This window comes from Ipomoea nil, unplaced genomic scaffold (genome assembly GCF_001879475.1).
Source record: "Ipomoea nil cultivar Tokyo-kokei standard unplaced genomic scaffold, Asagao_1.1 scaffold0805, whole genome shotgun sequence".
Classification (NCBI taxonomy): domain Eukaryota; kingdom Viridiplantae; phylum Streptophyta; class Magnoliopsida; order Solanales; family Convolvulaceae; genus Ipomoea; species Ipomoea nil.
Window position 1 is genome coordinate 1,498,679 of NW_017617233.1, and position 60,948 is coordinate 1,559,626.

Here is a 60,948-nt window from a genome sequence, read left to right on the forward strand (position 1 = left end):
TGAAGCCTGCAATAATCAATAAATTCAAGATTAGGAGGTTACCACTAACTCCTATCTGTGTACAGCATTCAATCTTCACAGCAAAAGAAGATATACCACCTTTGAATTTGTGTCTCCTGCACTTGCAACATACCAAAGATAGTTTTGCTGTACTGCTATATCCACCTGGGAAAAGATCATAAGTTACTACATGGTGATGAAACATCTTTTCAAACATCTCAGAAGGAAAACTCCTTCAATGAAATGAGAACATTCTCTTTTAGCCAAATGAGTTACAAATGAAATGAGTGCATTCTCCTTTAGATAAATAATCTACAGCATCATTAAAGGTTAGAATCCAGCAAATGTGATCACAAAGCCTACTTTCAAATTTTACCCTATAGTAAACCACCCCTAATACAAGGCTTTCAAGTGTGAGTAAGAAATTCTAGGCATCAACAGGTGAAATCATAACAAGAGCACAATATTCAGACTAATGCTATGTTTCAGATCTGATGTAGAAGACTGTTTACCCCTGTTCTTGAATTAAAAATGCGTTTGAGTTGTCCAGATTTCGATGAAAAGGACACTTTCATATTTCCTGATCCAATTTCAACAGTTCCATTCTGTGGAAGGCTCATCACCGAAATATAGCCACTACTGTGATTCCCTGCACCGTGTAACACAAAAAAGAAGCTGATGCATAAAGATAAAAAGGAAGTCATAGTTCAAATCACCAAATATTTCTATCCAAATTTCTTACGAGTGCATAATCTATTCAATATTTCCTTTCAAAATAAACCCACTTCAACAAAAGATTAAGGAAAACAAACACAAGATGAGTTGCAGAGAAGAAAGTTTTGCACATTTACCTTTCTGAGATGCTTTACAAACAAAGTAGGAGTTCCACCCTAGAGGTGGCACGGATACTTGGAACAAAAGCCAATACTTCGGAGCATGTTTTGGTGATTTTCCAAGATATGCCTTGACGTAAAATTCTCTCAAGTTGCTAGTAACGTTATCCGACTCTATGTATTGTGCTTCTACAACATTTCCCATGGAATCTTGTACAATAAGATTTGCGTCATTGACCTGTCAATTGAATATTTCTCTAATGAGTAAAATGTAGGCAAAAAACATGTAAACCATGTGACAAGAAATGTGAACAAAATAACTGCAAAAGAATACATGTGTATTTATCTTGGCTGGGCTTAATTTAAAATTTAGAATTAACTTACAGTTTCTATGTTAGGTAGTAAGTTGCTGCCCTTTGTTTATTGAGGTAAAAAAATGTACAGTTCCAGTTATGTTCACTTCAAACTTGGAAGGGGCTCTTTAAAAGTAAATTCAGGAAGAAATTTATTAGTGTGGAAATATTAGAATTGATATGTGAAAATATTAGATTGATATGCATATATTCTTAGGATCTGTAATTAGTGATATGTTTTTATTCTTTCCTAGTTTAGTGATCCTTTTATTTACTTTCCCTGATTATAGGATTCTCTTCCCTATAATCAATCTTCTTCTTTGTATAAATTAGGGCTTGTATCTTTCAATTGAGAAGTAGAACTATTCAGAATTTCTTACATGGTATCAGAGCCTGACTCTAAACCCCTAGCTCTTCTCTATCCTCCCTCACCAAATCTCTCCAGCAACTATGTCTAAACCTATTGAAACCCTTCCAGTTGATTCCTCACCTTTAGATGGGTCATCACATCCTTCTCACTCAACTGTCACAAATCATCCTAACCTTCCTCAAGTCCTTGATAGTTCTCCTCTCCCAATCACCTCTCATAAGCTCAACGGCCACAACTACCTTCAATGGTCCCAGTCAGTTCTCATGTATGTCTCTGGCAGAGGGAAAGACGAATACCTCACTGGTGAAATCGTGAAGCCTAAGGAAACTGATGCTAGCTATCGCCAATGGAAATCTGAAAACCATATGGTAATGTCCTGGTTAATCAACTCCATGCTTTCTGAGATTGGAGAAAATTTTCTCCTCTATCGTACAGCCAAAGAAATTTGGGATGGAGCACGTGACACATATTCCAGTTCTGAAAACACTTCAGAACTGTTTGAAACTGAAACCAAGCTATTTGAGTTAAAGCAAGGGGACTCCAACGTCACACAATATTACAACACCATAACAAGGTACTGGCAACACCTTGATATGTTTGAAGTATACTCTTGGAAGTGTCCTGATGATTCTGCACTTTACAAAAATATTGTTGAGCAAAAGAGAACCTTCAGATTTTTATTAGGTTTAAACAAGAACCTAGATCAGGTCAGGGGGAGAATCATGAGTGTCCGACCTTTTCCTCCCATTCGTGAAGTTTTTGCTGAAGTTAGAAGGGAGGAAAGCCGACAAAAATTGATGATGGCTGACACAACTTCACACTCAGAAATCTCTGCAACGCTCACTCATACTTCCTCTCAAGATAGTAGGCCTCGAAAAGGGGGCAGACCATGGTGTGAGCACTGCAAAAAGGCTGGACATTATCGTGAGACTTGCTGGAAAATTCACGGTAAGCCTGCTGATTGGAAACCTAAACCCCGTACTGATCAAGCACGTGCTAATGTGGCTGCAACCTCTGAAACATCACCCAATGAAGTCAGTCCTTTCTTAAAAATTCAGCTTGAGGCGCTGCAAAAGCTTTTTGGGTAGATATCTGTTGCACAACAGTCAATCCCACCTTCCGCTGAAGCACATGTTAGTATGATGAGTCATCAAGGTACCACTTCTCACGCATTTGCTGCAAATTCCAATAACACAAGTCCTTGGATTGTGGATTCCGGGGCATCCGACCATATGTCAGGTGATTTAAAGGTTTTTCATACATTCAAACCTTGTACCAATCCCACCATGATCAGAATTGCTGATGGATCCCTCTCTAACGTGATAGGAACAGGATCTGTCAAATTAACGGATGAACTTTTTCTTTCATCTGTTCTCTTTGTTCCTAAATTAAGTTGCAACCTTCTTTCCATCAGTAAACTCACTAGAGGCATGAATTGTGTAACTAAATTCTACCCTAAGCTTTGTGAATTTCAGGTTGTGGGCTCGGAGAAGGTGATTGGCAGTGCTGAAATTTGCGGTGGTCTCTATATTCTCAAAAACACTCCTGAAAATAAACATTTCCCCAAGTCAAATTATGGTTTCAATTCTGTTTCTGTTTCCAATGAGAGTCTAGTTATGTTGTGGCATTTTCGCCTTGGACATCCAAATTTTGTTTATCTTGAAAAACTGTTTCCTGGTTTATTTATCAATAAAAATCCCAAGCTTTTTCATTGCGAAGTGTGTCAACTTGCAAAACATACTCGAAGCATTTATTCAAGCAATCCTTACAAACCTTCTCAACCTTTTTCGTTGATACATAGTGACATTTGGGGGCCTTCAAGGGTGAAAAATGTTAATGGTTCTAGATGGTTTGTATCCTTCATTGATGACCACACTAGGACCACATGGACTTTCCTCATGAAAGAAAAATCAGAAACTGCATCAATTTTTAAAGCTTTTCATTCTATGATTCAAAATCAGTTCAAACAAAAAGTTAAAGTTTTGAAAACTGATAATGGGACAGAATACTACAACTCAATTCTTGGTCCATACTTGTTAGATCAGGGAATTGTCCATATTAGTTCCTGTGTCAACACCCCTCAGCAAAATGGAGTGGCTGAGAGAAAAAATAGGCACCTCCTTGAAGTTTCTCGGTCCACCATGTTTTCAAATCATGTGCCTAAACACTTTTGGGGGGAAGCTGTACTTACTGCCACTTACCTCATAAATCGTATGCCTAGTAGTGTCTTAAAGTTCAAGACACCACGATCCTTGTTATTACAAGCATTCCCTCACCTCTCAGTTTTTTCCTCGGAATTGCCACTCAAAATTTTTGGTTGTACTGCTTTTATCCATATCTATGATCACAAAAGAACAAAACTTGACCCCAAATCACACAGATGCATCTTCATTGGGTATTCTAATACTCAAAAGGGGTACAAATGTTACTCTCCAGTCACAAAAAGAGTTTATCATACTTTGGATGTCACTTTTTTTGAACACCAATCATTCTTTCCCAAATCTGGTATTCAGGGGGAGCATTTGAGCGAATATCAACTTTGGGAAACACTTCAAGATAATCAGGCTACCTTTCCCTCACCTAATGTCCTACCAGACCAGCATCAACCTACTCCAACTCAACTTGATTTATCACCTACATCATCCAGTTCTCTATTACCTCTTTCATCAGATGTGACTCCAGAAAACATGGTCAATCACCCGTCATCCTCTCTTCCTACAATCAACCCATCTTCGCCTCTAATAAACAACCATCCATCCTCAGAAAACACTCTACCAAATTCACCTCCTCAAGCACCAGAACTCCGTGTTTATAGAAGGAGAAAACTTCAAAATATAGAGGCTAACATGCAAAGCCAGGACTGTTCAAACACACATTCGAGCTTACTTGACCTTGAAAATCATGAAGGTAAGGACTCTATGACCCATGAGTTGGTATCTACTGCTATTGATGATCTTGATTTGCCTATTGCTCAACGAAAGGGTGTTAGAACATGCACTAGTCACCCAATAGAAAGGTATGTTGCTTATGGGAAATTAACTCCTATGTATCGAGCCTTTGTTGCCTCTCTTGATCTTGTCCAGATTCCCACAAACATCTATGAGGCACTAAGAGATCCCAAATGGAAGGTTGCTGTCATTGAGGAAATAAAAGCTCTTGAGAAGAATGGTACATGGCGTCTTGTTGAGTTACCTCAAGGAAAACATGCAGTTGGATGTAAGTGGATTTTCACTGTCAAGTATAATTCAGATGGGAGTATCAACAGATTCAAGGCTCGGTTGGTTGCCAAGGGGTTCACTCAATCATATGGTGTTGACTATCAAGAGACCTTTGCTCCTGTTGCCAAACTCAATACAGTAAGTTCTGTTATCACTTGCTGTGAATTGTGATTGGCCTTTATATCAGCTGGATGTAAAAAATGCATTCTTAAATGGAGAATTGGAAGAAGAAGTTTATATGGAAATTCCACCAGGTTTGAAAAAGAACTCCAATGGACGACTGGTATGCAAACTACAAAAATCTCTCTATGGCTTGAAACAATCACCTCGGGCATGGTTTGATAGGTTTGCAAAGTCAATTGTAAAATTTGGATACACTCTGTGTCAAGCTGATCATACCCTGTTTGTTAAAATCTCTTCAACAGGAAAGCTAGCAGTGGATGACATAATCCTAACTGGAGATGATTCAGGTGAGATTTCAAACCTCAAGAAGTTTCTTGCATCAGAATTTGAGATCAAAGATCTAGGATTTCTCAAATACTTTCTTGGGATGGAGGTAGCTCGATCTAAGGAAGGGATTGTTATATCTCAACGAAAGTACATCCTAGATCTTCTAAACGAAACTGGAATGCTTGGAAGTAAGCCAGCAGATACTCCAATGGACCCTAACTTAAAAACAAATCGGAGTGGGGAACCAATTCCAGTAGAGAGGGGGAGTTATCAAAGATTAGTGGGAAAACTAATTTATCTCTCCCACACCAGACCTGATATTGCTTTCTCTGTTAGTGTTGCAAGTCAACATATGCATAACCCTAATGAGGAGCATTTGGAAGCTGTTTATCGTATTCTAAGGTATCTCAAAATGACACCAGGTCTTGGTTTGCACTTCAGAAAACATGACAACCGAGACCTAGAAGTCTACACGGATTCTAGTTGGGCTGGAGAGTTGACTGATAGACGATCGATTAGTGGTTACTGTACCTATGTATGGGGAAATCTAGTCACCTGGCGCAGCAAAAAACAGTCAGTTGTCTCTCGGAGTAGTGCAGAATTAAAATACCGTGCACTGGCATTAGGTATATGTGAGGGGATGTGGATTAAAAGGTTGTTGAATGAGTTGAAAATTGAAGCTCCTATATCTTTCAAAATGTACAGTGATAGTCAAGCTGCCATCAGCATTGCTAAGAACCCAGTTCATCACGATAGAACAAAGCACGTTGAAATAGACAGGCACTTCATTTATGAGAAGGTGAATTCGAGGATCATTGAACTCAGCTACATTCCTACAAAGAACAGATTGCCGACATCCTTACGAAGGCTCTACCTAGAAGGAGCTTTGAAGAATTCAATTCCAAGCTGGGCTTGTATAATATATACAGCTCAGCTTGAGGGGGAGTGTGGAAATATTAGAATTGATATGTGAAAATATTAGATTGATATGCATATATTCTTAGGATCTGTAATTAGTGATATGTTTTTATTCTTTCCTAGTTTAGTGATCCTTTTATTTACTTTCCCTGATTATAGGATTCTCTTCCCTATAATCAATCTTCTTCTTTGTATAAATTAGGGCTTGTATCTTTCAATTGAGAAGTAGAACTATTCAGAATTTCTTATAATTAGACATGTAATTCAATACATTATACATAACACATCAGACAATATTGCCATATATGCCATTCAAAAGTGAAATGTTACTTTTCATTATGGAGGCATCCTTGTTTAGATCTCATTGTAAAATGAGTTATTAGTGAATCCTAGGTCACTGTTCCAAACTGTAAGCCAAATTTAGAATGACGTAATAGTGTCAAATATCCAAACCTTTTGTAAAATTTTGAATTCTGTTCAAAAGGTTTGGATATTTGGCACTATTAGACCTTAAAGTATTCACAAGAAGTCTAGCAGAAGTAAAATTATAAAGAATGAAGCAGAGTATGCATTTACCGGAATCCTGATGACATCACTGCGGTTCCATCCAAGTGAATTATATGCCACAACAACCTGTAATCAGAAACCATGTGATGTGACATTTTCTCAGGAAACTGGTAGATCAATAGATCATAGAGCAAATTCATAAGCAGAAGGTAGATTACCAAACTTTTCCCTTCTGTTATGTCTTCCTCTGTTGGTGGGCAATAACTTATATTGAGTAATTGACACTGTTCAGAAATTTAAAAAAAAAAAAATTAAAGAAGAAAATGTGTGCTAAAACACTATTGGATGGTTTGCTGAAAAGTTCCACTAAAAACAGAATGAAACTGTTTCTTCTAAAAGTGGCTCGGAAATAACAAATGTAGTTGCATAGAGTAGAAGTGGTGCATATAATTTACTACCACCACTCCATTTTGCAATCCAGAGGCTAATGAGCAAGATGTTAAAGCTCAAAAATTGATCTTTCAGTGCCTCATTGGTGATTCATCATGCAGCTTAATGGATATTGGCCTCAAGTTACAGGGTATAAGTTAAATTGGCCATAAGCTATGCTAAATAGTCCAAGCCACACTTTATGTATTCTTTAAGATGATAAACCCCGCCAAAGGCACACACAGGTGTCCCACGAATCATTTGATAGCAAAACTGAAAGAAGACTGCAAGTATGGAGCATCACCTGGTTAAATGATGATGGTGACCCATTGCATTGACCAATTGATTTTGAATTTACCAGGCATGATAAAGCTGAATTCACTACTGTTTCTGACTGCAAAAGATATAAAATTTGTAAACCTCAAACAGAATAAAATTAGAGAACAGTGAGAGCACAAGGTGTGGTAAAGATCATGTTTTCAGAGAAAGAAGTCAACCTCCAAAGCTCCAATTGCCAGTCGTTTTGCATAGTCATTGGTTGTGTGCTGTTTTGCAGTACCAGTGACAGCATCATGGTGTTGCACAATTCCTAGAGCATCTGCAAGACTGTAAGTGTTAGGACCAGTGGATTTCCTTCCAGTCCAGCATTCCAACTGGCGGGCTGCCTGTTTTTACACAAATTATATTTATTTTAGTATTCATTTTATACTATTACAGTGAAGGATTGAAGACCTCCATAAACAGTGAGATATAAATGCATTTATCAACACTGTGCACAACGTAAGGTACAGTGAGATGGGCATGGGCTAGTTGAAAATCCACATAAAGTAATAATGTAATATGGCATATAATTCATATACTTCTCTCCAAACACAAACTCTCATTAACTATAATGTGACAAGACCAATATGAATCAAATTGTAATGTTGAAGGTAAAAATGTAAAATACTAAAAATATGCTGAATCCAAGCAACAGGTATATGGTATACTGAGGTTAGTACACAAAATTGACGCTAGAGGAAAGAAGAGATCTATAACGATCTAACCAAATAGTATCCACTCAGCATACGAACATATCGCTTGAAAGCTGGGCGACTAGTAAAGAAACCAGTCCAATAAGCCTTTGCACTGTCTGCATATCTAGAACATATAACAAAACAAAATCAGCATAATGGACTGTGACACAATCATATAATTATTGAAAATTCATATTCTGAGAGAAATCAAGGGATGTTCACGGAAAATAATCATCTGTTTTCAGGGGCCATGACTCATTTGTTGCATGCTTTGCGTCAACATAAATTGATGGAGTAGAGTATAGAGCATTCACTCGACCATCCTGTAACAAAAGGAATGCAGTTGAAGTCTTTCTAGCTTCCCTGTGCCATTGCAGATAGTACAACTTTACAAACACCAACCTCACTTGAAACAAAGAAGTCATTGTACAAGAAAGGTACTAGGTAAACTTCCATTATCAAGGCATGTAAATGCCTATCTTCTCCTTATCAAATTCACCTCTGGTAATGTCAAACTCATCCAGCCTTCATCTCAAAGAATTCATCAGTATGCTAATGACCATTGGCCCAAGTGGCCAAGGGGGTGGTCTCCTAACCTCAGTGTTAGTAGTGCAATCCCAGACATTGCGCAGGAAAGGTACTAGGTAAACTTCCATTATTAAGACATGTAAACGCCTATCTTCTCCCTATCAAATTCACCCCTTGTAATGTCAAACTCATCCAGCCTTCATCTCAAAGACTTGCTAATGACCATTGGCTAAAGTGGCCAAGGGGGAGGCCTCCTAACCTCAGTGTTACAAGTGCAATCCCAGCCCCCCTCAAGTGTACCCCAAAAATAAATGAAGTGAACAGAATAATTCTTAATAGCAACATGACTAGCTTATGAAAGGGAAAAAGAAGCCAGCAAGTTGATACTTTGCTAATAAAGTCTTATTGATTTGAAAGCAAATGGAATTACCTTGTTGACATAGTGAATTAATTTATCCATCTGCTTGAACCATGATTCAGCATACTGGTATTGGAAGTCATCCCCCATTGTCCACATGATATGGTTTGTACGTGTTACATTTGCCTGTGAATCAAGATGGTGTAAGCATCATACCATGGAAATGTGATATTCTAACTTTTGGTAAGTCCATGAAATGAGCTTTGATTGGATTAAAAGTTTGTTGAATGACTCTACTTGCATCAGAGAAGCATTGATAAAATCATTAACACGCTCCTCAACATTGAAGTAAAAAAGAAGAGGATTGTCCTGCAAATTTTAGCATGCACAAATTGTTAGGATCTATAGGTGCATGATAAGTTGAAACTGGCTTTTAAGTTATATATATTCTCTGGTTGGTAGAACCTGGACAGGAACAAAGTCAACATCCACTTCAAAATTGAAACCATCTGGTGGACTATAGTGAACAGGAAATGCATTAGCAAATATCTGCACAGGACCAACACTTTATCATGTTAAAATTAGGCAATTTAAGGAAAAAGATACAGAGAACTTGTATTGGCAAACCTGAGATGAAGAGCCAAAAGTTTTGGACCCATGCCATATAACCTCAAGGGATTTTTTGCTCTTACGTTTTTCTCTGTCTTGATAATCAATGCGTGCAAAATGCACTGAATCAAAGCCAACCTATCAAAGGACAGAAGAATTGGTCTGATTGTGTGAAAATTAGTGATCAAATGAGTCAAAATTTTCATGATTTTGAAATTTAACTTGAACGTAAGTAGCAGTCAAACGGTGCTCCTAGTAAATGGAAACACTTAAAATACCTCAGCCGCAAGAAGATAAGCTTGCACTGCAGAATGCCCAAATGGATCAATCTGCCACCCAGCACGCGGTGTTGTATTGAACTGACTCTTTATTAGCTGATGTCCTAAAGTTGTTTGGTCAATCATATCTATGTAATGGCACGTTGCCTCATCATGCATACACCAGCCACCATTTCTGCAATAAATTATCAGTTTTTATCATTTTAAAAACAACTGCTCAGTATAAGATATCTTTAAGTACCTCGCAAACAATGAACATACACGAATTCCAACTGGCCAGAAGCTACTAGCTCTTTTACTTCTTCGTGAACCTCCGGGCTTTGCTCTACCCACCATCGGTGGAAAAACGCCTTCAAGACACTAAATTTAGTTCCAATCTCTAGATACTTAAAAGGGGGAAAATGAATGTAATGTTCACAGGACTAAGGAAGCATACAATTCCATTGTTCTTACATTGAAAAAAAAAATCACAGTTTTGTAGCAGTGAAGTATGCATCCAAGAAGATGCACTTCAAAAAACAAATCAGTTCATTGTTTATCATCAGTCATAGATGTCCCATTATGATACTTCTGCATAGGTAGCATGAAGAAACAATGCTACATAAATTTTGAAGTCCTAGTGCAGCAATATTACCAACATAAGTTCACCTAATTAGCAATCCAATCCAAATGGATAAAACCCTTTACCATCTCAGCAAATATAAACTTCCTATTGCGATTGCGGCGCAGTGATGTAACAACCGAGTCCAGCACATTCTCAACACATGCACCCTGCACCAACCATTATCAGGCACTAGGTTCCATTCAAATTTCCATAATCCTCGTTAGCTTCATATTTTAACAAAGGTAACAATAGTGCAGAGTGAAAAACCATATGCTGACATTAATACACACACACACTGTATATGCAGAGCTACAAGTATTGACCTGAATGCTGTTATTTGATCCAATGTAGTACTGATCGACTGTCTTCAACCAACCCACATCATCATGGGAGTGAGGAACCAAATGCACATTCAATTTGCCTTCAACAATGCCACCATCAGTGTTGTACTTTCTGTATCCACTGGCACTAATGCTTCCATATGAACATACAACAAAGAAAACCAATATTGCAGTTGAAACTAAACTAGCAAAACTCCCCATGTCTAGCCCAAACCCATGATTTTCTCAAATGACTATAGGATATATATGACAGTAGGATCCAAGACTTACAGTAGAATAAATATAGAACCGCCTGATTGACGGTGACAAATAGTCATTGATTTCTGACTTGGAAAATATTAGCCGGCTACTGAATTTTCGGATTTTCTTTCGCCGCTCTGTCAAAACTTTTCCGATAAAAACAGAGAGAAGGACGAAGGATGAGCACATTTTGCAGCTTTTGATGGTGACTTCCGGCTAGTTTAGTTTTGGACTTCACTACCAGCAGGCAGATTCGGCATTACTGATCGAATAAAAAATTAATTCCGTTATTTCGTTAATCAAATAGTGTTATTCACAAAATCGACTCTATTCCAAATTTTTTTTTTCAGTGTATTTCAATAAGTTAGGGATTAAACATGTGTTAAATCATAAACTGCAGCCACTAGATTGCAAAATCTTTGGCATTGACTCGCCAAGGTGTTGTTACCTTGGCATAAATGAACTGTGAGCAAGTCTCTTGTGGCAATGGCGATTGGCGAGATCATCAACGCAGCAGTTCTTATCAATCAAGTGCAGGATCGTGCCGGGAACGGAGAGGAGTGTTTCTAGAAAAAAAAAAAAAAAAAAAAAAAAAAAGCCTCCGGCACCGGAGGAGCAGATGGGAATAAGGGCGAGCTGCCTGAGCAGTTTCGTCATCGCTCGGAAACAGTTTCACCACATCTTTTGTCAATGGTAGTTATTCATATTCCCGCCGAGCACTACAACATATCTGAGTGACGTTAGAAATGTGAATTAATTTTGTTTGACTCAATATTTGAAGGTGTGCCCAAAATTTTAACGTAAATTGCACTAAAATAATTGAAAAAGAGTTAATACCCAAAATCATCCTCGACTATAGTGGTTTTTCTCAATTTCGTCCTAAACGACTTTGTTGACCTAATATCGTCCCAGACTTTTGTGTTTTGCGCAATTTTGTCCCAGACTTTTGTGCTTTTGCTCAATTTAGTCCATCATTTGTTATTCTGTCCATTTGGTGTTAAATAAATAGACAATTAAGTAATTTTAATATTGGCATCTCTTTACTCATAAACATGTGAACTGCGAAATCCCCCTTTTTTTTACGAATTACTCCTAAAACTGCGAATATAAAATTTGATTTGCAGGTCCGGGAGTAATTCTTGGTGTAATTCGTACAAGACAGAGGAATTTCGCACTTCACAAGTTGAAAGTAAAGAAAGATCAATATTGACATTACTGAATTGTCCCTTTATTTAACACCAATTTGACGGAATAACAAATGGAGGACGAAATTGAGCGAAACACAAAAGTCTGGGACGCTATTAGGTCACCAAAGTCGTTTAGGACGAAATTGAGAAAAACCACTATAGTCGAGGACGATTTTGGGTATTAACTCAATTGGAAAAATGGTCAAATAGACTTTCACTTTAATTGAAAAGTCAATTATTCCCTAAACTTTAAGGTATAACTATATTCATAAACAATTTATTTTAATGCAATGAAACCCAAAAACTGATTAATAACCTACTATCACAGGTTATTAGGTTCCAGCAACTCGTCGGCGGTGGTCGCTTTCTTCGGTTGAGAAGGCGATCATCTGGGCTGCCTTCTCCACAGAGAAGGCAACCTTGGTCTCCTTCTCTGTGACCGGCGACTGTTCATCGGTCACTTTGTTGCCTGAAATTTCACCGGAATCTCGTTGTCTGGGTGCTGGAATCCTAATGGCCTATGATAGCAGGTCATTAACTAATTTTTGGGCTTTGTTGCATCAAAATAAATTAATAATGCGTGTAATTATAACTTTAAAAAGTTTAAGGGACTAATTGACTTTTCAACTAAAGTTCGATGACCTATTTGACCATTTTCCCAAAATAATTCTATACTTCATGATCTACTCACTTAATTATCCATTTCCGGACATGTGAATTAATCTTTCATTTATGGATGAAGGCCGGTTTGCTAGCAAAGTAAACATTCAACTAATGGACTTCTAAAAAATAAATATTCAATCTATTAAAAATAAATATTTAGTATATTGTGTTACTAATCTTCTTACAAGGTGAATCACGGGTTCTTGGTATAATTATTGACTTGAACCTAAATAGGCTCATTTTCAAACTTAAAAAAGTTAAAGTAGCTAAAGATTGAACTCGAATTCAATTAGACTTAAAATTTTAGACTCATGTTTAATTGTTAATTTTTATAAGGCTTGAGCTCAATTCAATTGGATCGAACTTAAACTGTATTTATATGACTCGTGAACAGCTCGACAACAACTCGACAAGTAAAGCCAACAGGCCTTGAGTTTGAACTCAACTCACATTCAAATTTAACTGAATTGGAATCAAGATTTGATTAAGCTTCATGGCCTTCATTTATTAAAAGTTTGTATGGTACTTAACATTGACATGGCCATTAATAACCATTACATTATCTGCAATAATTTTTTATTTCTTCTTCAAAAACTCAACACAAAAGTCCTTATCTCCATGGGACCAAGCTCAACTACTAAACTTGACATTTCAACAGGACCACCTCGAATGGGAGTAGGCTCTTTGCCATTGTCACCTTCAACCTTCCAACTCATTCTCTTCATCTCAGATTTTTGCTGATTTGCAGACAAGCTCATCTCCTTCACGGCCTTTATCTGATCACACACATAATGAACCAGCAGACCATCATATACACATGACAAACACACACACACATATATATCTCGTGGGCTATACATACATTTTTCGCGGGGAACATCTTCTTGAGTTCAACTTTAGCTACCGACGAGTAGTCAGCATCCTCGCCAGCCTGTTCGTGAAGATATATAGTGTGCATATGTTATAATCTAAGATTACTGGGCTATAATGCACATGAGTCAAACCACCACACTAAAAGACTGAATCCAATCAATTAGCTAGTCTAATCATGACCTTATAAACTCATATCTTTCTCTCTTATTTTTTCAAAATTGTGGGACTCTAAGAGCATTGTGTTAATTTGAGTGACGAGAGAATCTCGCAGCACTACCCGAGGGTGTGCACCGGGTGCCTTGTGACCCTAGCCGGCAAAGAACCACAAAGAGGTAAACCAGTCTAGGTTGTCCATAGCTGACCGTCTTGTTTGCTGTTTGACATGTTTCCTTCTTGTCTCGCTTTCTAAGCACAAGATTCCTCGATGTAAAATGTATATATACTTGTGAAAGGCTAAGAATTTACCTCGTATAGATGTGCGAAACGTAGCAGTACACCTCCATCAGCCAACTCCTGCAATAATATTATCAGCTATATATAGTCCATTTATCGAGAACAGATAATTGAAAGAGGGCGCATGTAGCCGAAACAATCACCTGCAGAGTAATTAAGGCGACGTTAGGAGGTAAGCTGTAGTTTGGATCCATCATGGTGGCCTTAGTCGAGTGAGATGCCTTCCATTCTTCTGGATTCTGCAGCACAATTAGCCCAAAGAAACCGAAGACAGTTATAACATCTATCAGCTAACAACTAACAGCTATCAGTTAACAGCCATTTACCCTCTAATCAACCCAATCAGCTAACAACTAACAACTATCAGTTAACAGCCATTTACCCTCTAATCAACCCAATCAGCAAACAACTAACAGCTATCAGCTAATCGCCATTTACCAAACAGGGCCGATATTTTCAAAGAGAGTAAAGGCTATGTACTGACCGCGTGTCCAAAGGCCAAGAGGAGTGGTGAATAGATTTCTTGACCGGTTGTTCGGCGCCAGTGAGATCCCGCGCCTAGTTGGTTGACGCTCACGTAGTAGTTCCCTCGAATCTGACCAAGACATATATGGAACAGCGGGAATCAGCCTATACATACACTCGCTTTCATTGGCAACAAGTCAAGTTTACTCGTATATTTTGAAACATAAAGGCTCGTGGCATACTCACACTTAGTCCATTGCATATGCCCCCAACGCATACTGTCTCATCGAGAGCTTCTCCCACTCCTCTAGAATCATCAAAGATCGTTCGCCTGCTCAACGAGGATAAAATATAATCAACTTTTGTATCGAGATCAAATACGAAAAATGCATTATGACACAATAAAGGGGGTGCTTTTTTTTTAAACCTATGGAGCATTAGTTCTATTTCTCCATCCTTTATACTGCCTCCTCCAGTGGCACGGTCAACCAGAACAGAAAACTCCGATTTATCGTCCACTGTGTAAATTCCAAGATTGATCTGAAAATTATAATAAGGCAAATATAAAGAAAACCTCACAATTCCATAAGGATCGATGCATCAATGTGAGTTGGTAGAGTTACCGGATAGTAGTTTCCTGCTACCGGTTGATTAACTTGGAGGGGCCAGTCGGATCTAAAATCCCGAACCTGGAAGGCACCAAATGTAGCAAGAGTTATTCATGTAATATTTGAAAACACTCGATAATGCATCGAGTTAGAAGATAGATATCGGACTTACCCTTTTGAGAAAATCTCTTCCATTAGAATCAGTGTAGAACACTTTGTCGGTGACCATATTAGTTGTCATTTTTGTGATGATCTCTTTACCTTCACCGTCTTCTGTAGGAATTGGTCCGACCTTAAATTGAAACGACAAGTAAAGTGTATTCCTTTATTTCTCAGATAACAAACATATAAGTAGTAGCTGTAGCTCGATCAAAAGTATTAAAAGACGAAAATTACTTACAGTAAATTCAAATTCAGCATGCTCTTTATCCTTGTAAACTCTAATGACCTGACAGAAAGCTCATCATATCGAGCATCAGTTTTAAAGGTCACATGGTCTCAAACATTCAAACACGGAAATGCAAATGTTTCTGAAGAAACAATGTTCGTTTGAAACGTATTTAGGAAAGAAATTTGGCAAAATTTATTATTGAAAGAATTGGAACCTGAGATATCCATGAGCTGAATTGTTGATGAACTTCATCGACCAGGGGTCCTCGTATGACCTTTAGTTGAACCTATAAGCAATAGCCAAGTATGACAAATAACTAAGTGCGATTTCATTGTCGATGAACAGGTGTGTATTCCAATCATTTCGGTACTTAGAAGAAGAAGAACAATATTTAGTGGAGGGAAAGATTAACTACCGATCTTGAAACAATATTTGGAGTTGATGAATCTGGTCGAAATATATATGCACCGGAAGGCTGCAACAGGTAGTATATACAAGATTAGGAGGTTATCATCTCTTGTCGACATTTAATATTCACAGGAAAATAGATATACACCTGTTGATCCTCGCCTCCCGAACTTGAACCATACCAAAGATAGCTTTGTTGCACCGGTATATCCACCTGGTAAAAGTTCACACGTTACTTGTTAAGAGTCCCACATTGAAAAATAAGAGAGAAACATATGGGTTTATAAGGCCACGAATTAGACTAGCTCATTCATTCAGTTTAATTTTATGTGAAGTAGAAGACAGTTTACCCCTGTTCTTGAATTAAAAATACGTGTAAGTTGTCCGGATGCCAATGAAAACAACAGTTTCAGATTCCCCGGTCCAATTTCAACGGTTTCATTCTTTCCAAGACCGATCGCTGAAATATAGCCATTATTGCGACTCCCTGCATCACGTAACACACAAAAGAAGCTGATGCATAAAGATCAAAACAAAGCCTATGTCATTTCAAAATAAAATCAACAAACAAACATTTGATGAATTTCAGATCAGAGACGAGAAACACTACTGGAAATTATGGAATTTCCGACCACCTGAAAGTAATCTTAAATCAAGTCGAAAGCAAAAAGTGGTCAGAAATAGCAACAAAGGTTTTTTCGGATACCAAAAGTGGTCAAAACAAGACTTTCGACTTGATTTAAGATCATTTCAGGTGGTTGGAAATTCCAAAATTTCCAGTAGTGAAAGTCTTGCAGGTGTACCTTTACGAGATGATTTAGAAACGAAGTAAGAATTCAATCCTAGAGGCGGCACAGATACTGGGAACAAAAGCCAATACTTTGGCGCTTTTTTTGGCGACTTTCCTATATAAGCCTCGACATAAAATTCTCTCAAGTTGCTCGTGACATTATCCAACTCTATGTATTGTGCTTCTATGACATTTCCCATGGAATCGCGTACAATAAGATCCGCGTCATTAACCGGTATCTTGATGACATCAGTGCGATTCCACCCGAGTGAATTATAGGCCACGATAACCTGTAATTAACAACCATACAAAGTGAGATTTTCACCAGAAAATCGATAGCTCATAGACCAGGCTTATAAGTAGAAGGAAGCTAAGATTACCAAACTCTTCCCTTCTGTTATATCTTCCTCAGTTGGCGGGCAATAACTTATATTGAGTAATTGGCACTGTTAGTTAAAGCAATAAAACAATAATTAAAGAAAAGAAGAGAAGAAAACATAGATCAAATTAAATTAAACCAATATTGAATGGTCGGGAACATCACCTGGTCAAATGATGATGTTGATCCCTTGCATTGCCCGTTCGATTTTGAATTTACGAGGCACGATAGAGCTGAGTTCACTACAATTTCCGACTGTAAAAGACACGGAGTATTATATTTTTTAAAGCGAGAGACAAAACGAGTTGTAAAGATCGAGAAAGATAGACGTTAACCTCTGAAGCTCCAATTGCCAATCGTTTCGCATAGTCATCTGTCGTGTGCTGTTTCGCAGTACCGGTGACAGCATCGTGGTGCTGCACAATTCCTAGAGCATCTCCTAGACCGTAAGTGTTAGGACCGGTGGATTTCCTTCCCGTCCAAAATTCTAGTTGGCGGGCCGCCTATTTTTACACATTCGATTTATTTTAACATTCGTTTTGTATGAACTAACTCTATACTGAATTGAACACATAACATTGACCGAGATGTGTAATGAGCTAACCACATAGTATCCACTCAGCATACGAACATATCGCTTGAAAGCGGGACGACTGGTAAAGAAGCCAGTCCAATAAGCATTTGCACGATCTGCATATCTAGAACAAAAAGGGGATGAATTTAGTATTTTCTTTTTGAATGCTACTGGCTCTATTACAATGTAGTATCTGTTCATATACTTTCTCAACCTACTGAAACACAAAGAACCAATAACGGGATGAATTTAGTATAGTTGCATATTTATTTATGTTTTGAGAGGAATCAAGGGGTTCTCACGGATAATAATCATCTGTTTTCAGGGGCCAGGCCTCGTTTGCTGCATGCTTTGCATCGGTATAAATCGATGGAGTAGAGTATAGAGCATTTACTCGACCATCCTGTATAAAAGGAAATTGACTATATTCGAATCGAAATGGGGAAAAATTTGGCACATTTCTAATTGATCCTTGATGTTTCGAAACCAAATGGAAGTACCTTGTTGACATAATGAATTAGTTTATCCATTTGCTTGAACCAAGACTCGGCATACTGGTACTGGAAGTCATCCCCCATCGTCCACATGATATGATTTGTACGTGTTACATTTGCCTGTCGATATTCTAACCTTTAGTAAGTCCATAACTTCCAAACAAAAAGGTTAGATTGGATTAAAAGTTAGTCGAACAACTCTACTTGAATCAGAGCAGCATTGATAAAATCATTAACACGCTGCTCAACGTTGTAGTCGAAAAGAAGAGGATTATCCTGCAAATTTTATGCACAAAATGTTAAGATTGATATGTTAACCGGCTTTTTCAGTTTATATATATACACTCTGTTTGGTTTGGTAGAACCTGGACTGGAACAGAGTCATCGTCCACTTCAAAATGGAAACCGTTTGGTGGACTATAGTGAACCGGGAATGCATTTGTAAATATCTGCACAGGAACGATACTTAATCACGAGAAAATTTGCCAATTTAAGGAAACCGTGCAGAGAACCTAAATTGACAAACCTGAGATGAAGAGCCAAAAGTTTTGGACCCACGCCATACAACCTCGAGAGACTTGTCGTCCTTACGTTTTGCTCTGTCTTGATAATCAATACGAGCAAAATGCACAGAATCGAAACCTAACTGTCAAAGGACAGAATAATCGGTTATCGGTTATCGAACAGTTAACCGATATTTTGCTCACCCCTACTTGGTGCTTCAAATGAATGGAAATGGTTCATTACCTCAGCCCCGAAAAGATAAGCTTGCACTGCAGAATGCCCGAATGGATCGATCTGCCATCCAGCACGGGGGGTTATATTGAACTGACTCTTTATCAGCTGATGTCCTAAGGTCGTTTGGTCGATCATATCTATGTAATGGCACACTGCCTCGTCGTGCATACACCACCCGCCATTTCTGCATCAAATTACGCCTTTTCGTTATACAATTACAGTCACTACGCCAATATAACGTATCTTTTAAGTACCTCCAAATCAATGTACATACATGAATTCAAACTGGCCCGAAGCTACAAGCTTTTTCACTTCTTCTTGAATCTCCGGGCTTTGCTCTACCCACCATCGATCGAAAAATGCCTTCAAAACACCGATCTTTAGTTCCAAATTCCAATCTCTACTAACTCTAGCGGGAGAGGGGAGAGGACATAAGTAACTCGAGGCATACAATTCCAAATGAAAAATAAATCAATAGTCATCGAAATGGATAAACTCTTTACCATCTCAGCAAATATAAACTTCCTATTGGGATCGCGGCGCAGTGACATAACAACCGAGTCCAACACATTCTCGACACATGCACCCTGCACCAACCATTATCAAGCACCAGGCGTTCGTTCAAATTTCCATAAACTCCAATAGCTTCTTATTTTAAGGAAACAAAGTTAATCAAGCAAACTAGTCACTATATAGTGCAGAGTCAAAAACCATATAGAGACATCATTTACACACACAATACACATACATATATGCATATCCACAAGTGTTGACCTGAATGCAAACAAGTCTTCTCATAACTATAGTGCAGAGTCAAAAACCATATACAGACATTTATACATACAATACACACACACACATATAGGAGGCAACCTCAACTAAGATAATCAGGTTGCTGACTTGGTAACCACAAGATTACAAGTTTGACTCCCAGTAGGAGTGGCCGATTGACCTTTTTGGTTTGAACCAGTCGAGGGCAAGTCCAACCTATTGGTCATCTTGGTTTGAACGGGCAACCTAAGTGTCTTTCACAGGCTAGGGTCACAACCCAAATTAGTTTACTTCTTTGTGGTCGGAGTTCACCCAATGCTTTGGCTGTTGACTTGGTAACCACAAGGTTACAAGTTCGACTCACAGGGGAAGCCGCCTATTGGCCTTCTTGGTTTGAACCGGTTATCACAAGACAGAATTTACCCAATGCACACCCTTGGCCTTCTTGGTTTGAACCGATCAGCTAAGATCACAAGACAGAGTTTAACCAATGCCCAACCTCGATTAGTGGTTGCAAGTTTCTCTCATTACTAAAAAAAGAAATATACACACACATATAGATGCATATCCACAAGAATTGAACTGAATGCAAACAAGTCTTCTCATAACCACAGTGCAGAGCCAAAAAACCATACACAGCCATTTATACAAACAATACACAGACACATATATGTATATCCACAAGTATTGACCTGAATGCTGTTGTTTGATCCAACGTAGTACTGATCGATGGTCTTCAACCAGCCGACATCATCATGGGAGTGAGGCACCAAATGCACATTCAATTTGCCATCAACAATGCCACCCCCAGTGCTGTATCTTCTGTACCCACTAGCCCCAATGCTTCCATATGAACACACAACAAACAAAACCCAAACTGCAGCTGAAACTAAACCAGCAAATTCCCCCATTTTTAGCCCAATCCCCCAAACCCCTGATCTTCAGAACCCACTATATAGTGTTGGCTCTCTATACAGATTAATGTGATTTATAACAAATGCCATATTTATTGTAACCTGTAAGCAATGTAGCAAATTGAAGCAAAGGATTCTGTGTAATAAGCATGACACTAGGCACTAGAAAACAAGAGTCAAGAATAATCAACGCTGGCTGCTGATGGAGACAACAAAGACTCATTGATTTCTCCATTCAAGGCTAATTATTTTAATTTAAAAAAATATAATTAAATTATTAAAACTTGGTTTAATTGCCTGCAAATTAATGAATTCTACCATAAATTACAATAATAGATTGAATTACATTAAATAATACAAAATGTAATTCCAACCATCCATTAAAGTTTCTTTCGTCTTAATTAAGAGTCTCGAGTTTGAATTCACAAAATGCCACTATTTTAAAATTCAATCTCAAAATGAAATATTTTACCGCATTTAACATTCTAATAGATATGAAACAAATACTCCGTACTAGTTTTACTATATGATATTAATTGATTAGTCTGAGAAAACTTGATTACAAGAAAAAACAACATCGATATCTCCCTTGACAATGAATTTTAGGATGTTTTGTTTATAAACTGCCGGCTATAAATTTTAGGATGCTTTCTGATCGCTCTGTAAAGACTTCTCCGACAAAAACAAAGAGAAGGATGACCAAAAGAACAGGTCTTGTACGCAAAAGGGCCAGCTTTTGATGGTGACTTTCTGCCCATCTAAATAGTCACTGGATTAAACTTCACTTACTGTGATAATATCCCGATTATCACTGTAAATGAATGGTCATAAGTTTAAGTTTGGGTGATGGGATTTAAATTTTTTAGACTAAAAGTATTTTAAAAAGTATATAACAGATACTACATTGTAAAAGATCATCATGAATATTTCAAAAAAAAAAAACTTCAAAAATATTTTTTCCAAAAATAATTTAGTTCCGCCAGTTAAAATCCTTTTTAAGAGATGAGAGAAATTCATAATCAGTCCAGCATAAATTTCACTCATATTTAATAACATACAAATTACACATAAGAGATAAACTACACTAATAAAATATTTTCAATCTTGAGGAGGTGAGGGTGGGGCTTTTGAAAGTTTTGCGTCTTTTTGGAGCCAAGAAAATAATTGGTGGATAATAAAAACAAATTATGGAAGAAAACACTATTTTATATTTTTAAATTGATGATGGGAGAATGTGAAAATGACAAATAACAATTTAAATTACTTTTAGAAACAAACATATAATGCACTGGCAATATATAAATCCATATATTTTTCATTGATTATACTCTATTTTCTATTGATTTTAGTATTTTTTTTATTGTCAAATATTGAAAATTCAAAAAATGATTTTCAAAAATTATTTTCTGAGTTTTCAAACACAATGAAAATCGCCACCTCATTAATGTTGACCATTTCTTTTTGAAGATTAATGTTGACATTTCCTCTTTTACTGTATCTTTCAAATGTGATTCTAAAAGTTGTTTTTTTTATTTTGTTGTCTAGTAAAAAGGTTTTAGTTGTTTTCAAAAAAAAAAAAAAAAAGGTTTTAGTTATTTCAATTTATGCTCTCAAAAAAAAGTTATTTCAATTTATTTAGTATGAAAATCCAAACTTCCCTTTAGTTGTAGAAAAGTGTTCTCACTCAATAAACGGAAATTTAGTTAAGATTTGGTTAATAGTGCAAATCAAAAGGATTTTTTTAGTATTATTATTATTTAAAAAAGAATCTAAACAGAGACTTGGTTTAGTTGCACTTTAAGAATAGGTTTCTGCCAAGTATAAATAAACCTTAAATTAAGAAATTCAAGACTCTCATCTAACGTAATTTTAGATATAAAAGGATACACAAATCTTATGAAGATGATGATGTTTTAACACTCAATCTCTAACCGCGTTAACAGGGCGTTTGGTTGGAAGGATTTTAAATTCCCTTCCCACTTAATTCTCACCTAATTCCAAATGTCATTAAATTCCGTGGTTTAATTGGAGGGAATTGCAATTCCATGGAATTGCAATTCCCCCATTTTCATGAAATTAAAATCTCATGTCTCCCCTGGGATTTTAATTCCTGGGAAAAAAAGATAGTGATGCGTCAAAATTACCCATTCTTTTTTTAACCTAAAATTAATGTCTAACAATAATAATGGATATTTTTGACTTTATACTACTTATTTCCTTTCAATTCCCATGTATACCAAACATTGAAATTGAAATTTCCAGTAATTCTATTCCTGTCAACCAAACACTGAAATTTAAATTCTCACTTTATTCCCAATAATTCAACTCCCATAAAATTACAATTCCTTTCCCACATAATTCCCCCCTCCAACCAAACGCCCTGTAATAGTTTAGAGTCTATACGTTATATAAAGATTTAAAGAGTGTTGTTCAAGCAAAGGTGGAATGAAATTAAATATTGTTGAAATAGTATTTAGTACACTTTTATGGTTTCATATTAGCTCGGGAAGCTTTGATGGGGTTAGAAGTATACTAAGAGCATCCTTATCAGTTTAATTCTAGTGGGATTTTTAAGGGATTTTTATAAGTGTGAGTAAGAAAAATAATATGAGAGGGGAGAGAAAATAAAGAAAAAAAAAAATTGATTTCAAAATAAAAAAATAATACTCTATAATATGATAGTAATGGTCTGGCGCACCTGACGCGCCTGTTGGGTGCACTCGTGACAGCCACATAAGGCTGTCACGTTTGGTTTCTTTTTTAGCTGGGTCCCACATTTCTGCCAATAACCGGGTCCTTGCATAGGCATCCCAACTTTATCTTTCTTTTTTATCTCTCTTCCATGTAAGCTTGATATTTATTAAAAGTTGTGCATGCTCTCCAAATTTTCCTTTGATGTGGATGCTTTAAGAGAAGTTAGTCCAAAAATTCCATTAGAGCAACTTCATTTGTGTATTTTTTGGAGTTTTTACAAAGGAAAAAATTAAAGAGGTTTTTTTTTTTAACAAATGAGAAGATGAATTTTTGAAATTTTTTTTCCTGCAAATTAAATTTTTAATGGGACCCACGTCTTAAAAAATTGATGCGTGCGTTTAGGGACATTATGCATTTATGCGCTCAACATGGGGCGTGCATTACACGCGCCATTCTGGACGCATTTACTGGCATTTATTTTTTAAAAATATTTGTCAGATTTATTTTTTCTTTTTCCCTGTTTTTTTCTCTTCCTACTCTCTTTTATAATTGAGGCCTCCAAAATTTTAAAAAACCACAATTAATGAGGTTGCTATAAGAATTGAAATACATGAATAAAAAATAAAAAAATAAAAAGAAAACAAGGACACATAAAGATTGCAATGATTACAAATTTACAATTGCAAGGCCTGAGGATGACCTGAAATATAATATGACTTGAAAGTGATTAGACTTTCACAAGTCATAACCATTGAAAGGTGTGGATGCTGCCCACTTGTACACGTTATTAATTATGGACTGATAATTATGGAAAATACTTGGTGTACTCCCATTTTAAACTCCTAACTTGTATTTTCTCTTACATATTTTTGATGTAGACATTTTTCTACGAATCCACATGATGAAAATAATCAATCCTGATTTGTCACCTCAGGGAATATAATGAGGGAGTAGAATTTTGAGAGTCTATATAGTAGAACTCGATAATTATTACTATTAATATAATAAGTGTATTTTAATGGAGTAAATTTTTTACAATTTATCTTGATTTTATTGGTAAAACAAATAAATGAATTAAAATTGCGTCTCACTTTTTTTTTTTTCAAGAAATTAAAGTGTACCACGTTAATATAGAGTAAAAAGTAAGAGTGTGTACGAGTAGTTATGCTGTGCATCCGTATGCACCATGCATGGTGCATACGGATGCAAAAACGATGTCGTTTTATTAAAAACGCGCGTCTCCTCTTAAAAAAAATCAAGTTCGATTCCCAGCAACAACATTATGTTGTTCATTCATTCTGGAATTTTAGTTCATAGATTATGGAATTTTAGTTCATTGATTCTGGAATTATAGTTTATCGATTCTAGAATTGTAGTTCATCGATTCTGAAATTTTAGTTCATAGATTCTGGAATTTTAGTTCATTCATTCTGAAATTTTTAGTTCATAGATTAGATTCTGGAATTATAGTTCATCGATTCTGAAATTATAGTTCATCGATTCTGAAATTATAGTTCATCGATTTTGGAATTTTAGTTCATATGTTGTTGTTGGGAATCAAGTTTTTAATAAAACGACGTCATTTTTGCATCCGTATTCACCATGCATGGTGCATACAGATACACAGCATAATTTGCCAGTATGTGCAGTATTACTTCATTATTAATTATGGAGTGATAATTACCACGTTGAATGTCAATTAATCGCCACTTCAAAATAATAATTAACACACGCGAAAGCCTAGTTAATACCAAAACATCATTAACATATTAAATATAGGTAAAATTAGAGCTCAATTGCACTTTTTACTAGTTTAAGGGATTTCAATAAATTTTGTTTAAAATTATGAGACTCAAATACACAATTTGGTCTATTTAAAATAACTTATTTGCAGGCAACTCTAATCAAGTTGGTCATATAGTTAACTTGATAATTACAAAATTAGAAGTTTGATTCACAATGAGAGCGACATATTGGCATTCATATATAATTTGAGTCGGTCAGTTATAGACAATGTAATGTTAACAATTTTTCTTATAAAAACTTTTGCACATTCAGAACATCCCCAATAGAGACTTTAAGATGGCTTTTGAGGAAATATAATCATATGTGGAATAGAGAGAGTAATTTAGGTGTTTGCACGACGACCTTAGTTTTTGTCAGATGTGTGGACCCCACCAAATCAGTGAAACTGTTCCTTGGTGCGTGTTATGCGCACCATAAGCGTCCAGCCAGGCGCGTTATTTCATTTGCAATTTTTTTTCTTCTTTCTCTTCTCTCTCATGTTATCTCTCTTAATTAGTGTTGCAAAAATCGGGCCTAGGTGCTGATTGATTAATCGGCGCCTAGACGCTAGGCGATCGGTCACCTAGGCGCTCTAGGCGCCGATTAATCACTCTAGGCGCCCGCCTAGGTGTTCTAAGCAGTCCCAGGCGCCTAACAATTTTTTCAACCATGAATTTTTAATCACTTATGTAAAAACTTTTCAAAATTCATGCCTATTGAGAATACTTTGAGAGCATGGAGTTATAGTCACCAACCAATCAACCTCATTAAGCAGTGGTCCCGCCCTCCAAAATAATGCACATGCACCCAAAGAGCCCACATAAACGTCAACTTACAAGTTACAAGGGCGGTGACTCTCACACATAGCCCATCCCCCGTCTAAAATAGGACACTGACCACCGGCAAATTTTATCACATTCATCAATATTTTTAAATGTAAATTTTATAAATAAAGCAATAATTTTTTTTATAAAGGATGTCAGATAACTCAAATCAAATTGATCAGACAATTAGCCGATAGCTAATAGCTAATTATGTTAACTAATTTGATCAACTGATAGCATTAGCTGTTGTAAAAACGTGTATGATAAATTAATTGTTTACTTTTAGCTGATTGTATGTAAAATGACTTATAAATGTATAAACATATTGTATTAATTTATTAACTCATAAATTACTATTAAAGTAAACTATTGACCATTCAAACCCGTCAAAATTAACTTATCAACCATGTTACCAAACAGGATATTAGATTTTTTAAAAACTGATGGACGACACAGACTGATTTACTTCTCTATAGTCTACCAAATTACAACCTCTAGTCCTAATATATTCACAAAAAATGATGCTACCCCTTTTAATTTGAAGGCGAATATATCCTATCATTTTTTCAATATTTATATTCTTAAATTCGATTATTTTCATCAAATTGATAGAACAATTTGCAATGGGCATGAGAACATTAATGGCACATTGGGATACAGATGAATGTGTATCAATCCATCAACTACTGTTTATAGATGGGACCACTTTCATTATTTTCCAATCTACCAGAAGCCAGGAGTGTATGGTAGTTTAATACATGCATTCATTCTTAGGGATTACAATGGGTCGGGACAATTTCGATTGACTATATTTACTATTTAATCCATCTTTATGGCATGTTTGGTTTATATGAAATATTTTCTTAAGAGAATTTTTCTTTAAATTTGATGCTAGTTATATGGCAAGTTGGCCTAACAACAACATTAATAATAACAACAACAAAAAACAACAATCATAATAACTAGTAATGTTAGTATTAATTTATAACGCATCTTATTATAATACTAGATAGATATAAAATGTATTTTTTTAAAAAAATGTTAATGGATTAACACGTTTATTCATAACATTTCGTGTTAAAAGGCAAATGCCTTATTCACCCTCATATAGAAATAAGGGTAACAGCCACAAACAGAAAAGAGGAAAACACACAGCTCAACTAATAAGCTTATGCTGAGCTGTGGGGTTGTGTACCAACTCTGCTCACATTCTCCATGGGACCGAGCTCGACTAAACTTAACACGAAAGTGCGTATCTCCATGGGACCGAGCTCGACTACTAAACTTGACAGATCAACAGGACCACCGCGAATGGGAGTAGCTTCACTGCCATTGTCACCTTCAACCTTCCAACTCTTTCTCTTCATCTCAGATTTTTCTTGATTAGCAGATAAGCTCATCTCCTTGATCGCCTTTATCTGTTTACACCGAAATATCATATACACAATGCACCCACCCAGCAAACCATCATAGAAAAGATTAAAAGGGAACTGGTTTGCTAACAGAAAATAACAAAAACAGAACTTGTCTGCTATACTTACTGTTTTCCCAGGGAACATCTTCTTGAGTTCCACTTTAGCTAATGACGAATAATCAGCATCTTCACCGGCCTGTCCATGAAGATTATAGTATGTATACAACGTAACTTTCTTAATTAAGGAATTATTATAATGTTCATCATGCATCTGAAGTTCAGAAATCATATTTCACAAGGCTAAAACGTAACTGACATATATAGGAGGCTGGTATTCTTTTAAGTCGGATTCTTAGTCTTTTAACCTAGTTATAACTTGCCATGTCTTGTTTCCTTCTTGAACACAAGTTTCCTCCATGTAAAATGTATGCTTGTGAAAGACTAAGGTTTTACCTCGTATAGATGTGCGAAACGGAGTAGTACACCTCCATCAGCCAACTCCTGCAATAATATTATCAGCTATAGTCCATTTATCAAGAACAGGTAATTGAAAGAGATGCATGTAACTTAAACAATCACCTGCAGAGTAATTAATGCAACATTAGGAGGTAAACTGTAGTTTGGATCCATCATGGTGGCCTTTGTCAAATGAGATGCCTTCCATTCTTCGGGATTCTGGAACACAATCAACGCAAAGAGAAAGAAGACAGTTATAACATTTGCTATTTTCAAAGAGATAGTAAAGGCTGCCTATGATGCTCTCTTCAACTAAAATTGTACTGACCCCATGTCCAAAAGCCAAGAGGAGGGGTGAATAGATTTCTTGGCCGGTTGTTCTGCGCCAATGAGATCCAGCGCCTACTTGGTTGACACTCACGTAGTAGTTCCCTCGAATCTGACCAACACATGAAACAACGGCAATCAGCCTATACATTCACTTTCATTAGCAACAAGGGGATGTATTAACCAACAACTACATAAAGACTCATAGCATACGCACGCTTAGTCCATCGCATTTGAACCCAACGCATACTGTCTCATCAAGAGGTTCTTCTACTCCTCTAGAATCATCATAGATTGTTCGCCTGGTCAATGAGGATAAAATATAATTGACTTTTGTATCAAGATCAAATATCAAATGCAAAATGCCACAATAAAAAGGTGGATTTCAAGGTGTTTTTTTGAACCTATGGAGCATTAGTTCTATTTCCCCATCCTGTATACTGCCTCCTCCAGTGGCACGGTCAACCAAAACAGAAAACTCTGATTTATTATCCACTGTGTAAATTCCAAGATTGATCTGAATATAACAATAAGACAAATGTAAAGAAGCAAAGTAAATATTGATAGAATGAGCAAAAAACCATTTAACTGAATTATACAGACAACATTCTATTAGGTCATATTGGTGTTCATCCAAACCACTTGTTATGATCAATTAGATGGACAAAGTGAATTGAGAAAAATACCACAGCATGCTGGTTACACCATTTATTTTTTTTCGCAATAATGCTAACTATTAAAATTTGCTTTTCTTTAATCCAGATTCCAGACATATTCAGTTAGTCATAAACTGTTCTGTTACATGAAACTTTTGATCAGAAAATCCCACAATTCCACAAGGATGGACTTATCAATATGAGTTGGCAGAGTTACCGGATAGTAGTTTCCTGCTACAGGTTCATTAACTTGGAGGGGCCAATCAGATCTGTAATCTCTAACCTGGCAAGCATCAGAATGTAGCTAGAGTTATTCATGTAACAATGAGAAATACCACATAGAAATTATTAATGGAAACAAGGTGCAATATCTTTATAGCATACATGCAAGAGAAAAAGCATATTAATACTCTCATAATGGATATTAAATGTGCTTCCAAGGATTGAGAGAATGGAAGAGTCCATTGAAACGTATAGAAGAAGTCATGGCCAAATTGACAGGTAGGAAGAAGTAATAACAAAGGCATGAAGTTAGAAGATAGATCAGACTTACCCTTTTAAGAAAATCTCTTCCATTAGAATCAGTGTAGAACACTTTGTCTGTGGCCATATTAGTTGTCAATTTTGTGATGATCTCTTCACCACGGTTAGGAATCGGGCCAATCTTCAATTGAAAAGACATGTAAAGTGTATGCCTTTATTTCTCAGATAACAAACATATACGTAGTAACTCAATCAAAAGTTTTTAAAAGACAAAAATTACTTACAGTAAATTCAAATTCAGCATGCTCTTTATCTTTGTAAACTCTAACAACCTACATATAAAGGTCATTGAGCATCAGTTTTAAGGGTCACATGTCTCAAATATTTATCTCTATCATATTGTCTATGTACTTTGATGCACTGCATCTGCATAGGAGTACCAACCTGAGATATCCATGAGCTGAATTGCTGATGAACTTCATCGACCAAGGGTCCACGTATGACCTTTAGTTGAACCTATAAGCAATAGTCAAGTGTTATTTTCCAATTTCATGCAGTATATAACCTCACATGGTTGCTCCACAAACTGCAGAATGATAAATAATGGCATGAAAAAAAAAAAAAAAACTTAGTCTGAATTCATTGTTGATGACAGGCATGTATTCCAATCAATGCAGTATGTACTTAGCAAGAAGATCAGTATTTAGTGGAGGGAAAGATTAACTACCGATGTTGAAACAGTATTTGGAGTTGACTTGTCTGGTCGAAATATATATGCACCTGAAGCCTGCACAGTAGTAATATACAGGATTATGAGGTTATCATATAGTGTTATCTGTGATCTACATTTAATCTACAGGAAAAATAGATATACACCTGTGGATACTGGTATCCCGAACCATACCAAAGATAGCTTTGTTGTACCGGTATATCCACCTAGTAAAAGGTCATAAGTTATGTTAAACAATAAACTCAACTGTATATTTCTATATGTTCTGTGTGTCTCATCTCATCTTACTAAGCTGAGACTATACAGTATATATAGGTACAAGGATGATTTCATAGCCACAACTAACCCAAAGAACTCTAACAGAAACCTTAGGACTCTAACAAGACTAACAAACTCCAAACCATTCTAACACTCCCCCTCAAGTTGGAGCATCCAACTTGTTACATATGTATCACATGAACCATAGGACCTAGACTCATAACTTCCAAGGCTAACGCCCACGTCTTGAACCACTCGAACAACCTTCGAACCACGCTGTGCCAAACCAGTCCACAACGCACCTTGTCGCACCAACAACACTTCTACGGAGCCAACAAAAACTAGGCCAATCACCACAGCGCCGCACCTGCCTCTCACTCCCCACACCCTTATCACCGCTGCCTAACACCACAGCGTACCTGCCTCTCACTCCACAAACCCTTAGCGCTGCTAGACCATAGTGCACCTGTACCTCTCACCATGCACCCTTATCAACGCTGCCTAACACTACAGCGTTTCCCTGGTGCATGCACGTAAACTGATTCACTCTGAATCACTCTTCAGCCGTCTGCCTCCCCCGCGGCATATGCCAGGTCCGCCCCACTCCTGGCACCTGTGCTGCCCACTCCTGCAGCACCCCTGTTTACGCACATTGAACAAGCTGCATTTGACTCAACTCAGACCCTAGAATTGCTCCCATATCAAATTAATTTAGAGCGACAAACCATGATAAACAAAATACAAAGGTCAAGACTTATTAATACGAATACGATAAACAAAAGAAAACTACTGCCTAATTATTTCTCAGCTTCGTGGACCTCAGACCGCCCAGCTTCATGCACCTCAGACCACCCAGCTTCGTGGACCTCCCCTACCATCTCTCTCGGTTGTCTCTCTTTCTCGGCTGACACCAGACTGGTGAACAAACAAATCCTCGCTACCGTCATCGGGGGTTATGAACCCAAACCCCTCACTGAACCACTCGACGCAGCCCTCCATCCTCAGCTCACTCTCCTCAGCCATAATAAACAAAACAGACCAACCCGAAAACGCAGCAATCCAAAAACGCAGCAGGTCCAAACGTAGCAGTCCAAAACGCAGTAGCCCTTCGCAACACCGGAGTACACCACCACTGCAGACGCGTTGGGTGTTCAGAGACGAGCCCAATGGTACCGACCGCGACTGGAGAAGACGCCGGAGAACTGCCCACGCGCCGGCGCGTGAGGACTCCGGTGGCCGCTCCGCCTCTCCCGCCGGCGTCGCCTCCTCTTTCCGACCAACACCCACTAACCAGTCACCTCAATCTCGCTCTGATACCATGTTAAACAATAAACTCAACTGTATATTTCTATATGTTCTGTGTGTCTCATCTCATCTTACTAAGCTGAGACTATACAGTATATATAGGTACAAGGATGATTTCATAGCCACAACTAACCCAAAGAACTCTAACAGAAACCTTAGGACTCTAACAAGACTAACAAACTCCAAATCATTCTAACAAGTTACTACAAGGTAATGAAACAACCATTCAACTATCTTTGAAATTAAAATCATCCTTCAGTGAAACGAGACCATTCTCTTTTAGTTAAATGAGCTACAGATGAAATGAGAACTTCTCCTTTATGTAAATGAGCTACAGGTTCATTAAAGGTTAGAATCCATCAAATGTGAATATGTGATCTCTAAGACTATTTTTACACTTTTCCCTACACTAAACCCCTCCCGATAAATATAAGGCTCTTAGGGGTGACTGGTGAGTTAGCAATTATAGGTTCCTTTTACAGGCAATATTGTGGTAGGTTGCATCGTCAACTGTGGGAATAATTGCAACAGCATAATATTCAGTGTAATTTTATGTTTCAGTTCAGAGGTAGAAGACAGTTTACCCCTGTTCTTGAATTAAAAATACGTGTAAGTTGTCCAGATGCCAACGAAAAGGACAGTTTCAGATTCCCCGGTCCAATTTCAACAGTTTCATCATTTTGAAGACCCATCGCTGTAATATAGCCATTATTGTGACCCCCTGCATCATGCAACACAAAAAAGAAGCTGATGCATAAATATCAAAGTCAGGATCAAGTCATCCAATATTTCCATCTAAAGTTTGTAGGAGTACAAGATCTATTTAATATTCCATTCCAAAATACAGTCAACAAAGATCGAGTAAAGCAAACATAAGATGAGTTGCAGAGCAGAAAGTCTTGTTGGCGTACTTTTCTGAGATGCTTTAGAAACAAAGTAAGAATTCAATCCTAGAGGTGGCACAGATACTGGGAACAAAAGCCAATACTTTGGCGCTTTTTTTGGTGATTTTCCAATATAAGCCTCAACATAAAATTCTCTCAAGTTGCTTGTAACACTATCCAACTCTATGTATTGTGCATCTACAACATTTCCCATGGAATCGTGTACAATAAGATCAGCATCATTAACCTGTTAATTAAATATTTTTCTAGTGAGTAAAATGTAAGCAAAAGCATATAAACCACCTGACAATAAATGTGAACAAAATAACTGCAAAAGAATATGCAAGTATTCATCTTGAGAGGGCCCCCCTGTTCATTGAGTTCTACAAAAATCTATGTGTTTAATTTCTTTTCATTTCGAACTCAGAAGTACTCCGTAGTTCATTAATAGTAGAATACATGAACAAATTGTCAAATTTATTTGGCATGTAACTTAATTACAGTATACAGTTATCATGCATCATTGCCCATGTATGATATTCTCTAAGCAATGCTTTTAAGTTTTCCAATTAAATCCAAACATTTCAAATTAGAATCAATCTTTCTTTTTGATAACTTTAAAATGAAGAAGAAGGGCATGCATTTACTGGTATCTTGATGACATCAGTACGATTCCATCCAAGTGAATTATAGGCCACAATAACCTGTAATTAACAACCATATGAAGTGAGATTTTCATGAGAAAAATAGGTAGTTCATGGGGCAGGCTTATATGCAGATGGAAGATTACCAAACTCTTCCCTTCTGTTATATCTTCCTCAGTTGGTGGGCAATAACTTATATTGAGTAATTGGCACTGTTCAGAAACAAGACAATAATGAAAAAAAAAAAAAAAAAAAAAAAAAAAAAAAAACATGGGTCAAAACAATATTGGATGGTATGCCAATAAGTTCCACCAAAGCAGAAGAGAACCCTTTCTTCTAGGAGTGGCTTAAAAATTACAAAGCTATATAAACACGCCATATTCGGTCATTATGATAGTGATGCATAACAAAAAATGACAGATTAGTACTTCTGTTTACCAACAAGTGTACAGTAAAGCATGCAAAAAGGAATATATGTATTTGGCATCATCAGCAATCAGAAACTATAATTGGCAGGAAGATAAGGAAACAATGTTAGAACCTAAGGCAAACAAAGTCCACTTTGAGAAAGAAGGGTAACATATCTATTATGTCATCCATCAATTTTTTGGTCTACTTATTGTGAGTGTTGACATATAGAAGTGGTGCATATATTATTATGACATCAATTAGCAATCAGACGTTACTAAGCAAGATTTTACAGCTCAGGAAATTAACCTCTCAATGCCCCTTTGGTAAATCAGCATTCAGTTAATAGCTATTGGCCTAAAGTTAAAGCTTATAAGCTGTTTTAATATGAATTATGATACACTCTGTCAAAGGCAAACGCAAGAAGACCACAAGTCTGGAACATTACCTGGCTAAATGATGATGTTGATCCATCACATTGACCATTTGATTTTGAATTTACCAGGCATGATAAAGCTGAGTTCACTACAATTTCTGACTGTAAAAGACACAGAGTATTATATTTTTAAAGCACAAACGTAATAAGTTCAGAGAACAGTGAGAACAAAAGGAGTTGTAAAGATCAAGTTTCTGAGAAAGATGTTCACCTCTGAAGCTCCAATTGCCAATCGTTTCGCATAGTCATTTGTTGTGTGCTGTTTTGCAGTACCACTGACAGCATCATGGTGCTGCACAATTCCTAGAGCATCTGCTAGACTGTAAGTGTTAGGACCAGTGGATTTCCTTCCAGTCCAAAATTCTAGTTGGCGAGCTGCCTGTTTTTACACATTTAATTTATTTTAATATTCATTTTGTATGAACTTTATTACAATAAAGGATATAAAATTTCCATCAAAGCTTAGATTTAAATGCATTCACCAACACTGCACACAACACAGAGCTTCATGGTAAGATATGCTGGTAGAATATCCACCTCAAGTAATATGGCATAATTTCTATACTTCCGCTAATGATAACGTGACAGGAATCTGTGGACAACATATGAATTTGTAATGATGCATGTAAATTGTAAAGTAGTAAAATACTAAAACATACTGAATCCATGCAACAAGTATATGGCCTACTGAGTTGAGCACATAAAGGAAAGAAGAGATGTGTAACGAGCTAACCAGATAGTATCCACTCAGCATACGAACATATCGCTTGAAAGCTGGGCGACTGGTGAAGAAACCAGTCCAATAAGCATTTTCACGGTCTGCATATCTAGAACAAAAATAAAATAAAATAAAATAAAAAATAAAAAATGAATTAAGTATTATGGATTGTGACAATCAGATATTCACTGAAACTTGACATTCCAATAGAAATCAAGAGATGCTCACGGAAAATAATCATCTGTTTTGAGGGGCCAGATTTCATTAGCTGCATGCTTTGCATCAACATAAATTGATGGAGTAGAGTATAGAGCATTTACTTGACCATCCTGTAATAAAAGGAAAGCGTTTAAATCCCTTCTAGCTTCCTTGTGTCATTGCAGATATTACAACTTTGCAAACACTTGTCAATCGCAACATGCCTACGTTTCAAATGGGGAAAGGCTGGCACTTTGCTAGTTGATCCTTACTGTTTGGAAACGGAAGTACCTTGTTGACATAATGAATTAATTTATCCATTTGCTTGAACCAAGTCTCAGCATACTGGTATTCAAAGTCACCCCCCATGGTCCACATGATATGATTTGCCCGCGTTACCTTTGCCTGTGGATCAAGACGGTGTAATGCATCATAAAATGGAAGCATGATATTCTAACCTTTATTAAGTCTAAAAGTTTGCTGAACAACTCCACCTGAAACAGAGCAGCATTGATAAAATCATTAACACGCTCCTCCACGTTGAAGTCGGAAAGAAGAGGATTATCCTGCAAATTTTAGCATGCACATACAAAATGTTAAGATAGATAGGTGCATTATATAAGTTCAAAACTGGCTCTCAATTTCTAGAACCTGGATTGGAACAAAGTTCTCCTTCACTTCAAAACGAAAACCAGATGGTGGACCATAGTGATCATAAAATGCATTTGCAAATATCTGCACACCACAGGAACGACACTTTATCATGAGTAAATCTGGAAAAATTTAAGTAAATCATACAGAGAGAGAACTTGCATTGACAAACCTGAGATGAAGATCCAAAAGTTTTGGAGCCGCGCCATACAACCTCAAGAGATTTGTCATTCTTACGTTTTGCTTTGTCTTGATAATCAATACGCGCAAAATGCACAGAATCGAACCCCAACTATCAAAGGACACAATAATGGAGCTCAAATTAGCAACCAAATGAGTTCAAAAAGTTTCATGATTTTTGCAATTTAACTAAACTTAAAAAGTAGTGTACCTCAGCCCCGAAGAGATAAGCTTGCGCTGCGGAATGCCCGAATGGATCGATCTGCCACCCAGCACGCGGAGTTACATTGAACAGAGTCTTTATGAGCTGGTGCCCTAAAGTTGTTTGGTCAATCACGTCTATGTAATGGGACGCTGCCTCGTCGTGCATACACCACCCTCCATTTCTGCATCAAATTAAATTATGGATTATGGAATAGCAATCGCTCCAATATATATAATTATTAAGTACCTCCAAATCGATCAATATAATAATATAATGTACATACACGAATTCCAACTGCCCAGAAGCTACTAGCTGTTTTACTTGTGCTTGAATCTCTGGGCTTTGCTCTTCCCACCATCGATTGAAAAATGCCTTCAAAACCACTCATCTTTTAGTTAAATTCAACTTTTCTTGACAAGTCCGCATTCATTACTGGATAAATTCTGTCGGATAATTAGTTGATCCTTTAGAGTCAAATTTGTAATATTGTGATTATAAGTTAACAGACCAATTTGGTCAAGGCTGTCCCATGTTATTAGCTCTTTGTCCGACTGTTTGTTTGGTAACTATATATAAATTATTAGCTCTTTGTTGGGGTAACATAACCTTACTCAAACTAATCAGATTGTTGATTTGGTAATTACACGTTTAATTTTTAGTGAAAATGGTCAATTATTAGCTTTTTCTTGATTTGTTGGTCGATCAGCTTTGAACAACCTAAATTGATTTATCTCTTTGTGATTCTTTACCGATTATGATCAAAATGTAGAGTTAATTTAATGCACATCTTTGATTCAAGTAGTAATTGTAGTATCCAAAAAACAATGCCATATATATATATATATATATATATATATATATATATATATATATACATTGGTTGATGAATATATAAATGATATTGTATGTTTACCATCTCAGCAAATACAAACTTCCTATTGGGATCGCGGCGCAGTGACATAACAACAGAGTCCAGCACATTCTCTACACATTCATGCGAGTAGTACTGCACCACCAATGTACCAAACTTAATCAATCATCAAGCTAAGCAAGGCAATCTCTCTCTCTCTCTCTATATATATATATATATATATATGTAGGTACTAATACTGACCTGATTGTGGTTGGTTGATCCAATGTAGTACTGATCCACGGTCTTCAACCAGCCGACATCATCATGGGAGTGAGCAACCAAATGCACATTCAACTTGTCATCAACAGTGCCACCCCCAGTTTCATATTTCCTGTACCCACTTGCACCACTGCTTCCATATGAACATGCAACCACTAACAAAACCCACACTAAACTTCCCATTTTTACCCAACTTCCCAAACACTAAAACCAACGATACTATTATAGTTAGGAAAACCACTATGGGACATATATAGTACTATTGGATGGACAATATTATTTTTTTCTGAATCACGAGGTGTACTGAGTTAGGCCTAACTATAAGAGTCACATTTGTATAAGGGGCAAAGGGCTAGTCATGCGTATTAATTTTTCTTCTCCCAAAAGGTTGAATCCCCAACCCTAAGGGCCCCACACTCCGACCCGACAATGCATGTAAATTACGGTGACTCAATGGTTCAGCAGACATGACCAATTAATGCGGATGCTTATTAATTTTTCTAATAAGTGAGTAGGAGATTTTGAATTTTTAACCTCTTTTAAGAAATGAGAATGCACTGCAGGCCACCAAAGCTAATTAATGTTGGGTGGACAATATTGCTTTCACAGTTTCACCAAATATCTTCTTGCATGGTGTCCGTGGCATGCACGCATGGTGTGTTCTCTGCCAACAAGCTAAGCTTATCCACACATTTTCAAATCGTACCTTGATGGAACACGTTGAAGAGCAATTAAGATGTTATGCACATTTTCTTGATATGAGGTGTCACTTTCGTATTTATCATATTGTAGTATGTACTTCGTATATATTTATATTATTATCATTTCGCGCATTCTCAATATTGAGATTTTTCTTTTCAAATTTTTTTCAATATGCGTATCATTTAAATTCCTACATATGGTTTGAATTGTTTGAAGTTTTTAAACGCTCTGAATTTTCTCATGTATGATGAAATTTTGAACAAATTTCTTTTTACTAGAAACCACAAAGATGTATGCGACATTGCCTTGCTGGCTAATTTTATTTTAAAAATTACAAATTATATATATATAAAAAATTGTAACTATTAACAATCTGTATTGAGCATGAAGGAGTCAAGATTGATAGTATATTAATGACATACTGGGATAAAGATATACCTACAGTTTGAAGAAAAAGCGCGCCTAAGCATGAGATCGACTAAAAAAAAAAAAACAAAAACAAAAAACAAACTCAACCGAGTTTGTTGAGTTGGCCAATTTGGCCAGCTAGTTGATCGACCGCTTAAATAGCACCTAGGAGGAAATCCCTTCAACCAGAGGTGGAGCTATAGTGGGGGCAGCTGTCCCCCTCCTCCCACCCCACCCTATATATAGTTCTAGTGTTTATATATATATATATATATATATATATATATATATAGTACATGTTTAGGTATAAGTATAGATAAAAATAAAAGAAAAATGAGTTAGTTAAGTTGGTAAAATTTACATGTAGCTTATGAAAGGTTTTGGGTTCAAATCTCCCCTTAACATGTTTTAGTGTCTTCGATTGTTTTATTTTTAAAAAAAAAACTTTCTCTTTTATTTTAATAATAAGATGTGTAATTTATAATCTGTTTTATATTTAAATTATTTTATCAAAATAATTATGTTTAATATTTTGTTATGATTATTTTTATAAAATTTTGATGTATTTTATTTTTCATCCATATCGAATAATATTTATGGTTGTCCCAGCCTTCAACATAAGTTCGCCTAACGCCAAGGTCAATTTTTTTTACAACATTGATTACAGCATTGAGTACAGTTATAGATGAGACCACGACTCCCATTATTTCCCAATCTACCCAGAAGCCAGGAGTGGATGGCAGTTTAATACCCGCTTCCATTGCCATAGACCATTGACTAAAACCTCAAAAATGAATAACCACAAATCGTGAAAATCAAAGGCCATTCGGAGGAGATGTTTTTGCTGTGGATAGAAACAATTTTTCATCAACTATATACGAAAATAGAGTAGACAAACACTGAATTCTCCCCGCTATGGGTATCAACTATAGCTAGGTCCATAGTCCATCCCAATGAAACACACCTAAAGCCCAGTTTCGTCAACTTGCAGAGCACTTCATGGTCTCGTTATGAACTTGTCAACCTGAAAGTTCAACACTATAGTGTCTTAGACCAATGTTAAAGTACAGTAATAATTTGAATGGAGGAGGGTTTTGGGGTATACACTTAAAAATTTTACCTCACTAGACAACAAATTCGAGGCATAATCACTTTTTCTCCTCATCCTTGGGTTCCTTGTCATCCCCGTCTTTCTCTTGGGACTAAAAAGTAGTTTGAACCACTTAATATAGGTTCAATAGCAAGGGCATATTTCAAGAAGCAAATTATATAGAAACATATAAAGTGCTGGTACGGTGATAAATTTTTTAAGAGGTCAAAGAGACTGCAGCAGTTTGCGTTTTACTAAATCAGATTAACAAACTTACCTCAGACTGACTTTGCATGGAAGCTAGCAAATCTTTAACTGAAGGATCATTGGGATCAACACCTGGAAGCTGTTCGAAACAATATGCATTTTTAAGTTCTTAGGCAACATTATGTATCCATCAAGATAGCACATATACTTTAACAATACTAGCTTTTGTATCATAAAGACTTACTGAAGCAAGAATAGATGATACAAAAGATTGGTCAGCTAACAGCTTGCTCATATCGGTTGAATCTGATTGGTCTTTCATACTGTCTTGCACAGACAATTGAAGGGCTGCAGCACCATGAGGAAAAAAAAATGAACAGAAAGTTACAACTACAACCGCTATGTTTCACCCTTTACATCAATGGTTCACTTAGAGGATTCTAATAATTTTCAGGCGTTTTGTGATGATGTCTTGAGTCCAGGGAGTCAAGCTGAATCTATGAGCCATCCTACGATTATTCAATACTAGGTCAGGATAACACCATTATTAGTGCAGTAAGTTTCCCTGAAAAGATTGTTAAAGTGGAGCAAAGAAGTATAAATTGCACTCAATTTCTTTTTGGTAAACCTAAGTTAAAGAACATTTTAGTCTCTTTAGAGAATAATTACTTGGATCATTTTTTCATGTGAAAGACAGCAACTTGAATACTCATCCAATAAAATTATTCCCAAGGCAATTCTTATCAAGTGTGTGCCAGTTTTGTAATGCAATTTTGCATTTATGCTTCCATCATCCTCTCAGGTGGATAAATCCAGTGATCTTTTTAAAAAAGAAATCTAAAACAAAAACACAGCTTAATCGATGCACCAACTTACCAAGTGCCAATTCATGATCCTCAGAAGCTGCTTCTGACATGTCAGTATCTCGCGGGGTAATGTTGGAAGAAGAATCATCCATAGACATTTCCAGTGCTTGTTGTAACAAGGCATTTTCATCCTCCTGAAAGACATCCAAGAAAATATGGGGGTTACTCTGTGCTTTTGAATTTCTCTTAGCATCTTTTAGACTTTAACATATAAAGGATCCCCACCATCAGATCAGCTCCCTTGCTTTCAGATTCAGAGGTTCCGGCAGCAACATTCTCAGACATAGTGGCACCTTGGGAATCAGGCTGCTTGTCTCCTTTTTCTTGATTTGCAGCTTCTCCAGCAGCTCTTTTTGCTGCTGCTTCTTGCCTTGCTCTTTCCTCCTCCATTGAAACTCGAAGTGCCAGTGCAAGTTCAGGATCCAAATTAGGATCCACTCCAAATTCAAAGCCAGATACTCCACCAGCAGAAGCTGCAGCTGCAGCTGCGGCAAATCCACTTCCACCTTCCCCATCACCAGTAAAGATAGGAGTACTGAAAAGAATACAACATAGTTGTGACATGACATTAACAATTTGACATTTCAACGAATGAATTTAATGATATGGCTAGTAACCTTATCAGCACATCTGAAAGATTGTTCGGACCAGCAGGAACATGGACAATGTGACTACTATCATTGTTGTTTACTGCAGAAACCAATGCCTCAAGCTTCTCAGCCTTCGCTTCATCTTCTTCCCCAAAATTGACAACGTCCAGAGATACACTGTTCTTTTTCAACTTTCTCCCAATCATCTCTAATACCTTTTTGTCATACTCAACAGGGCTGAAAAAAGCATAATAAAAAATGATGATGAAAGATCAAAAGTTATAGTAACAGAACCTGTACATAAAATTTCGTTGATATTCACCTCCCAGCAAAAACAATAATCCTTTGTTGCTGCTTTTTGTTTTGGCGATGCTTGAGAGCCAACTGGGCTACCTGAATTCCAGCTGCCAAATTCATTTCACCACCTATCTCAAGCCCTGAATAGGGAAACAGAAGTCATTGCACAATATCAAACATGATAACAAAAGGCTGAAATGACTGGATAGAACAATAAGAAGAATAACAGATTCAATTACAGATTCTTGAGAGTCGGCCTAAGAATATAACTTGTGAACCTTAAGTAGCATATATTCCAAATTTCCCATATTTCTCAACCAGTCAATTCACAAATTAATGAGAACAGCAGTTTTGAAGGAATGTGTATGGAACCACAGAATATTAGTATACCCTTCCATATTGGTCTTCTTAAATATGAGGCAAATGTCAGTACACCCTTCGTTATGATATTTATAGGCATATAGCTTATACCAAGTTGGCAAGTCTTAAAGACATTTCAGTTTTTCATTTCTCCAATTTTCTATTTTTCTAGAAAAATGACTTATTTCTTTAAATAGTCTCTAGTCATGAACCCTTTGGCATCAATAGAAAATCAAAACAGCTTTTAAGCTGTTAAAGCTCACCGTGCATGCAAGCTAGGATCTTTCCAAGATCACTGGTGGGAGTGACCAAAACACGAACCCCTTTACCAGCCATTGTCAATACTCCGACTGTATTCTCCGGATTAGACTACAGAACAATTTAAAAAACAAAATCCTCAAAACCATAAATCAGACAAACTCTAGCAAAATTAGCCAAATTGTATAGTTTTTTTAAATAATAAAAACAATAAAAAAAACTAAAACTTCAACTCGTTGAAGCAGTAATATATTATGAACTTGAAGAAAACCTGGGTTTTAGCACCGCATATGAGATTTACGGCGTCAGCTTGAGCTTGAAGCCTACTGGGCGAGTAATCACCGTTTCGCATCCACTCCGAATTATCAATGCAGATCATCGTGGCCTGATATAATGAACATAAATACGGAAGTTAGAAATTGATGATAATAATGAAACCTAAATTGCGAGAACGCAAGAATAGTCAACTAGGGCTGACCTCGAGCACCATGGCTACAAGAGCTTAAAGGATCGAAAGACTGAGAATTGTACAGCGGCTAAAGATGTCTGTATTTCTCTGCTCGCCAAAAAGGGAATTCCGATCAATCAATCAAAAGAATACGAGCTCGCTCGCAGCTACGCATAACCACTTGGGAATTGGGATATGACTTTTTTTTTGGTAAAATTTAAGATCTAACACGGGTCGGGTTAAACTGGAAATAACTCCTCCCCTCCTTCACCAGTCACTACCCCGTCCAACCCCTCTGAAATCAATAGTTATAATGTTATATTATGAATCAACATTGATGAATCATGTTCAAGTTATGTGGCTAAAGTTAGCATATTATACAAATTTAGTTAACAGATTGTATATTTATTACATTTAACGTATTATATACTTACAGTTAACATATTATTATGTACGAAATAATACGGTATACATATTGATGATTTGAAAATCAATCAATTGTGTCATGGATCGAGCCCCAACTATGAGGTTAAGAACCTAGTCATAGAAACGGGTGAAAGGCAACAAAGCAATCACTCCGGCTATCACTTTTATAGAAGTGACCCTAACACTAACACATGGCATGATTGACTTGAGTCAATAGTGTAGTTCTACCATATCAAATTCTTCAATCTTAAATACCAAGAACCTTGTGGTCCACTGGTATCCGGTTGCTCCCCATGTGGAAGGTCTAGTGGAAACTTACATGTGGAGCGCAAGAATCGTGATAGCACGCGCCTACTGGGCATGTTTGTAGCTTTTTTTTTTCAGTTTTTTTTTTTTATTTGTATTTTTATATATGTTCAGTTTTTTTTTCTCCTTTTTTCTTGCCCTACTATCTCTTTTTTAGTGGCACTTAAAAGACCGTGAAAAAACATTGGCTGATGAGGATGTTCTAACTTAGATAGCAACCTATGTAGTTTTATTCCGCGGTTACAAATACTAATCCATACAACTTTGATTGAATTAGTTTTATGTCGTGGATGTAGATATTAGTGCAATATATGCAAAAACTATAACTTTGGTTACTTGCATGTACTGTTTTGTCAACAAAGTTCTTTTGAACATACATTTGAACCTCAGACCAGACAATATATGGAGTTTAAGGTTGTCCATGAACTGCAAGACAGACTCATAGGCTGCCTTTTTCCTCATCATCAGTGGCAGGACTCCCATATTTTGGACAAACAGGAACCTGGTTCTTGTCATCACATTCTGAGATTTCATCTGTTTCACCATGTTTCAAAGACCCTTCTTGAACTGAGACCTTCACATCTTCTTGCCTTGCAGAGGCCTCTTCTATGGTGCCTGGCACAGTGTTGTGAGCCTGATCTACGAAGTCCGGCACGGAATTCAAGGATGTGGTTGATGTCAAAGCTCTATGATGAAAAGAAGAGGTTGAAGAGCTTTCTTGCCTGCCTGCCTTAACCCGGCATCGCCATCGGTGCAACGATTTCTTAACACTCTCCGAGATTATTGCTTTCTTGTACTCTGAACCCATCTGCAGCACACAGATAACTATCAGCTTAGACTTTTAGTTGAGATGGAACACATGGTTCAATTTAGTATCAGAGCCAATTCCATACAATAGGTCGACTATGGTCCACGTGTCTCACATGAGGGGTGTTGAGCATATAATATATAAACAACTATCAGCTTAGATTTGTAGTTCGAGATGTGCTCGAGTTACCTGAGCAACTATAACGTAGAGCGGGAAAGTGATGAAGCTACACCAAATCTGAGAAGCAACCCTGCAGAAATTTCGATTTAGTTGTCAAGAAATCAAAGATCTGCAAGACTGCAAGTCTGCAACACAATAATGCTGCAATTCAAGCAATGATAGAAAAGCTAATAGTTCTTGGCAGGCTTACCCGATTGCCAATCGAATCACAAGAAAGCTATGGTTTCGCGTGAAGCATGATGCTCCTTTGATTTCCCACTGGCGACAGATAAGAAAAGAAGACGAAGAAATCCATCAAACGTGTTTCTGGCAAGAACGATACGCGAGTCCTCAAGCTATTCTAGCACAGAATGGGGTTCGAAATGACAGAAAATGTCGAAATAGTTCTTACCAGTGACCATAGATATACCGCCACTTCAAATGCATTCTGTAAAATCATTTATCAGAACAAGAAATCAACAAGGTTCTGTATGCTTAGCTTTGAATGTACTAATAGTTCAAAGTGAAAGCTCGAAAAATCACCTGGAATGATATAAACTGGATTAACAGCAGCAGAAATCTAGGCCTCCCGAACCAGAAAAGCTCGTCCCGAAGATTGAAATGATGAAAACCTTCCAACGAAGTTTCGTCTCTGATTTCAACCGCTAGCTTAACCACAATGCGATGCAGCTTGGTACCAACCAGGAGGAGCAACTACCAATAACAATTCGGGAGAAAGGGTAACATGTGGATTGATTGATTCCCAAGTCTCGAAATGGAGAAAAATTAGAAGACTTACAATTGTTGGTAAGAAGGAAATCCAGAAATAGACATTTGTTCCTGAACAAGAAACATACAAGTTACAACTTTCCCATTCTACGTTTACTCAAGACACAAAATTAATGACAAAAAATGTAACATTCAGGCTCAAATGTGTTATCAAAAAGTTCATCGGTATTAGCCTTTACCATGAAAACTTAGAAGAACACATGAGATGGCAAAAATCCAGAGGTGGACACTGCAAAACAATCAAGTGGAATTTTACCAGAAAACATTCATGTTTGTATTTTTGCTATAGAACAGCAGTTATGTTCCTTAAGTTAAAACTATGATGAAAGCGAGAATCATGCCAAATATTGATGGTGAAAGATGAGAAAATTTTCAATGTGGGAATTATGGTTTGGTACCCGATGCCAACTATATCACGGAATTCTGCCTCCATGCTTCGAAGCATATACTTGTGAAAATCATACATCAGGGGCAGTTGATGAGTCTGTAATGGCGAGAAAAACGAATCACAAGAAAGCAGAAATGTAAATTCAAGATTTGGCATCGATCGGGCCAACTTACAGTAATGAAACCCAAGCGTAACGCCATATAGTCAGCTTGGTTTATAGAGCTCCAGAACTGGCGGCTGAAACAAAGCTGAGAAAGATCAATTTCAATGTGACTTCTTGTATAAAACAAAGAATTAAATCTCTGCTTAAGTCCTAACAATTACATATATATCAGATGATTGGACTAAAACAACTGCAATAATCAAACCACTAAGAAACTATGTTTCCAACCAATCAGACACAGAAGATTAGATGTGAAAAACTACCAGCCAAACAAGAACTTTGTGCTGGCTCCATGGATGTGAGGTGTGGTGAAAGATGAAAGTAGACAGTCGCCTCATTTTTGTGTTGTACGAGGCAGCCTCCGAGGAACGGGAACCTATATATGCATATAAGTATGAGAGCAAAACAAATATACCCATCACAAAACAATACAAAGAGAACCAGAATTTTGTGCACCTTCTAGTCCTTGAAGAACCATAGACTTAGCATGGTTTTCCCACCTTCTCCAACTAGAGATCTGCATAGATGAAATGAAAATGTATGGTGTCTCTTGAGAAAAGTAAACACATTTCAGTGCCATAAGAAGAGGGTATTTGAGAATTGAGAACACATCTCAACCTTGATCATAGCTAGGGCGACAGCAACGAAGCTGAATGACACGTGGGTAATACCTAAAACAAACAAGAATCTATGAAGCTGCTCAAGACTCTCTTTTGAAGCAAAAGATTCATGGCCCTGGAAAAACAAGCATTCAAAAGTTAAATTGAGTTAATACCCAATTTAATCATTTAGTCCTAAATGTCTTTTCTGTGTTAATTGGGTCCTAAACTTCGATAATTTTACCTAATTGAGTATTCTGTTATGCACTCTGCAGCAGGATTGGTTAATTGTGAAGAAAAAAGCAAAAATACTTCAAGTAAGATGACATAAACATTATATAGCATTCATACCGGTGGACAGAACTGATGATTTTGGGCATTCTCCATCAACTCCCTTGAAACCGAGACATTCAAATGAGTAAACCTCATGAAAACAGTGTGATTTACAATGGCAGCCTCCTCCTTTATATCCCATCTAGAGCATGGATAAAAGCGGCTGGTTAAAGCTGATGACTTGACGCAAATCTTGGCAACAAAAGTTATCCAGTGCCCCATTAGCAATGAAAGAAGACCAAAAACCATCAACTCTGATTCCACCCAGAATTGAAACAAAACCATATAAGTATATATATCCAGCTAAACTAAACAGTAAAAGAGACATTATTAACTCCATTATTATACCTTCTTTGATTTTCTCCAATGCGGCAAGAAGCGGTTTCCTTTTTGTTCTGTCCAGCCACTGTGACCCAAAAGTAGACATTTATACACCAATTTCCGAGCTCCAATAGATTAAAGTTATGAACTTGATAAAGATTACGCCTTTTTACCTTTCCACACTTCTTCAACCCGCCGTGAATCAAGAACCCGACGCAGACCAGAGCGGAGATGACGGTGGCGAAAGCCCACGTCGGCGTTTCCGACAAAGATCTCCCTTCCCTTTCCTCCATTTCAGCTCTCATTAAATATACACAAAAAAAAGGGTGTTGTTTTCAGTGGAACTGGGATTCTTTAAAATGGCGGAGCTTGAAGCTGAGAACTTATTACGGCCATTAATGGAATAAAAAATTATACAACGAACGTGTCCTGCTTTTGTCTGCGTTTGTTAATGAATTAAATGTTGGGTGAACAACCGAAACATTAAGTCGGACGTGCATGGGGTGTTGTAGACTAGGAAAGCATAATGGTCCCTTAGACTATTTTCATACAAAATCGTTGCTTTCTCAATAGACCAGCCGACCTACAACATTAATTTTTTTATTGGAAAATGATATATGTACTCGGTACTCCCATGGAGTATAAACTCTCGTCACGTATACCAATAAATTCAAGTGAATGAAGAAAAATAGTGGTTCACGGAAAGTACAAAATGGAGTAGAAAGTGAGAGTACATGTAGTATTACTATTTTTCATTATTATACATATAATTATAATGATTGATACTATATACTATAACAAAATAAAACAAAAAAAAGTGTCAAAGATCTTATGGTCAAACGGCATAATTGTTGAGGTTCAGTTTCTAGTAGGGACAGTGACTTATAGACAAATAGATACTATGAGTAAAGTGACAGGTGCGTGCAACGATTATTGATTTTTTTCTCTTTGTAGGACCATAAAAAAAAAAAAAAAAATCAAATTGCAGTATCACCTCACACACTATTTCTCCTCTCTCATCTAAATTCCAACAAGACAAAATAAGCAAAATTTTGACAATAAAACTCAAGAAAAAACATTATTGATATTGCTCTTAGTCATCGATGCGTGCATTATATGTTGATTAGTTTTTTTTCCCCTTGAAATGTTCGAATATTTCATTGTATTCATACATTTGAACTTTTTTACTTCTCGGTGTGCATTGCACGTTTGAGACTTACACATGTCAATATGGCATCTCCAATATATCACATTAGTTGTGGTTCAAGTGATAGATCTCTCAAATCCTTCTCCGATCTCAATGGCAAAATTTGTTGAGTCGCGCGTTCCGATCTATTGAAGTTATTTTCATTTGGTGAAATGTTGATGGTGCAAGAGTTGGATCTCGCCATTGTATTGGCAACGATCTTTTGAAATGAAAAAGTGATTAGAGTTAAAGGAGCATGTTTGAACTTGAACGTATGTCAAATTATCAATAAAAGTACCAATGATGGGAGATAATTAGCGTGACATCCAAATTAATTAGCCCCACAAATAATGATAAAATGGTTAAATGAATAAAATGAAAGGGAAATACTCAAAATATGACAAAGAACTCGTAATATTTGCAAATAATTGCTTTTGTGAAACAAGATGAAGTATAAGAATGAGAAAAAAAAAAAAAAGTGTGTCAACAAGACAAGAATTGGACTATTTAAACAATAAAGATCCTAACCACTATTTTGGTAGCACTCCAGTGACCCTAACGCTCCTCCAAGCGAAGCGAACACCTGTAACAGCTGGCATACGACCTCGGTCAAGTCGACCTCGTGGTCAGGCCTCAGGCCAACTGACCCTGAGGTTGGGCATCAATCTAGCCAATCCACTTTGGGCTGAACTCCGCTTCCTAGACTTATCTTCTTGGACTATGTTTAATATCTCTACCAACTGTTCAAAAATATCATAAGAACAAAAATCGTGAGATTAAAAAAAATATATATATGTATACATACTCCTAGTGTCTAATTTTGTGTTTGATTTAATTAATGATACTTTACTGGATTTATAATTTAATTTTTTAATATTAAATTTAATATTAATATATAAACTTTATATATTTATTAATTATATTAAATATCCTATTAAACACAAAATAATTAAATTTAAAAAATTATTAAAAAATATTTTTGAAAAAAAAAACGTGACCAATAAATAACAAACACACACCAGAACTAAAATAGGATACTTGCCTCTCAAACGTTTTCTAAATAAATCGGACAATAACTTGTTCCACTGAATTAATTGGAATTATGATTAAAATATACAAGATATTAAAAAGAAAAAAAAATAAAAAAGAAGTCGGTGGTCTCTTCAAATCGTCCCTAGCAGGGAGCCAGGGACAGTACACGAAGCAGTGTTTCAATAATTTTTTCAATTCAACTCCCCACAATTACTATATTCAGCTCACACAAAAAAATCCAAATTACAAGAACACCACACACATGCACTATCTCTTCTCTCTCATCTTTTATCCAACAACCTAAAATTATGCTAAAAACTTTTTTTTTTTTTTTTTTTTAAAAACATAGCTCCCCCCCTACGAATGGGTACGGGTCAGTTGAGCCAAGGTCATCCCATTTAGATTTCGTATGAGTAGTGTTGATCAAGTTTGTATGGTCGGCCAAGATTAAGCTTTGAATTTGCACCATCAAGTTGTTGAGCAATATGTTAACTTGTTGAATTGAGCTACCTCATGTTAATTGAGATAGGTTGCAACACTACACTTGGCCCCATACGAACGGGGTCGAGGTTTGTTGTAGTAACGTAGTTCCATTCGATGCTTCCAATGTCATGTTTACTCAGATGAGCTATTAGATATTTTATTCTTGCCACTAGCTAGGCTGTTGAGGATGGTGGTGACTTGTTGGATCAAGACTACCTTGCTTGGGTGTTCATGGTTGGCTACACTAGGGTCGACAATAGGGCAACCGGGGTTTGCTCCTCACCCCGGCTACAATGGTAAAGTTTGTCGACTCGCACTATTGTTAAGGTTATTTTCATTTAGTAAAATTCTGGTGTTGTAAAAGTAAAATCTCACCATTGTCTAGCTTGGTAGTGAGCTTTTGGGATGAAAATGTGATTAGAGTTAAGAAACATGTTTGAACTTGTATGCCGAATTCTCAATGAAACTAAAGCATTCATGATGGAGAAGATTAATTCGTGGGTCTAAATTAATTAGTCCAAAATAATAATAAAAATAGTTAAGTGAATAAAATTAAAGGGAATGCTCGAAATATGACAAAGAACGTTTAATATTTTTCAATAATTGCTTTGTGAATACAAGATGAAGTGTAAGAATGAGACAAAAGCTAAAGTTGGAAAACAAAACAAAACAACATTATATTTAGTTGGAAAAATGCTTTTTACCCATATGAATTTCCTCTCCCATGTTTCCCAATTTTTGTTCATAGGGTGTTCGCAACCAATCGACATAAACTTGGTAGTGAAGACACCTTGTACGCAGAATATCAGATCCCTTGTTCAAAATACCGGACAACCGTCAATCAAAACCCCCGGTGCAGTTGGGCAAGAAGCCAAAGGGCACCCATCTACACGGCTCCCCCACCAATCCAGGCTAACATGTTCCATCTCCAAGCACAAATACAACAACACTCCCATGAATGCTAATCCTGCATCCAATGCCCCAGACAGAACATAATTGTGGCGACTCCACCACTTCCTATAGTACCTATAAGCTATGAACCCAGAAGCAAAAGCAATGATAACCCAACTGTTATAGTTCACAGCAGTGGCAGGTGGCATGTTTATGGTTCCACTAAGCAGCACAGGCACTATGATCAACCTAATCCAATTCTGGTTTGGGAAGGCCTTACTTGCCACCCAGACCAAAACAGGAGCCACAGCTCCAAACAAGAAAGACCAGTTTATGGCTGAGTAATAGCCAAGATCTCCAAAGATTCTCCTCGGACCAATCAAACCCCAGATGACCGAGGCATCATAGAACACATGATCACCCGGGCAAGTCCACGGGCTGCTCGGGGGTAGCTGCCCCCGGTCACAGATATATGGCACGGTTTCCATCAGCCACCACGCTGTCCCGAGATGCACCACTGCTGACACTAAGGTCCCAACCACCTAAAACGGGACAGATAGTTTATACAAATTGAAGAATGCGTTCTGTCTTAACTAACCATGCAAAAGATCAGATAAGGTGATAACCTGAGCCATGAACATTGCTCTGGGAGGAATCTTCATGTAATGCCCAAGTTTCAAGTCTTGCAGAAAAGTTAGCCCTTGCTTCATACTGATATACCCATACACCTTAAAGCACATGTTAGCAACTGGGTATCCTGGATACAAGTACCCGATTATGTATTCTGCAATCACATTTAAACCAGGAGTCTGCATCGAAAAATGATCAAAACTATTAGGTTCTAAGCAACATGTGGACCGTAGTCGCTGATCTCAACTAAAAGCCTAAGCTGATAGTTGGATTGCACATTAATGGTTATATGCTCAACACCAACTACATACTACAATCTGAAAAATTAAACTACTAAGGCCTAGATCGAGGATTACTTGGTTTGTGGTAGCAGTGATTATACCAATGGGAAGGGTGAAAACGAAGGCGAAGCCACACGCGAGCAAGACGCCCCACCATGGCAACTGCAGCTGGTTCTTGAAGCATTCACATATCAGCACGGTTGCAGAAATGTTCACAAGCAAGATCCCGGTGAACCACCACTCGGGAACTTCTTTGTATCGTTTCATCAGCTTTGTATGAACATCCATACTCTTCTCTTGGAAAGCAGACTTGCTAAGCTGCCATAGATCTCTGCATCTCAAAGATTTAGGCTCTGTTCGGTAAAATAGTTAGCCTATAAGCCAATTTTGACTTATTTGACCACTACTAATTGTTTGATTTGGTTAAAAAATCAATATAACTCAATCAGCTAACAGCTAACAGTTATCAGCTAACAGCCATTTACCAAATAGGGAAAATGTTACTTACGGTCCATGGAAGAGGGCGACGTGAACAATGGTGGCGACGAAGCATGCAAAACTGAAAGCATATGTCATGGTGAAGATGGTGCTGAGATAAAGATGGCCTTCTTGCTCATATGCCTCCATGTCAATATGGAAATCCTGATCTATTATCCCAGAAATGTTGTATTCTTCACCGTTGGATTTAAACAGGCCATCTGAAAATATAGGGAAATTCTTGGCTTTGTAAACATTGTTCCAGTACATGACAGGAGTTACAACATACAAGATAAGAACATATCCAATTGCAACATTAACAGTTGCAAACCAGGGGCTGACTAGAGGGCTTCCAATGTAGGAGGATATGCTGGACCAATCGAGCCCGACGGCTCCAATGCCAAGACCTTTGAGGCCAGAACCGAGTTGTTGGGCTAACACAGAACGAGGATATAGCCAACATAACCAGGAAATTGATGATAACATTGGGAAAATGTAGCCTGGGAATACATAATAACCAAAGCTGCAGATGAAGGCCATTAGGAAAAACTGGTTTCTTGTCAATCCACCCTTGCCTCTTTCTTCTTTATCATGAAATGCCCTGTCATTCAATGGAATAGTAAACCTTCAAACCACAACTATAAGCCCGCCTTGTGGCGGGCCCGTCAAAAAATCACAAGAAGATAAACTAATGTAATATAGTTTACAACAAGGTTGAAAAAATCGCTAGGCGTCAGCCGATTAATTGGCGCCAAGGCACCCCGTATTTTTTTTTTAAATTTAAAAGATTTTTTTAAAAAAAAATTATTTAAACTCCCGCCTAGATGACAGCCTAGTCTAGGGCAACCTACTCGGTGCCTAGGCCACCGCGGCCGACCGCCTAGAAGGCCTAATGACCATCTAGTCTACGACAACTTAGCTACTCGGCGCCTAGGCCGCCTAGAGAGCCTGGGCGGCCGACTGTCTAGAATGGCGATTCCGTCGAATTTCTAGGCGGCCGGTCGCTGCCTAGCGCCTAGGCACCAATTATGTGATTTTTGCAACCTTGGTTTACAATAGTTATTGCGTGTTCCGTCACGGTCCAAAAACAATGTTGATTTTTGCAACCTTGGTTTACAATAGTTATTACGTGAACGGTCACGGTCCAAAAACAATGTCGTTTTGCTTAATTTTATATTTTCACACGCTCAACTGCAACATATATTTTTATAACACATAATGTACATTATTCTAAAAAATAATGTACATTATTTTAAAACATAATGTACATTATATTATTCCAGATGTTTTATTATTCTAATACGTAACGTACATTATTCTAACACATAATGTACAATTTAGCTATGATGTTAACATGGACTAGCACATACCTGAACAAAGAGACTTGGACGAGATTTTGGGGCCACCACATGGAAGCGGGCTCCACCAAGAACCGGCGGAAAATCCCCGCCCATCCAAACCCCAAAACCTGCGTCGTCACCACGACGGTCAACGCAACCCAAAAACTCAACGCCCGCCGGTAGAAAACCTTGACGGCGGTGACGACGTGGATGGAGTAGGGATTAGCGGCGCCGCAGTTGGCGAGGATGGTGATCAGCACGTGCTCCTTCACGTTGAACGGTCCCGGGTTGAGCGTGAACTCCCACTTCCGCCCCTGGAAGAACACGCGCCGCGTCACCACCTTCGCCATGAAGTGCCCCAGCGGCACCACCGCGATCTGGGCGGAGATTGAGCTGATGGTCAGCGGCTCGCGGCGGTACCAGAAGAACTGGTTGAGGAAAGAGAGGAGGAAGCAGGCCAGCGCCCCCAGAACCCACGTCCGGAACGTGACGGCCTGTAAGGTCGGGTCATCGGTCACCGGCACCGTCAGAGCCACTTGCTCCACCGGAGAGTTTTCCCCGTCCGCCGGAGAACTCCACGATGCTTCGCTCTTTTGAACTGCACATTTTTTAGCAGGCTGTTAGGAATAAGACTAGTGAAGAAACTCTGAATAGTATTAACCAGACAGCTTACTTAGAGGAGCGGAGATTTCTTCGGCACTTTCTATGGTGTCGGGCATGTTTTTCGTCCGGCGCCGGCGGAAAATGAATCTAGTCTAAATCACGGCTGGATTCGAATGTAGTTTTTGCTGGACTGTTTGTCCACGTACACCACGGAGAATCTAATTGCAAAGATACCGGGTTGACCACATGAAAATGAGTTGTATTTGCATAGACTTTCAAATTCTACACTCTTATTTTTATTTTCTTTAGATAGTTAATAATAATTAATTATCTTAATTCTATGAGTCTAATAAAATTATCTATATTAAAAAATTGTGTGAGGGTGTAAATTTAATTTTTAGAATATAAGTAATATTTTTTCTTGAAAATATTTATTATATATACCAACTAGTTTTTTAGTTACACTCACATGAAAAACATGTGTCTAGCAAAACCAGTCAGTCATTCATCTGGCAGAATGTAACAGTTTACATTTAATACAACTTTATATTTAGTATAATGTTCATTTTTATTTTTATGGTAGTAAAAAAGTCTATTTTGACTAACAATACATTAAAAATGAACATATTATATGCTAAAAATTTGAGTGTCCCAAAACATTGTTCTAATAAATGAGAATTGCCTCTCGGGTGGAGTTTCGATTATTGATTCACGGTGGGCACATGATTCATTGTTTTTCTTAGAATTAAAAGTTCAATTATTTTTTATCTAAGTTTTGACCAATAATGTATTATTTTAACTTGTACCAACTACACTCTTTAAAGGCGCCCAAAGTCCGGGCTTGGGCTGGTCCTGTGCCAGGCCTACCCCAAGCTAGTCTCGATCTTGGGCCTGGGCTTCTTGTGTACCAACTACACTCTTTAGAGCGAGTTAGCTTTTGTAACTAAGTTAAAGATTTGACTTAAGTGTTGTATCCGAATGCCAAATGACACAATCTCACTTCAACTCCACAAGAAATTGTAAGTTGGATCAAACATCTATTCTTGAGTTAGCTTTTGTAACTAACCGAATTAAGAATTTGGCCTTAAATGTTGTATCAGTTTTATTCAGAAGAGAGAAAAGAAAAGAGAAGTGGATGGGATAGAGTTACTATATATACATTGAGTAAATGCTTGATATTTGGGTTATAGTCACATGAACTATTTGATATTGAACATCTTAACTATGGCTGTATAGTATAAATTGATATCCCTGCAGATTTTTTGTCAATAACTGCAATATATAGGTGTTATGGTCCATTATGTAGCTTTAGAATTTGTGAATATGTTAGAAAGCTGAAAGCTTCATTTCTTTTCTCTGCCATATATAGGTTAAGAATCTATCCCTAGTCATAGAGTCTTATCTTTCAACTTCATGACCTCATTCATATAATAAAAGTTGTCATATTTTTATGCTTAATTTCCCACCTTTTTTTTTTTGCCCATCTTTTTTCACTTGGCTCTAAAAAGTTGCCAAAAAATCAAAAAATAAAATAAAAAATTTACGATTAATCTTGCTCTTACAAGACTCATGTCTTAACATGGTCGTCATCATTTGTATTAAAGTGAAACAGTGACAATGAAAGTTAACTATGATAAACTTTCGACCTTACAATTAATTAGGATTTCAAGAGTCTAAAAAGAATAATTAAAGGTTAGAAACTTTCATTTCAAATTTATACTGAAATTTTCTTAGCCATATATAATTGAGAAGTGCAATGATTAGTGTACGTAATTAGTATATTTAATAATCTCTTGTGCAATTGTGTGGAAGTCAAGAAAGCTGTGTGTAAAAGCAATCTTAAAGTGGGAATAGTTACAGATAGGAAACATCACACAAGGATTAAGGATAGACTATGCACCTTTATCTCTGTCACTGTCTTTTAAGAAAGAGATAGTTGTGTAAATTAAAAGACTTCCAAATTTGTCATCTTTAAATTTTGATAGAGCAAGTGAGTAAATTAGAATCATCAAAACGAGTTTAACTTGTGGAATTAATTTATCTTGTCTTGCTTTATTCCGTAAAAAATACGAAAAGTCATGAGATATATATGAACTCTGATTTGTAAAATACATATGAAATACACGAAAATAATAATATGTCATGGCATCTGCCACAGTAGATTGTCATCTTATCCCTATCCTTTCGAGGATGGGATACAATATTTGGATTAAATATTGTTTTTTATTTACAAAATATGTTGATAAATTTTGAAATTTTTTTGTTCTATATCAAAAAGATATCAGTGATAAAATCTATAAAAGTGTAGTTTTTCAATCCATGGTAGTTGCATAGTATCATTCTTAATCACTTACACATAGGGGTGTTTGGTAAATAGCTGTTAGCTTATTGGATTAGTGGATTTGACTAGTTGATAGCATTAGCTGATTGTAGAAAGATGTTTGATTATATGCAAAATGACTTTATCAAAAAGCTAATAGAAAAAGTTGCATTGAGCAGTTTTTGAATTTTAACTTTTTGAAGCAATAAACTATTACAAAAAGTTAATTAATCAAACACTTATATTGATTGTTTAACCAAGTCAAACAACTAATAGTGATCAAATAAGTTAAAATTGACTGATAAACTAACTATGTTACCAAACAGGGTCTAATAGAAAATTTTCTTTTGCTCCAATCCTATAGGAAATCATTAACCATAACAGCAATTCTGATCGATCTTTTGCTTTTGATATTGCTAGGAAACAACACAACTTAAAGCAGAAGGGAATAAAATGGCTAAAAGCCCCACTGAACTTTGAGATTCTCCTGAAGAAAACTTGCTTGCACGCCATGGATGGATTGACCTTAAAACCCATACTTTTACCTCTGTGTTTCAACAATTAAAGAAAATTAATTAATCACATTTCAACCACCGGCCTGCCTAATAATTATTTATCTTTCTTTCTAACAAAAGAATACAAAAAATACGACTGTAAAGGATACAAAAATTAAATAAATATGATCCCAAACAGGTAGAATAAACAAGTACTAATGAGTTTGCTTTTACTTCACAAAGACTACATTACTTTACTTGTCCTTTACATTCCCAAGCATCTAAAAGGAATATAATACAAGCAAAAAGAGTGTCTCTCTTTGCCTGTAAGGAGATAGGGTTGGGGGAGAAGGATGCTTTTGTTTTCGTCACATGAGTGACGAGGGAAATCGTCAATCACTATTTGAGGGTGTACATACACTGAATTGAATCAACCATGCACTTGTCTAACAGTTTATAAATCATATAGAGAGGTAATCGCGCTGAGAAGACCCACGTTTTCACATGATTCTTTTAGTTCATGTTTAGGTTTAGTTCTTCTTCAAAGAGTTTTTATAACACTTATAGCTTGATGAATTCAAGACCTTATTTTAAAGAGAACAAACTCTATTCGCTTAAATCACATGTTGTTGGTAGTAAAAGAAATTTGAAACTCAAACGGTTACTAATAAGCGTTAGTACTCTCTATTTTAAAATGAAGATTAAATTAAATATATTACCTTGTTTTGTTAATTTGCAATTCATTTTAACTTACCCATCCTTACCCCAACCTCAATTCGGAATTTCGGATAAGTCTTATAGTAATGAGATACTAGATGCTATATGTAAAAAAAAAAAAAAAAAAAAAAAGAAGAAGGAAGCAGACACACACATTTAACAATATTATTGCTTCGTATGACAATCTTAAGAATGTTTTATTTCGCCCTATATTCTCTATGGTTAAGGGTAAAAATATAAAATGAGTGAAATACAATTAACATTATGACTGCAATAATCTATGCAAAAATACAATAACAATATTGAATGTCATGAATTGGACACCACCCCTAGAGTGGTCTAGCCGGTTCGAACCCCCCGTGGCCAAATTCGCCAACCACGACCCATCCGCCAACATTGCGCTCTGCATTGAATCGGATCCCGGCTCCGCTTCCGTCCCTGACTCTGGCTCCTCTTCTGTCCCTGACTCCGGTTCAGCTTCCATCCCTGAACCGGGTTCGGTTGTTGTACCCTCAGATTCTGATGATCTAAAAAATATCATGTATTTTATAAAATCATAATATGTCTCGAGACAAAATATTAATATCAAACATAAAATGTGACACATGAAATATGATTAATTACTTAGGAGCGGATGAGGGGCAAAATGTGATGATGTAATTAGCTGCGGTACACGTGAATGTACTCGTGGCGTCGTCATACGCGTAGCTATACGATTTGGGGCACGCCGACTTGAAGAGCTGCGAGTATATGGAAGGCGAGCACAAGGAAGGTGAAGCGTACGCGCCTGCGCAGCAATACTGCGGAGTCTTGAAGGCATCACACGCGCTTCTACAAGCTCTCCCATTCTCCGTCCTCAGCTCCGCGGGGCATTTCTGATTCAAATCCTCGGCGCAACCCGTGGAGGCACACGGACCCGACCCGCCGCTTGCGTCCACCGTCACCGGCAAATTGTAGCCGTCGACGAGGCTGACGTCATAGAAGTCCTGAGAGCCGGTTCCCAGCGTGAACTCCGCGAGTGTGGCCGGCGGCGTGGCGCCCCCGCCGCCGCACTCCACTTGGCCCGACCCGCAGTCGGCGGTGGCGCATGAGCCGCTACCGGAATCGTCAAATCTGCAGCCGGTTCTTCCCCAGAACCGGCCGGACCATCCGGTAGGGGCTTGGAATGATCGAGAACTCCCTCTCGGCAGCTCAAATCCCGTCGTGTCAAGCTTCGGACTGCCCAGAATTCCCGGCCACACCGTTTGGCTACACTTGTTTACTAGCGTAAACATTGCACCCCTACCACCTGTTCGACAAAAGTCCCAAGACGCATCATTTACACAACTCAACTACAAAAGTGTTGCAGTGGAAAGCAAACAACTTCACCTTGACAGAGGAACAGGAGAATGACGGCCGCCGGAACCACAACGATACATGAGAGATGAGCCATTAAGCTTGGATTCCGTCAAGAATCAGAATGGTTATTAGCTTTTCCTCTCCAGGTAAGTAGCAATAATCTTGGAGGAACAAAATAATGGTGGGAATCTTGGTTCAGCTTAATTATGAAGGGATAGGAAGTGTGAGGAGTAGCTGGGGATCGGAAATTACTGATTGTTAGTTTAATTCTCCGCCGCCGCCGCCGCCATGAAAGTTAAGAAGGATTGGTGGTGGTGGCAATTAATTGTATATATATAAGCTGAGCAGAGTGGCAGAAGGCATATATGATATGGTGAATGGGTGGGGGCCCTGCACCCTTGTGAATGAATAGTTTATTGAATTTGTGTGAATTAAAGCATTACAATCCCAACATCAATTATATGCCTCGTAACAAATAAAATGCATGGATGATCAATATCGAACAGAGTAATTAAAATGAGAAAGATTCTTGGTAGCTCAGAGTTAATCAGGTGAGAACCAACCTTAATCTGCGAACTGTGAATTTGTGAAGAATTGCAGCGCATTGGATACTGCAAAGTCCTTCGGCATCTTAAAGCTCATAATAGTGCAATTCACAAGTTAAGATTGGTTCTCACTTGATTAGAATATTTATTTATTTATTTGAGAGTATCTTATCTACTTTTTTTTGTGTAGATATATAGCTAAGTGACAAGCATGTGAGAAGTGGTATGTCACAAGGGAATCAACATGACTACATATTTAGCTTTCTTTTTTTTTTTTTTTTTTTTGGTGAACTTTTATTTTTGGGTTGGCCTTTTTGAGTAGAGTGATGGAGTGATGGAGTTGTTAGGTGTTACAGTTAAAACGTCTCCGTCGCCATAACACCTAATGCTTGGACAGATTAGTATCAATGGAGGTGCATGCTGCATGCTTGGGGCTGTACTTAGGGAGTGAGATCCAATGTGACATAGACACATGTAACTCACATACGTGTTAGTGCGTATATTTTATATAGAGAGAACAATTTCAATCAAACCTCGATTAGGGATGAAACAAAATGAGGTAAAGGATGAAAGCAAATTGTGGTGAGGAATAGTTTGGACAGAAGTAAAACCTGATTCATAGACAAACTTGGAGTAGCAAGGTGGGGTGATTCAGAGTGGGCGGTTGGAGTACCAAGTTGATTTCACGGGAAAGTGAGATGTAGTTAGAGAATTTTGAACACCGCTTTCAAATTTTTTAAGTATGGCCTTTTATATGGGTATTTTAAATACTGGTATTTCTGTCTAACAATATTGATCCGTAAATGGTCAAACCTATCATTCTAACTTCATACCTACTAGTCAATTTAGTTTTACCGTCCAACATTTGAGCGTTAGTTGGAACTTGAAATTTCCCATCAACATATAGCGCTTGTTGGTAATAATTTTCGACCAAGATATAGCGTTGGTCGAAAATTCATGCCAACATACCGTTCAATTATCTCCACTGTTTGAAATTTTTTCTTTCTTAAAAAACTCTTATCAATGTTTCTGTTGGACGAAAACATTGGTTGAAAATAGTGAATTTTTCAACGGTGTTGAAGGAGATAGCTAGGGATAGAGAGGTCTCTTTGCTCCCTTCCGTTCCCGATATTTATCAATTTGATAAATTTTATAGATGTTTGCCTTAATATACCTCGATGTACACTTCTATTTTTTAAAACTTTTAAATTCATTTAAGATGTAAATAGTTTCTGGGTAAAATGGCTAATGTATGTGCTGATGCAAAGATGCATAAATCAAGATAGAAAGTTAAATACTCCGTAATAATTTGTCCCTATAAAGACAATGCAAGTAGCATCTATTGACTGTTCAGTAGCGAAGCTTTCTTATCCTTTTTGTTTTTTGTTTTGGTTTTTTTTTTTAAAGCTTTTTAAAATATTCTTTCTTATTGTAAAGATCAGATAGTATCATCCAAAATATATTATTACATGGATAAGTATTTCAAATCATGATTTCTTGAATAGCTCTTTGTCAAAAAATTATCTAGTGATTTTGCGCTATTTTTTATTTTTATTTTTTAAACTTGATCCCAATTTCGTCGGACTAATCTTAAATTCATATGATCCCGCCCCTAGAGCTAGTGAGCTACTATAGATGTAAATCACGAGTTGTGTAATCAGTCCACCGATCATATCACTCTTAATGTGCACTATTTGTTTTGTTTACACCGAATGTGTGTTGAATTTGGTTCCACTATTTAGCTTTGCTTGATTGATATAACCTTTATTTACAAAAATAAAAAATAAAAAATCTCAATTGCTGCTCAAAAATCACTACTCTAGCTGAAATTAATAGCTGATCGATTCAAACTGAAAAAGTCAATAAACAGCTGACAAAATGACTATAATAAAATAAACCAACTTAGATTACTCATAATTGACTGAATTCAACCACAAAGATTTAA

At 37.1% G+C, this 60,948-nt stretch overlaps 7 protein-coding genes across 9 annotated transcripts in view; all 7 read right to left on the reverse strand.

Annotated features, from left to right (window-relative positions):
- The window catches only part of LOC109177729 (alpha-mannosidase-like), a 15,833-nt gene extending 4,134 nt beyond the window's left edge, over positions 1–11,699 (reverse strand). Inside the window, exons 1-20 of the mRNA XM_019327163.1 lie at positions 11,501–11,699; positions 11,083–11,314; positions 10,795–10,945; positions 10,555–10,638; positions 10,129–10,217; positions 9,868–10,042; positions 9,608–9,727; positions 9,446–9,529; positions 9,278–9,349; positions 9,053–9,166; positions 8,317–8,417; positions 8,125–8,218; positions 7,576–7,743; positions 7,383–7,472; positions 6,868–6,933; positions 6,719–6,775; positions 852–1,071; positions 513–649; positions 100–165; positions 1–6 (exon numbers count right to left, since the gene is read on the reverse strand). The exon at positions 1–6 is cut by the window's left edge and continues 54 nt beyond it. Coding sequence (XP_019182708.1) covers positions 1–6; positions 100–165; positions 513–649; positions 852–1,071; positions 6,719–6,775; positions 6,868–6,933; positions 7,383–7,472; positions 7,576–7,743; positions 8,125–8,218; positions 8,317–8,417; positions 9,053–9,166; positions 9,278–9,349; positions 9,446–9,529; positions 9,608–9,727; positions 9,868–10,042; positions 10,129–10,217; positions 10,555–10,638; positions 10,795–10,945; positions 11,083–11,129 — 1,941 coding nt within the window. The 5' untranslated portion in view covers positions 11,130–11,314; positions 11,501–11,699. The remainder of the gene's footprint in view (positions 7–99; positions 166–512; positions 650–851; positions 1,072–6,718; positions 6,776–6,867; positions 6,934–7,382; positions 7,473–7,575; positions 7,744–8,124; positions 8,219–8,316; positions 8,418–9,052; positions 9,167–9,277; positions 9,350–9,445; positions 9,530–9,607; positions 9,728–9,867; positions 10,043–10,128; positions 10,218–10,554; positions 10,639–10,794; positions 10,946–11,082; positions 11,315–11,500) is intronic.
- A 1,657-nt stretch (positions 11,700–13,356) lies between these two features.
- On the reverse strand, positions 13,357–20,892 carry LOC109177728 (alpha-mannosidase-like). The gene is made up of 28 exons (XM_019327162.1): positions 20,539–20,892; positions 19,579–19,662; positions 19,350–19,438; positions 19,085–19,259; positions 18,864–18,983; positions 18,703–18,786; positions 18,542–18,613; positions 18,344–18,457; positions 18,146–18,246; positions 17,874–17,967; positions 17,605–17,772; positions 17,435–17,524; positions 17,271–17,336; positions 16,904–17,180; positions 16,451–16,587; positions 16,249–16,314; positions 16,108–16,167; positions 15,907–15,978; positions 15,702–15,749; positions 15,474–15,593; positions 15,317–15,382; positions 15,121–15,233; positions 14,940–15,024; positions 14,713–14,823; positions 14,372–14,467; positions 14,241–14,288; positions 13,765–13,833; positions 13,357–13,678 (listed from the first exon to the last, which is right to left on the reverse strand). The coding sequence occupies exons 1-28, from the start codon at positions 20,755–20,757 to the stop codon at positions 13,490–13,492; spliced, it is 3,033 nt and encodes a 1,010-aa protein (XP_019182707.1). The 5' UTR covers positions 20,758–20,892; the 3' UTR covers positions 13,357–13,489.
- Positions 20,893–27,036: 6,144 nt separating this feature from the next.
- Positions 27,037–37,360, reverse strand: LOC109177727 (alpha-mannosidase-like). The gene is made up of 29 exons (XM_019327161.1): positions 37,131–37,360; positions 36,930–37,022; positions 36,300–36,388; positions 36,023–36,197; positions 35,804–35,923; positions 35,632–35,715; positions 35,475–35,546; positions 35,272–35,385; positions 35,011–35,111; positions 34,798–34,891; positions 34,276–34,443; positions 34,077–34,166; positions 33,367–33,432; positions 33,224–33,280; positions 32,604–32,823; positions 32,277–32,413; positions 30,276–30,335; positions 30,127–30,186; positions 29,844–29,915; positions 29,684–29,731; positions 29,470–29,580; positions 29,134–29,199; positions 28,665–28,777; positions 28,478–28,562; positions 28,262–28,372; positions 28,057–28,152; positions 27,931–27,978; positions 27,605–27,673; positions 27,037–27,481 (listed from the first exon to the last, which is right to left on the reverse strand). Exons 1-29 carry the CDS (start codon positions 37,329–37,331, stop codon positions 27,233–27,235), a joined length of 3,069 nt encoding a protein of 1,022 aa, XP_019182706.1. The 5' UTR covers positions 37,332–37,360; the 3' UTR covers positions 27,037–27,232.
- Positions 37,361–39,031: 1,671 nt separating this feature from the next.
- Positions 39,032–42,637, reverse strand: LOC109177731 (26S proteasome non-ATPase regulatory subunit 4 homolog). 2 transcript variants are annotated; one of them, XM_019327166.1, is made up of 11 exons: positions 42,414–42,637; positions 42,198–42,311; positions 41,932–42,037; positions 41,334–41,448; positions 41,039–41,248; positions 40,647–40,956; positions 40,432–40,555; positions 39,800–39,903; positions 39,626–39,694; positions 39,379–39,460; positions 39,032–39,282 (listed from the first exon to the last, which is right to left on the reverse strand). In XM_019327166.1, the coding sequence occupies exons 1-10, from the start codon at positions 42,414–42,416 to the stop codon at positions 39,407–39,409; spliced, it is 1,209 nt and encodes a 402-aa protein (XP_019182711.1). In that variant the 5' UTR covers positions 42,417–42,637; the 3' UTR covers positions 39,032–39,282; positions 39,379–39,406. The 2 variants fall into 2 exon arrangements, with proteins under 2 accessions (XP_019182711.1, XP_019182710.1); XM_019327165.1 differs by having other exon boundaries at positions 42,405–42,636.
- A 779-nt stretch (positions 42,638–43,416) lies between these two features.
- Positions 43,417–47,060, reverse strand: LOC109177537 (MLO-like protein 4). The gene is made up of 15 exons (XM_019326916.1): positions 46,840–47,060; positions 46,694–46,751; positions 46,364–46,599; positions 46,032–46,148; positions 45,870–45,930; positions 45,677–45,789; positions 45,424–45,498; positions 45,261–45,346; positions 45,042–45,091; positions 44,873–44,913; positions 44,617–44,787; positions 44,486–44,521; positions 44,285–44,352; positions 44,104–44,164; positions 43,417–43,914 (listed from the first exon to the last, which is right to left on the reverse strand). The coding sequence occupies exons 1-15, from the start codon at positions 46,969–46,971 to the stop codon at positions 43,546–43,548; spliced, it is 1,674 nt and encodes a 557-aa protein (XP_019182461.1). The 5' UTR covers positions 46,972–47,060; the 3' UTR covers positions 43,417–43,545.
- Positions 47,061–49,941: 2,881 nt separating this feature from the next.
- On the reverse strand, positions 49,942–53,828 carry LOC109177502 (oligopeptide transporter 7-like). 2 transcript variants are annotated; one of them, XM_019326869.1, is made up of 6 exons: positions 53,660–53,828; positions 53,017–53,584; positions 51,678–52,247; positions 51,245–51,500; positions 50,885–51,067; positions 49,942–50,800 (listed from the first exon to the last, which is right to left on the reverse strand). In XM_019326869.1, the coding sequence occupies exons 1-6, from the start codon at positions 53,703–53,705 to the stop codon at positions 50,186–50,188; spliced, it is 2,238 nt and encodes a 745-aa protein (XP_019182414.1). In that variant the 5' UTR covers positions 53,706–53,828; the 3' UTR covers positions 49,942–50,185. The 2 variants fall into 2 exon arrangements, with proteins under 2 accessions (XP_019182414.1, XP_019182413.1); XM_019326868.1 differs by having other exon boundaries at positions 53,017–53,587.
- A 3,468-nt stretch (positions 53,829–57,296) lies between these two features.
- Positions 57,297–58,883, reverse strand: LOC109177519 (pathogenesis-related protein 5-like). The gene is made up of 3 exons (XM_019326890.1): positions 58,489–58,883; positions 57,745–58,408; positions 57,297–57,647 (listed from the first exon to the last, which is right to left on the reverse strand). The coding sequence occupies exons 1-3, from the start codon at positions 58,550–58,552 to the stop codon at positions 57,383–57,385; spliced, it is 993 nt and encodes a 330-aa protein (XP_019182435.1). The 5' UTR covers positions 58,553–58,883; the 3' UTR covers positions 57,297–57,382.
- Between the last annotated feature and the right edge of the window lie 2,065 nt (positions 58,884–60,948).

Bases quoted from the DNA above. Each gene is read 5' to 3' on its own strand.
- LOC109177728 (XM_019327162.1), bottom strand. From the start codon at position 20,757: ATGGGGGAATTTGCTGGTTTAGTTTCAGCTGCAGTTTGGGTTTTGTTT. The intron at 18,458-18,541 runs GTAGAGTTGTTC...GAATATCGACAG, and splicing joins TCAATGCTGCTCTGATTCAA to GCAAATGTAACACGTACAAA. The intron at 15,594-15,701 runs GTAAGTAATTTT...TTTCAATTTAAG, and splicing joins ATGCTGAATTTGAATTTACT to GTCGGACCAATTCCTACAGA.
- LOC109177731 (XM_019327165.1), bottom strand. The intron at 41,449-41,931 runs GTGAGCTTTAAC...TTCCCTATTCAG, and splicing joins GATCCTAGCTTGCATGCACG to GGCTTGAGATAGGTGGTGAA. The intron at 39,695-39,799 runs GTAAGTCTTTAT...TGTTTCGAACAG, and splicing joins TATCATCTATTCTTGCTTCA to CTTCCAGGTGTTGATCCCAA.
- LOC109177519 (XM_019326890.1), bottom strand. From the start codon at position 58,552: ATGGCTCATCTCTCATGTATCGTTGTGGTTCCGGCGGCCGTCATTCTC. The intron at 58,409-58,488 runs GTGAAGTTGTTT...TTTGTCGAACAG, and splicing joins TCTCCTGTTCCTCTGTCAAG to GTGGTAGGGGTGCAATGTTT. The intron at 57,648-57,744 runs GTAATTAATCAT...GATATTTTTTAG, and splicing joins TGCCCCTCATCCGCTCCTAA to ATCATCAGAATCTGAGGGTA.
- LOC109177537 (XM_019326916.1), bottom strand. From the start codon at position 46,971: ATGAGAGCTGAAATGGAGGAAAGGGAAGGGAGATCTTTGTCGGAAACG. The intron at 46,600-46,693 runs GTATAATAATGG...GGGTGGAATCAG, and splicing joins ATTGGAGAAAATCAAAGAAG to AGTTGATGGTTTTTGGTCTT. The intron at 45,790-45,869 runs GTGCACAAAATT...ATGCATATATAG, and splicing joins GGTTCTTCAAGGACTAGAAG to GTTCCCGTTCCTCGGAGGCT.
- LOC109177727 (XM_019327161.1), bottom strand. From the start codon at position 37,331: ATGGGAAGTTTAGTGTGGGTTTTGTTAGTGGTTGCATGTTCATATGGA. The intron at 35,386-35,474 runs GTGGAGTTGTTC...CTTGATCCACAG, and splicing joins TCAATGCTGCTCTGTTTCAG to GCAAAGGTAACGCGGGCAAA. The intron at 32,824-33,223 runs GTAAATGCATGC...TTTAATTAACAG, and splicing joins CTGATGTCATCAAGATACCA to GTTAATGATGCTGATCTTAT.
- LOC109177502 (XM_019326868.1), bottom strand. From the start codon at position 53,705: ATGCCCGACACCATAGAAAGTGCCGAAGAAATCTCCGCTCCTCTAA. The intron at 53,588-53,659 runs GTAAGCTGTCTG...CTAAAAAATGTG, and splicing joins AGAAATCTCCGCTCCTCTAA to CAGTTCAAAAGAGCGAAGCA. The intron at 51,068-51,244 runs GTAATCCTCGAT...TTTTCGATGCAG, and splicing joins TCACTGCTACCACAAACCAA to ACTCCTGGTTTAAATGTGAT.